This window comes from Salvelinus namaycush, chromosome 2, assembly GCF_016432855.1.
Source record: "Salvelinus namaycush isolate Seneca chromosome 2, SaNama_1.0, whole genome shotgun sequence".
NCBI lineage: Eukaryota > Metazoa > Chordata > Actinopteri > Salmoniformes > Salmonidae > Salvelinus > Salvelinus namaycush.
The window spans coordinates 80,572,159-80,643,887 of NC_052308.1; the positions used below are offsets into that span (position 1 = coordinate 80,572,159).

Sequence of the window (71,729 nt, forward strand, 5' to 3'; positions counted from 1 at the left end):
GATATTGTCATAATGCTAATTTCACCAATGAACCAATGATTGACAAAGAAGGACGTAAGGAACTAACAGGTTGTTTCATGTCAGCAGTTTTAACACAGTATTATGGGATATAGACCTGTTGGTTATTATTACTGGATACTGTGATCAGGGGGAATTGTTTCCTGTTTGAGATCGGTAGTGGCTACTACTGACACAGTATTATGGGATATAGACCTGTTGGTTATTATTACTGGATACTGTGATCAGGTGGAATTGTTTCCTGTTTGAGATCGGTAGTGGCTACTACTGACACAGTATTATGGGATATAGACCTGTTGGTTATTATTACTGGATACTGTGATCAGGGGGAATTGTTTCCTGTTTGAGATCGGTAGTGGCTACTACTGACACAGTATTATGGGATATAGACCTGTTGGTTATTATTACTGGATACTGTGATCAGGTGGAATTGTTTCCTGTTTGAGATCGGTAGTGGCTACTACTGAGGCTGTTTTGGCATGTTCTAATATTGTGGCAATGTCTCCTCTAACAATACCTTACACAGGCAAAAAAAAATGTCTCATTTGACACGTGCGAGACTCCTAGACTATCAGAACATATTGTTGACAATGTCCCATGTTACTCTGAAACAATGTACAATTCTTAACCCTTCAACGCTTCTCCCTACAGCAGATGCCGGTGAAGACCATGCCTGTGACCTAGCCAGTGACGTTGACTGTAGCCCTAGATTGGACTTGAGAGACACCCCGTTAAGACTAATGACTAATACACCTTTTCCCCAGAACAGGTTGTCCCTGCAAGGAATGGAGGAAGACATTGTAGAGAATTGTGTCTCCCTTAACGGTGTTCTTAAGACTCTTTTCCCACGGGTGAAGGCGTCTTTGCCGAACTTAGCAGGTGGAGCGGAGCGCTGTTTGAACCCAGGTGATTCCGTGGTGGTCAAAGACTTCAGGAGAAAGAGTTGGAAGGACCCCCGTTGATATCAAGTTCTTCAGACCCCCCCCCACTGCGGTGAAGGTTGCTGAGAGAGATACCTGGATCCACGTGTCGCCCTGCAGACGAGTTCCTGATCCAGGAGAAGATGAGGATTCGCCAGTTCCGGCGCTGCCGTGTGGCCCTCCTCTGCATTAGCACAGGAATGCTAATAGGAACAGTAGGCTGTCTTCTTGTAGGAAACCTGACAGAGGGTCAAATGAGTCCTGAGCCAAAGGGGCAAACACAGGCCTGGAGCAGTGGCCCAGAAGTAGATGGTCACCGTAGAAGGAGAGCTCTGCTGGGCCCTCACAACCATGAGGACAATTTGTTCTTATCTAGAGCACAAATGGTTGCCAACCTGACCTCCAAAGGAAAGGACTGTTGGGTGTGTGGGTTGAGTCCGGTGAAGGTAGGGGCAGGCTTCCCCCTTTTAGGAGTCCCGATAGGGGTTAACTTTACTATAGCATTGGCAGGAAAAATACCTTTTTATACTATGACCAACAATGTTAAGGTATATAATCAACCCAATATATTCTGTTATGTGAGACCAGATAATGTTTCACTCCCACCCATTTCAGTGGCTGGGGTGATGACTGCCCCTTGGTGTATTAGAGGATATGGAGATCACTATTTGGGTGAATTCAAATGTAATTGTACAATGAATATTAATGGATCAAATGCTTGCAATTTAAAGGTGATACAGGAGAATGGTCAGACTGATAAGGAACCGTTTACAATTTGGTTTGACAAACATAGAACAACTCTGAGAGGAGCCCCTAATGGCACCTACTGGTTGTGTGGTAAGACTGCTTACTATAGCCTTCCCCTGAACTGGGGAGGTACTTGTACTGTTGGGTTTGTGGTGACAGCTATGAGAACCGTTCAAAACAATGACAAGAATTTGAAGGCTCTCTTTAGACACTACCGACCTCCTGGAATGAGGAGAGATAAGAGGTCTCTGGCTGACGTCACTCACACTCAGGCACCTGCCTCCAGGTTCTTTGACGGGTTTTTCCCTGGGTATGGAGTTGCAGGTGCCCTAGACCAAATTCGTGATATCTCTAGACACGTAGAGAAAATTGGCAATGCAACTCGAAATGCCCTGGAACAATTGAATGGGGAACTAAAAGAATTGGCTGAATTGACTCTTCAAAACAGAGAGGCTCTTGACTACCTTTTGGCAGCTCAAGGGGGCACTTGTGCGATCATTGGCGATGAATGTTGTACTTTTGTCCCAGGTCGCTCTTCTAAAATGACTGATCTTGCCGAATACATTGCCACTGTTGCTAAAAATAATTTCCCACAACTAGAGTGGACGCTTGCAACTTGGTTGGAATCCCTGTTTGGAAGTTGGGGATCACAAATTGCCCAATTGGCTGCAGCATGTGGTTTTTGCTTAGTCTGCATAATTGTATTAACATGCTGTAAGACTATCTAACATGCTGTAAGGCTATCCTCCCTGGCTAATAAGGTCTCAGCAGAAATCATGTTTAATGCTCTTCAAGAGGATGGTGACGCTGGATGAGCTTCCCTTTTCACCCTGTAGATATAGACGATGAGTAATAACTGAAGCTGGAGGAGCTTCCCTTTCCCCCCTGTAGATATAGACGATGAGTAATAACTGAAGCTGGAGGAGCTTCCCTTTTCACCCTGTAGATATAGACGATGAGTAATAACTGAGGGTTGTTTTTGTTTGACAAGTTTAGAAGGTTTAAAGTTGAGTTAATCATCTGTATTAACACCATTGTGGTAAGGGCTATGGAAACAATGGTTAAACATTGAGCTACAAATACCTTGTGTATTTTTTGATAGATTCACTCCCGTTGACAGAAGTATAGCCTTGACTGTAGATTTGAGTTTTATTCTGATGATAGTATTTCCATAAATGAACATGTGTATTAGTGTATGAAGTGAAGGTCTTAATTTAAACCATTCTACTGCCATGGTTTTACAAGTGTTAGACTTGGTAATATGCAGAATGACAGAATTTTACCTTGTCAGCTCAGGGATTTGATCTTGCAACCGTTCAGTTACAAGTCAAACGCTCTAACCACTAGGCTACCTGCTACTGTTAAAACCTTTCAGGGCTACCCATCCCGGATCCGGGAGCATCCTCATCAAAAAAGCTGACTAGCATAGCCTAGCCTAACGGGACAGGGATATCATATAATATAATTTCATGAAATCACAAGTCCAATACAGCAAATGAAAGATAAACATCTTGTGAATCCAGCCATCATTTCCGATTTTTTAAATGTTTTACAGCGAAAACACAATATGTATTTATATTAGCTAACCACAATAGCCAAACACACAACGCCATGTTTTCACCATGTTTCCACCGCATAGGTAGCTTTCATAAAACCCAGAAATAGAGATAAAATTAATCATTAACCTTGAACAACTTCATCAGATGACAGTCTTATAACATCATGTTATACAATACATTTATGTTTTGTTCGAAAATGTGCATATTTGAGGTATAAATCATAGTTTTACATTGCAGCCACCATCACAAATAGCACCAAAGAAGCCAGAATAATTACAGAGAGCAACGTGAAATAAATAAATACTCATAAAACATTTATGAAAAATACATGGTGTACAGCAAATGAAAGTGAATCCAGACAATATTTCCGATTTTTTAAGTGTTTTACAGCGAAAGCACAATACAGATTTATATTAGCTTACCACAATAGCCAAATACACAAAGCCATTTATTCACCGCCAACATTGCTTTCACAAAAACCAGCAATAGAGATCAAATTAATCACTAACCTTTGGACAACTTCATCAGATGACAGTCTTATAACATCATGTTATACAATACATTTATGTTTTGTTCAAAAATGTGCATATTTAGAGCTGCAAATCGTGGTTATACATTGTGAATACGTAGCAACAATTCACCAAAATGTCCGGAGATATTTTGGACAGTCACCTAATCTAACCAAAGAACTCATCATAAACTTTACATAAAAATACTTGTTGTATGGCAAATGAAAGATACACTGGTTCTTAATGCAACCGCTGTGTTAGATTTTTAAAAATAACTTTACTACAACATACAGCATGCATTATTGTGAGACAGTGCTCACCTATTCTCCGCCGTGTTGGAGACAACATATTACACAAAAATACAAAATAACATCATAAATATTCTCTTACTTTTGCTGATCTTCCATCAGAATGTTGTGCAAGGAGTCCTATTTCCAGAATAAATCGTTGTTTGGTTTTAGAATGTCCATTTCTTCTGTCGAATTAGCAACTTTGGCTAGCCATGCGGAGCTCACGTGTCCAAGAAATCTTGGCGCATGGAACGAAAAATTCCAAAAATCCCAATAAATGTAGAATAAACTGGTCAAACTCGGTTGAAAATCCTACTTTATGATGTTCTTCTCATATGTATCCAATAAAATCAGAGCCGGAGCAATTCGTAGTGTATACCGAACGCTTTTCAGAAGACAATGTGAGGTTCCCCGGCGCGCAGATGAAAACTGACAAAAGAGCAGACCTGTCACTCCAAAAGCTCTTATTCGGCCTCACATCAAGCTAGACACCCCATTCAACCTTCTGCTGCCTGTTGACATCTAGTGGAAGGCGTATGAAGTGCATACAGATCCATAAATATAAGCCAGTTGAATAGGCAGGCCCTGACACAGAGCCTCATTTTCAGAATTTTCACTTCCTGTATGGAAGTTTGCTGCCAAATGAGTTCTGTTTTACTCACAGATATAATTCAAACAGTTTTAGAAACTTCAGAGTGTTTTCTATCCAATAGTAAATATCCAATAGTAAACTTCTATTAAGAAGAAGTTTTAAGGTGCAAGCCAAAACACATCTTACTGTCTGTTCAATTAAGACATATTGCTATGAGATTAAGACAAATCAAACAAAGCTTCAATTCAAGTAATATTCAGCTAACATTCAAGTAAGCATTTTCCATTAAACTTGTAAAAATACATGTTTTAATTAAGTCCATCCAGGTCCCAGAACGTCGGAAGATGCCTTCAAAATCTGCCACTAGGAGCAACCGTGAGCGCTATTAACATCAAGTAGGCTTGGGTTTTCCTAGGGGGTTGTGGACGGGGATGGTGGATGTGAGTAAGCCTGAGATCCGGCTCCAAGGGCGTGTTCAATCCATGTGCTATGCACCCTTTTTTTCTGGTTTTAACCCAAACCTTAAAGGAGTCGTTCACTATTTTACAACTTCATGTTATGTGGTTCCTCACCCTGAAAGTCTAAGGACCAGGAAAAACTGTCCATTACAAACTTTAGTCAATGCTAGCTAAAATCACTGGAAGTGATGGGGGCATGTGAGCATGTTTTTTTTAATGGCCAAATCACCTTTAAGTAGCATCAACCCAAATAAGGAGTTGATTTCAGGGCATTTGGACATTATTTTTTAAAACATGCTCACATGTCCCGATCACTTCCATTGATTTTTAGCTAGTGATGGCTAAAGTTAGCTGAAGATTCTAAAGGTAGTCAAAATAAAATGTAGTCGCGGATTTCAGTTTCTCCTGGCTAATAGACGATTTTCAGGATGAAACATCAAGTTGATAACATAAAATAGTGAACTACTCCTTTAACCCTAAACTTAACCTTCAAAAATGGGCCGTTTAAAATTAATAAATATTCTTCGGGATAGCCCTGTTTTTTTCCATTTTCGCCTAAATGACATACCCAAATCTAACTGCCTGTAGCTCAGGGCCTGAAGCAAGGATATAAATATTTTTGGTACCATTTGAAAGGAAACACTTTGAAGTTTGTGGAAATGTGAATTGAATTTAGGAGAATATAACACAATAGATCTGGTAGAAGAAAATACAAAGTAAAAAACCAACCTGTGTTTTTTTACCACCATCTTTGAAATGCAAGAGAAATGTCTCTGTTATAGCCATCACTCTGGTTGTAACTCCGATAGTGTCCACAAGATGGCAGCAGTGTATGTGCAAAGTTTCAGATGGATAACTTGGAGTATGACTGATCCTCAATACTTTTTGTAGCCATATTATAAGTTCAACATTTGCAAAACAACCAGTTTTCATAACTTCATAACTCTGAATATCCTTGTAATATTTGTCCAAAATGAAAAGGCATGCTGTTGTACAAGGTTAGAAACTACATTTTACTCCCGTAAAGCCCAGCCTATTGGCTATCTAGCTAGCTTTGTTTGACCCCGATTGGTGATTATTTGACAAAGATACAGTCATTCAAGAGATGGACGCCCTCGTCATCTGTATGCCATGAAGTCCTCGCTCTCTGACCAAATATGGAGTCCTATAGGATATACTACACCCTTAATGAAATAGTGAAGTCTTGTTACCTTCTAGGATCTCTGAGGAATAGATACAAACGTGATTTGACTCGTTGAGAAATTTCGCAGATTTTTCACAGATTCCTTTCTTTGCAAATTGAACAAGTGGAGATACAAAATCTATCGTGCATGCTATATGGACTTTTTTAGGATACGAAAAATGATTTGATCTAACAAGACGCCACTTCATGTTATCTCTGGGACCCTTTGGATGATAAATCAGAGCAAGATTTCAGAATGTAAGTACACATTTCACCTTCACAGGTGAATTTATCAAACCTATACTGTTTTGTTTGCTAGGAGCTCTCCTCAAACAATAGCATGGTATTTTTTCGCAGTAATAGCTACTTTAAATTGGACAGTGTAGTTATATTAATACGAATTTAAGCTTTCAGCCGATATAAGACACTTCTTTCTATGTACCGACATTTGTTGTTTCTTTAAAATCTGTGATCTTGACAATGCGTTGAATGATTTACAACTGTCCCGTTGACGGGACGCCGATCCTTAAGAAGTTTCAAACGTCGGATTCTGCAGTGTGTCTGTGAGCGCTTGTTGTAAAGTTGCTGAGCCATGACAATATCAGTTGATATGTCCTTTATTTGTGTTTTGCAATGGGTGTGAAATGTATTTCTATCTTAGGTTAGTGTAAAGGCCCGGTGCAGTCAAAATGTAATTTCCTGTGTTTTGTATCATATTGTACAACAGCTGATGAAACTAACACCGTAAAGTGTGAAAAAATGTGTTATTTCCTGATAGTTTCTAGTTGAAAATACGATGTAGACAGGAGCTTCTAATCAACAGGTTTGCATGGGCGGGAGATTCGCGTTCCATGATGACATCACCCTGCGGTAAATTGGTTAAAAAAACAATATCAAAGAGATTTCCAAACTTCTCTGCCAATAACATGTTTCCCATCTCCACTCAGACAACTCCCAGACAGTCATAGCTAAATTCTTGCTTGAGAAAGTTTTTTGCCAAAAAGCAATTTTTGCCCTATTTAATAGAACTCTATTACAGTAAGGTACTTCATTGCTACACAGTAATGATTTTGACATTGATGAAAAAAAGCTGCTTTGGTCCTTCAAACTCTCTCTTCTCTCTCTCCCCTCTCTTCTCTCTCTCCCCTCTCTTCTCTCTCTCCCCTTCATCTCATCAGGAGGGTTAGCTCGGAACATTTGAAAATTGATTTTAAAGAACTGATTTTAGCGTGAAAAGACTCCAAAAAATTGCCAATAATTTCAGGTCCACTGTAGCTCTGCTGGAGTCACTATTGTAAGCAGTAATCATGAGCCTGTAGACCAGAGTTACACTGTTAGCACTAAGGTGGTGTGCAATAGTAGGAAGACCACTTTATGCAGCTCACCCTGTACTATCAGCTCCAATGTAAATAACATGAGTAAGTCTACCTCTGATAAGCTTCCCAGTAGAGCATTAAAAACAATCAAGCAACCCAGAAAAGTGCTAAAAATAGCCCATATTAACATATGTAGCCTGAGAAACAAGGTCCATGAAGCCAATAACTTGCTTGTAACAGAAGACATTCATATTCTGACTATTTCTGAAACTCTCTTAGACAATACCTTTGATGATACAGTGGGTAGCAATACATGGTTATAACATCTACAGAAAAGACAGAAATACCAACGGAGGCGGTGTTGCGGTCTATATTCAGAACAACATTCCTGTAAAGCTTAGAGACGATCAAATATTAACTTTTTATGGCTGCATCCTGCTACCGGGATCGATATGACAACAGCCAGTCGAAGTGCAGGGCGCCAAATTCAAAAAACAGAAATCTCATAATTAAAATTCCTCAGACATTCAATGTGTCTTATATCATTTTAAAGGTAATCTTGTTGTTAATCCCACCAAAGTGTCCGATTTCAAATAGGCTTTTCAGCGAAATCACTACAAACGATTATGTTAGGTCACCACAAAACCACAATAACCACAGCCATTTTTTCCAGCGAAAGATAGCTTTCACAAAAAACAGAAATAGAGATAAAATGAATCACTAACCTTTGATTATTTTCATCAGATGACACTCATAGGACTTCATGTTACACAATATATTCACGTTTTGTTTGATTAAGTTCATATTTATATAAAAAAATCTGAGTTTACATTGACGCGTTAGATTAGTTAGTAGTTGCAAAAACATCAAGTGACTTTGCATAGCCACATCGTCTCAACAGAAATACTCATCATAAATATAGATGATAATACAAGTTATACACATGGAATTATAGATATACCTCTCCTTAATGCAACCGCTGTGTCAGATTTCAAAAAAACTTTATGGAAAAATAAACCATGCAATATTCTGAAATGGAGCTTAGATGAATAGCCAAATTAGCCGCCATGTTGGACTCAACAGAAACCAGAAAATACATGATAAATGTTTCCTTACCTTTGATGAATTCATCAGAATGCAGTCCTAGGAATCCCAGGTCCACAATAAATGCTTGATTTGTTCGTTAACCTCTCACGAGTCACCATCCCGGATCCGGGAGCACCCTCATCAGTAAAAAAGCTGACTAACATAGCCTAGCATAGCGCCACAAGTAAATACTAGCATCTAAATATCATGAAATCACAAGTCCAAGACACCAGATGAAAAATACACATCTTGTGAATCCAGCCATCATTTCCGATTTTTAAAATGTTTTACAGGGAAAACACAATATGTATTTCTATTAGCTAACCACGATAGCAAAAGACCCAACCGCATATTTTCACAATTTTTTTACTGCATAGGTAGCTATCACAAATTCGACCAAATAAAGATATAAATAGTCACTAACCAAGAAACAACTTCATCAGATGGCAGTCTGATAACATATTTATTGTATAGCATATGTTTTGTTCGAAAAATGTGCATATTTCAGGTATAAATCATAGTTTTACATTGCAGCCACCATCACAAAATCTCACCAAAGCAGCTAGAATAACTACAGAGACCAACGTGAATTACCTAAATACTCATCATAAAACATTTATGAAAAATACACAGTGTACAGCAAATGAAAGACAAACATCTTGTGAATCCAGCCAATATTTCAGATTTTTTAAGTGTTTAACAGCGAAAACACAATATAGCATTATATTACCTTACTACAATAGCCTACCACACAGCCGCATTCAATCAAGGAACGTTAGCGATAGCGAATAAACCAGCAAAATTTATAAATCTTTTCACTAACCTTCTCAAACTTCTTCAGATGACAGTCCTATAACATCATATTACACAATACATATATGGTTTGTTCGAAAATGTGCATATTTAGCGGTACAATTCGTGGTTGAACAATGTGAATGCTAGCCAAACTGCCCAAAATAATCCGGATATATTTCTGACACTCACATCATCTAATCAAATAACTAATCATATACTTTACTAAAAAATACAGGTTGGACAGCAAATGAAAGATACACTAGTTCTTAACCTCTAATTCCTCCCAAACCCGGATCCGGGAGCACCCCCCACAGTAAAAAAGCTGACTAGCATAGCCTAGCATAGCGTCACAAGTAAATACTAGCATCTAAATATCATTAAATCACAAGTCCAAGACACCAGATGAAAGATACAGATCTTGTGAATCCAGCCATCATTTCTGATTTTTAAAATGTTTTACAGGGAAGACACAATATGTAAATCTATTAGCTAACCACGTTAGCAAAAGACACAACTTTTTTTACTCCACCAGTTTTTTACTCCATCAGTAGCCATCACTAATTCGACCAAATAAAGATATAAATAGCCACTAACCAAGAAACAACTTCATAAGATGACAGTCTGATAACATATTTATTGTATAGCATATGTTTTTTTAGAAAAATGTGCATATTTCAGGTATAAATCACAGTTCTACATTGCAGCTGCAAACTGAAATAGTGCCGAAGCTGCCAGAATAATTACAGAGACCAACGTCAAATACCTAATTACTCATCTTAAAACATTTCTGAAAAATACACAGCGTACAGCAAATGAAAGCCCAACATCTTGTGAATCCAGCCAATATGTCAGATTTTTTAAGTGTTTTACAGCGAAAACACAATATAGCATTATATTAGCTTAGCACAATAGCCAGAAACACAAGCAATTTACCAGCAGCACAGGTTAGCGATCGTAACAATACAGCAAAAGATATATAATTTTTGACTAACCTTGATATACTTCGTCAGATGACAGTCCTGTAACATCATATTACACAATGCATATAGGTTTTGTTCGAAAATGTGCATATTTAGCAGCACAAATCGTGGTTATACAATGTGATGAGTGGCAACAGGTCATGCATTCTGGCCGGCGCCATCTTGGAAAGGCACATAAGTTTACGATTATTTATCGATTAGATTGACAAAAAAATACAGGTTGGACAGCAAATGAAAGATGCATTAGTTATTAAAACCTTTTGTCAATAGGGGGTGCTGTTAGCACTTTATTTATTTTGACATTGCCAAATTAAACTGCCTAGTAGTCAATTCTTGCTCGTACAATATGCATATTATTGTTATTATTGGATAGAAAACACTCTCTAGTTTCTATAACCGTTGGAATTATGTCTCTGAGTGGAACAGAACTCTATCTACAGCACTTTTCCTGACAGGGAGTGAGATTTCAGAAATCTTGGCCTCTGGTCCCAGGTCAGTTTTAATGTCCCTGTGAATGCTATGAGGATACAAACACTGCCTACACCTTCCTCTAGATGTCAGTAAGTGGTGACAATTTGAATGGAGTCGATTGCGCAATCAGGGCCCGTATAAAACACAAAAGACCGGAAGTAGCTTTCCTTTGGACCCTGCGCTCGACGCGAGAAGGACGTTGGACCGACCTCTTTCCAAGCCTTGGTTTAGCCAGTAATATATCGCCGGTCATGTTTTTACTTGTTATAGGTGTTAAAAACATCATAAGGTAGTTAATTTAAACCGTTTTATAGCAATTTATATCCGTTTAGTGCGATTTTGAGGCATTTATTTGTGACACCCTTCCATGAGCTGGTCACGTTTCCTGTACATACCGAACGTTATTGGCCATTTCGACGGGACAAGAGGACATCTTTCGACCAAAAGACGATTAGACCGGAGAAAGGATACATTGCCCAAGATTCTGATGGAAGAACAGCTCACAGTAAGAACTATTTATGATGATAAATCGCTGTTCTGTTGAAAAATTTTAAACGCATATATCGCCATTTTGTTATGTGTAGCTTCGCTTGGCGGACCCGGTATTGCACAGTAAGGATAATTTTTGAAATGTAAGTCAGCGATTGCATTAAGAACTAATTTGTCTTTCGATTCCTGTCAACCCTGTATTTTTTAGTCAAGTTTATGATTAGCTATCGATTAGACTAGATCACTCTCAAAGACAGCGCCCGACATTTTCAGGCCAGTTTTGCTACTATTCTCATTGTATAACCACGTTTGTTTGTGGCTAAATATGCACATTTTCGAACAAACTCTATATGTATGTTGTAATATGATGTTACAGGAGTGTCATCGGAAGAATTCTGAGAAGGTTAGTGAAAAAATTAATATATTTTGGTGATCATAACGTTATCGCTCCCGTTGCCTTGGATTCATGCTGGGGTAACGTTTGCACATGTGGTATGCTAATATAACGATTTATTGTGTTTTCGCTGTAAAACGCTTAGAAAATCTGAAATATTGTCTGAATTCACAAGATCTGTGTCTTTCCATTGCTATGCTTTGTCTATTTTTATGAAATGTTTTATGATGAGTAAATTGGTAATACACGTTGCTCTCTGTATTTATTCTAGTCGAGTTGTGATGGTGGGTGCAATTGTAAACTATGATTTCTACCTGAAATATGCACATTTTTCTAACAAAAACTATCCTATACAATAAATATGTTATCAGACTGTCATCTGATGAGGTTTTTTCTTGGTTAGTGGCTATCAATATCGTTATTTGGCCGAATTGGTGATAGCTACTGGTGGAGAGAAAAAATGGTGGACAAAGAAAAATGGTGTCTTTTGCTAACGTGGTTAGCTAATAGATTTACATATTGTGTCTTCCCTGTAAAACATTTTAAAAATCAGAAATGATTGCTGGATTCACAAGAAGTGGATCTTTCATCTGGTATCTTGGACTTGTGATTGAATGATATTTAGATCCTACTATTTACTTGTGACGCTATGCTAGCTATGCTATTCAGCTTTTTTACTGGTGGGGGGTGGGGGGTGCTCCCGGATCCGGGTTTCTGACTCGGTAGAAGTTAATGCAACCGCTGAGTTAGATTTGTAAAATTAACGTTACTAGACATACAGTGTGCGTTACAGCCAGACTAGTGCCGCAATAACGGCGGACAAATGCGTTTACATTTTTCCACATAAATACGGAATAACATCATAAATAGTTCTTACTTTTGGACGAGCTTCCATCAGAATCTTGGGCAAGGTGTCCTTTGTCCAAAAGAATCGTTGCTTGGTTGTAAAACGTTGTCTTCAACTTCGGAATTAGAAGCTAACAATAGCTATGTGGCCACAACATTCCCAAATCCCCAAAACGCAATACTAAGGAAATTCCGAAAATAGCAATATACTCGCATAAACTGATATAACTCGGTTTAAAATAACTTTGTTATGATGTTTCTAACACCTATATCGAATTAAATTACAGACGGATATAGCTAAGGCCGATAACTGAGCGTTTCTAAATGCCATCTTGAGGTCTTGCTTTGCGCAATGACGAGCGTCGAAAAGAGAGCGCACTTCGTTCCTTGGCCTTTTATAAGCTCTGAGAACTACGTAGACACTCCATTCCACTTCTCATTGGTTACTGACATCCAGGGGAAGGCGGGTGCAGTTCATGTCGAACCATAGGACACATACAGAGCTTTAAACTGATCTGAGAACAGAGCCTCGTTTTCAGACCTTCGCAGTTCCTGTCATGGATTTCGCTGCAGAAAGAGTTCTGGTTCACCCACAGACATAATTCAAACGGTTTTAGAAACTAGAGATTGTTTTCTATCCAATAGTAATAATAATATGCATATTGTACGAGCAAGAATTGAGTACGAGGCAGTTTAATTTGGGAACGATAAATGTCCAAGTTGAAACAGCACCCCCTGTAGTGTCAAGAGGTTTTAATGCAACCGCTGTGTTAGATTTTTAAAAATAACCTTATTACGACATACAGCTTACGTTATAGCGAAACAGCGCCCGAAATCTGGGCGGAATATAGTCTAAACATTTTTCGACAGAAATACGAAATAATATCATAAATGGTTCCTACTATTTGATGAGCTTCCATCAGAATCTTGTACAAGTTGTCCTTTGTCCAGAATAATCGTTGTTTGGTTGTAGAATGCCCTCTTCATCTGTAGAATTAGCAGCCAACGCTAGCCATGTGGCGCAGCAGTGTCCAACGCACCATAACGCAAAACAAAGAAATTCCAGAAAATCGCAATCAACTGATATAAACTGCTATAAGTCGGTTTACCTTTTGTCAATAGGGGGAGCTGTTAGCATTATTTATTTTTTTACATTTCCAAATTAAACTGCCTCGTACTCAATTCTTGCTCGTACAATATGCATATTATTATTACTATTGGATAGAAAACAATCTCTAGTTTCTAAAACCGTTTGAATTATGTCTGTGGGTGAACCAGAACTCTTTCTACAGCGAAACTCATGACAGGACATGCGAAGCTCTGAAAAATAGTCTCTGATCTCGGATCAGTTTAAAAGTCTGTGTGTGCCCTATGGCTTGACATGAACTGCACCCGCCTTCCCCTGGATGTCAGTAACCAATGAGAAGTGGAATGGTGTCTCTAGGTGTTTCTCAGAGTTTATAAAAGGGAATGGAGTGAGATGACCCTTCTTTTCGACGCTCGCCAGGACGCAAGGGAGGACATCAGAATCGCATGCTCAAAAGCTCTCGTTATTGATCAAAGATATATCCGTCTGTGATTTAATTCGATACAGGTGTTAGAAACATCATAACGAAGTTATTTGAAACCGATTTATATCAGTTTATGCGAGTATATTGCTATTTTTCTGAATTTCCTTAGTATTGCGTTTGAGGATTTGGGCATGTGTGTGCCGTGTAGCTATCGTTAGCTGCTAGTTCCGAAGTTGAGGAGGTTGTTTTTCAACAAAGGAACGATTCTTTTGGACAAAGGACACATTGCCCAAGATACTGATGGAAGCTCGTCCAAAAGTAAGAGTTATTTATGATTTTATTCCGTATTTATGTGGAAAAATGTAAACGCAGTTGTCAGCCATTTTTTGCGGCACTAGTCTGGCTGTAACTCACAATGTATGTCTAGTAACGTAAATTTTAAAAATCTAAATCAGCGGTTGCATTAATAACCAATGCATCTTTCATTAGCTGTCCAAACTGTATTTTTTTTGTCAATCTAATCGATAAATAATCGTAAACATAGGTGCCTTTCCAAGATGGCGCCGGCCCGAATGCGTGCCATGTTTTGACAGATTACATTGCATAACCACGATTTGTGATGCTAAATATGCACATTTTCGAACAAACTCTATATGCATTGTGTAATATGATGTTACAGGAATGTCATCTGAAGAATTCTGAGAAGGTTAGTGAAAAAATTAATATATTTTGGTGGCGATAACGTTATCGCCCCCTTTGCCTTGATTTAATGCTGGTGTGATGTTAGCTCATGTGGTATGCTAATATAACGATATATTGTGTTTTCGCTGTAAAACACTTAGAAAATCTGAAATATTGTCTGGATTCACAAGATCTGTGTCTTTCGATTGCTGTAGGCTGTGTATTTTTCAGAAATGTTTTAGGATGAGTATTTTGGTAATTGACGTCGGTCTCTGTAATTATTCCGGCTGCTTCCAACGCTATTTCAGATTGCAGCTGCAATGTACAACTGTGATTTATACCTGAAAAATGCACATTTTTCTAAAAAAACATATCCTATACCATAAATATGTTATCAGACTGTCATCTTATGAAGTTGTTTCTTGGTTAGTGGCTATATATATATTTATTTAGTCAAATTAGTGATAGCTACTGATGGAGTAAAAAACTGGTGGAGTAAAAAAAGTGGTGTCTTTTGCTAACGTGGTTAGCTAATAGATTTACATATTGTGTCTTCCCTGTAAAACATTTTTGAAATCAGAAATGATGGCTGGATTCACAAGATCTGTATCTTTCATCTGGTGTCTTGGACTTGTGATTTAATGATATTTAGATGCTTGTATTTACTTGTGACGCTATGCTAGGCTATGCTAGTCAGCTTTTTTACTGTGGGGGGTGCTCCCGGATCCGAGATTGTGTGCAAGTAGAAGTTAAAATAACTACATTATGATGTTTTTAACACATATATCGAATAAAATCAGAGCCGGATATATCTAACGCCTATAACGACAGCTTTTCAGAACGCAATCCTGAGGTCTGTCTCGCGCCAAGACGAACGGTGAAAAGACCAGACCTTCCGTTCCAAGACGTCTTGTTCGGCCTCAGATCTAGCTAGACACCCCATTCCAACTCTCACTGCCTACTGACATCTAGTGGAAGGCGTATGCAGTGCATGTAGACCCATAGATTCCATGAAAATTAATAAACTGACCCTGGAACAGAGCCCTCGATTTCAGATTTCTCACTTCCTGACAGGAAGTTTGCTGCAAAATGAGTTCTGTTTTACTCACAGATATAATTCAAACGGTTTTAGAAACTAGAGAGTGTTTTCTATCCAATAGTAATAATAATATGCATATTGTACGAGCAAGAATTGAGTACGAGGCAGTTTAATTTGGGAACGATTTTTTACAAAGTGAAAACAGCGCCCCCATATTGACAATAGGTTAATGTCCGTTATTTATGTCAAATTAGCTACTTTCGAATTGTTTACAAAACGCCCTAACCAAAGTCTCAAAGCGCGACCACTATAACGTGACGAAATGTCCAAACGTTCCGTTACAGTCAGTGGAAACATGTCAAACGATGTACTGAATCAATCTTTAGAATGTTGTGAACATACATCTTGAATAAAGTTCCAACCGGAGAATTACATTGACTTCAATTGAGAGATGGAACGGAGATGCCTATCACGTGAACGCGCAAGGTGAAAGCATGGTCGGCGAGTGGCAGTGGTGAATCATTTCGGTCTTCTTCGGCCCCCCTTCACATTAGACTCATCAGACAAAGTTTTATTGACTGTTGACATCTAGTGGAAGCCGTAGGAAGTGAAAACTCATCAATGGCTCGCTGTGATTTTTTGAGAGCTTGGTTGAAAATTGGCACCCCCAGAAAAAATACAAAACAGGAAGTGGAACTTCTCAGGTTTTTGCCTGCCATGTGAGTTCTGTTATACTCACAGATATAATTCAAACAGTTTTAGAAACTTCAGAGTGTTTTCTATCCAATATGAATAATAATATGCATATATTAGCAACTGGGAATGAGGAGCAGGCTGTTTAATATGGGCACCTCTGTGCACCTTTCATCCAAACTACTCAATACTGCCCCTGCAGCCATATTAATGTCTGTTTTAAACTGTAGCGCTTTATGTATAATGTGTTAATGTCTGTTTTAAACTGTAGCGCTTTATGTATCATGTGTTGGTAATGTTTGAAACTTTGTGTGCTTCTAGTTTGTCCAATATGTGGTCTCTATTGTACAATATATGTTGTATCTCAATGAGACTAACCTGGTCAAATAAAGGTACAATATATATTTTTTAAATTGGGCTGGGGGAACAAAGAGCTGGGGGAACATAGGGCAGGGGGAACATAGGGCTGGGGGAACATAGGGCTGGGGGAACATAGGGCTGGGGGAACACAGGGCTGGGGGAACATAGGGCTGAGGGAACAAAGCGCTGGGGGAACAAAGCGCTGGGGGAATATAGGGCTGAAGGAAAATAGGGCTGGGGGAAATAGGACTAGGGGAAAATAGGACTAGGGGAACATAGGGCTGAGGGAACACAGGGCTGGGGGAATATAGCCCTGAGGGAACACAGAGCTGAGGGAACACAGAGCTGAAGGAACACAGAGCTGAGGGAACACAGAGCTGAGGGAACACAGAGCTGAAGGAACACAGAGCTGAAGGAACACAGAGCTGAAGGAACACAGAGCTGAAGGAACATAGGTCTGGGTAACAAAGGGCTGGGGGACCATAGAGCTGAGGGAACATAGGGCTGGGGGACCATAGGGCTGAGGGAACATAGGGCAGGGGGAACATAGGGCTGGGGGAAGATGAATAAAGGGAACATTGGGGCTGGGGGAACATGGGGCTAGGGGAACATGAATAAAGGGAACATAGGGCTGAGGGAACATAGGACTAGGGGAACATAGGGCTGGGGGAACATGAATAAAGGGAACATAGGGCTGGGGGAACATGGGGCTAGGGGAACATAGGGCTGGGGGAACATAGGGCTGGGGGAACATGAATAAAGGGAACACAGGTCTGGGGGAACATGAGGCTGGGGGAACATGAATAAAGGGAACATAGGGCTGGGGGAACATGGGGCTGGGGGAACATAGGGCTGGGGGAACATAGGGCTGGGGGAACATGGATAAAGGGAACATAGGTCTGGGGGAACATGAGGCTGGGGGATCATGAATAAAGGGAACATAGGGCTGGGGGAACATGGGGCTGGGGGAACATAGGGCTGGGGAACATAGGGCTGGGGGAACATGGATAAATGGAAAATAGGGCTGGGGGACCATGGGGCTGGGGGAACATAAATAAAGGGAATATAGAGTTGGGGGAACATGGGGCTGGGGGAACATGAATAAAGGGAACATAGGGCTGGGCGAACATGAATAAAGGGAATATAGAGCTGGGGGAACATGGGGCTGGGGGAACATGAATAAAGGGAACATGGGGCTGGGGGAACATGAATAAAGGGAACATAGGGCTGGGGGAACATGAATAAAGGGAACATAGGGGGGAACATAGCGCTGGGGGAACATGGGGCTGGGGGAACATGGGACTGGGGGAACATGAATAAAGGAAACATAGGGCTGGGGGAACTTGAATAAAGGGAACATAGGGCAGGGGGAACATGGGGCTGGGGAACATGAATAAAGGGAAGATAGGGTTGGGGGAACATAGGGCTGGGGGAACATAGGGCTGGGGAAACATGGATAAAGGGAACATAGGGCTGGGTGAACATGAATAAAGGGAACATAGGGCTGGGGGAACATGGGGCTGGGGAACATTAATAAAGGGAACATAAGGCTAGGGGAAAATGGGGCTGGGGGAACATGAATAAAGGGAACATAGGGCTGGGGGAACATGGGGCTGGGGGAACATGAATAAAGGGAACATAGGGCTGGCGAACATGGATAAAGGGAACATAGGGCTGGGGGAACATGGGGCGGGGGGAACATGATTAAAGGGAACACAGGGCTAGGGGAACATGGGGCTGGGGGAACATGAATAAAGGGAACATAGGGCTAGGGGAACATGAATAAAGGGAACATAGGGCTTGGGGAACATGAATAAAGGGAACATGGGGCTGGGGGAACATGAATAAAGGGAACACAGGGCTGGGGGAACATGAATAAAGGGAACACAGGGCTGGGGTACATAGAGCTGGGGGAACATAGGGCTGGGGGAACATGAATAAAGGGAACATAGGGCTGGGTGGAACACAAGGCTGAGGGAACATAGGGCCGGGGGAACATAGGGCTGCGGGAACAGACTACTCAGTATCGAGGGAAAGATGAACGGAGCAATGTAAAGAGAGATCCTTGATGAAAACCTGCTCCAGAGCGTTCAGGAGCTCAGACTGGGGTCAACGTTCACCTTCCAACAGGACAACGACCCTAAGCACACAGCCAAGACAATGCAGGAGTGGCTTCGGGACAAGTCTCTGAATGTCCTTGAGTGGCCCAGCCAGACCCCGGACTTGAACCCGATCAAACACCTCTGGAAAGACCTGAAAATAGCTGTATAGCGACGCTCCCCATCCAACCTGACAGAGCCTGAGAGGATCTGCAGAGAAGAATGGGAGAAATTCCCCAAATACAGGTTTGCCAAGCTTGTAGCAACATATCGAAGAAGACTCAAGGCTGTAATCACTGCCTTATCCACAAAGTGTTGAGTAAACGTTTAGAATATATATATAAATGTGATTTTTCAGTTAATTTTTTTTATACATTTGCTAAAATTTCTAAAAACCTGTTTTTGATTTGTCATTATGGGGTATTGTGATGTCATTATGGGGTATTATGATGTCATTATGGGGTCTTGTGATGTCATTATGGGGTATTGTGATGTCATTATGGGGTATTGTGATGTCATGATAGGGTATTGTGTGTAGATTGATTAGAGGAAAAAACTATTTAATACATTTTAGAATGAGGCTGTAACGTTTCAAAGGCTGGAAAAGGTCAAGGGGTCTGAATACTTTCAGAAGACACCGTATAGAGATGACTCTCACTCAAACCATAGCAAGGAACAAAATACGGAGGCAGATGCTAAAATGTACTTCATTTCATTCTCAGAAAGAAGAAGAAAAAGCTACAAAGTGGTAATCCAAAAAAAGAGCATACAGACCAATGTTATGCCTTCATCAGCCCTGTACACATGTTTATATTTAACTAGGCAAGTCAGGAAAGGACAAATTCTTATTTACAATGACAGCCTACCCCGGCCAACGCTGGGCCAATTGTGCACCGCCCAATCACGGCCGGATGTGATGCAGCCTGGATTCAAACCAGGTACTGCAGTGACACCTCTTGCACTGAGATGCCTTAGACCGCTGAGATGTCTCAGACCACTGAGATGTCTGATACCACTGAGTTGTCTTATACCACTGAGTTGTCTTATACCACTGAGTTGTCTTAGACCACTGAGATGTCTTATACCACTGAGTTGTCTTAGACCACTGAGATGTCTTATACCACTGAGATGTCTTATACCACTGAGATGTCTTAGACCACTGAGATGTCTTATACCACTGAGATGTCTTATACCACTGAGATGTCTTATACCACTGAGTTGTCTTAGACCACTGAGATGTCTTATACCACTGAGTTGTCTTAGACCACTGAGATGTCTTATACCACTGAGATGTCTTATACCACTGAGATGTCTTAGACCACTGAGATGTCTTATACCACTGAGATGTCTTAGACCACTGAGATGTCTTATACCACTGAGATGTCTTATACCACTGAGATGTCTTAGACCACTGAGATGTCTTATACCACTGAGATGTCTTATACCACTGAGATGTCTTATACCACTGAGATGTCTTAGACCAGTGAGATGTCTTATACCACTGAGATGTCTTAGACCAGTGAGATGTCTTAGACCAGTGAGATGTCTTATACCACTGAGATGTCTTAGACCAGTGAGATGTCTTAGACCGCAGAGATGTCTTAGACCGCTGAGATGTCTGATACCACTGAGATGCCTTAGACCACTGAGATGTCTTATACCACTGAGATGTCTTAGACCACTGAGATGTCTTAGACCGCTGAGATGTCTTATACCACTGAGATGTCTTATACCGCTGAGATGTCTTATACCACTGAGATGCCTTAGACCACTGAGATGTCTTATACCACTGACCACTGAGATGTCTTAGACCACTGAGATGTCTTATACCACTGAGATGTCTTATACCACTGAGATGTCTTATACCACTGAGATGTCTTATACCACTGACCACTGAGATGCCTTAGACCACTGAGATGTCTTAGACCACTGACCACTGAGATGCCTTAGACCACTGAGATGTCTTATACCACTGAGATGTCTTAGACCACTGAGATGTCTTATACCACTGAGATGTCTTATACCACTGAGATGTCTTAGTCCACTGAGATGCCTTAGACCACTGAGATGTCTTATACCACTGAGATGCCTTATACCACTGAGATGTCTTATACCACTGAGATGTCTTAGTCCACTGAGATGCCTTAGACCACTGAGATGTCTTATACCACTGAGATGCCTTATACCACTGAGATGTCTTATACCACTGAGATGTCTTAGACCGCTGAGATGCCTTATACCACTGAGATGTCTTATACCACTGAGATGCCTTATACCACTGAGATGTCTTATACCGCTGAGATGTCTTATACGACTGAGATGTCTTATACCACTGAGATGTCTTATACCACTGAGATGTCTTATACCGCTGAGATGTCTTATACGACTGAGATGTCTTATACCACTGAGATGTCTTATACCACTGAGATGTCTTAGACCACTGAGATGTCTTATACCACTGAGATGTCTTATACCACTGAGATGTCTTAGACCACTGATATGTCTTATACCACTGAGATGCCTTATACCACTGATATGTCTTATACCACTGATATGTCTTATACCACTGAGATGTCTTATACCACTGATATGTCTTATACCACTGAGATGCCTTATACCACTGAGATGTCTGATACCACTGAGATGTCTGATACCACTGAGATGTCTTATACCACTGAGATGTCTTATACCACTGAGATGTCTTATACCACTGAGATGTCTTATACCACTGAGATGTCTTAGACCACTGAGATGTCTTATACCACTGAGATGTCTTATACCACTGAGATGTCTTAGACCACTGAGATGTCTTAGACCACTGAGATGCCTTATACCACTGAGATGTCTTATACCACTGAGATGTCTTAGACCACTGAGATGCCTTATACCACTGAGATGTCTTATACCACTGAGATGTCTTAGACCACTGAGATGTCTTATACCACTGAGATGTCTTATACCACTGAGATGTCTTAGACCACTGAGATGTCTTATACCACTGAGATGTCTTATACCACTGAGATGCCTTATACCACTGAGATGTCTTATACCACTGAGATGTCTTAGACCACTGAGATGCCTTATACCACTGAGATGTCTTATACCACTGAGATGTCTTATACCACTGAGATGTCTTATACCACTGAGATGTCTTATACCACTGAGATGTCTTAGACCACTGAGATGTCTTATACCACTGAGATGTCTTATACCACTGAGATGTCTTATACCGCTGAGATGTCTTAGACCACTGAGATGTCTTATACCACTGAGATGTCTTATACCACTGAGATGTCTTATACCACTGAGATGTCTTAGACCACTGAGATGTCTTATACCACTGAGATGCCTTATACCACTGAGATGTCTGATACCACTGAGATGTCTGATACCACTGAGATGTCTTATACCACTGAGATGTCTTATACCACTGAGATGTCTTAGACCACTGAGATGTCTTATACCACTGAGATGTCTGATACCACTGAGATGTCTTATACCACTGAGATGTCTTATACCACTGAGATGTCTTATACCACTGATATGTCTTAGACCACTGAGATGTCTGATACCACTGAGATGTCTGATACCACTGAGATGTCTTATACCACTGAGATGTCTGATACCACTGAGATGTCTGATACCACTGAGATGTCTTATACCACTGAGATGTCTTATACCACTGAGATGTCTTATACCACTGAGATGTCTTAGACCACTGAGATGTCTTATACCACTGAGATGTCTGATACCACTGAGATGTCTTATACCACTGAGATGTCTGATACCACTGAGATGTCTGATACCACTGAGATGTCTTATACCACTGAGATGTCTTATACCACTGAGATGTCTTATACCACTGAGATGTCTTATACCACTGAGATGTCTTAGACCACTGAGATGTCTTATACCACTGAGATGTCTTATACCACTGAGATGTCTTATACCACTGAGATGTCTTATACCACTGAGATGTCTGATACCACTGAGATGTCTGATACCACTGAGATGTCTGATACCACTGAGATGTCTGATACCACTGAGATGTCTGATACCACTGAGATGTCTGATACCACTGAGATGTCTTATACCACTGAGATGTCTTATACCACTGAGATGTCTTATACCACTGAGATGTCTTATACCACTGAGATGTCTTATACCACTGAGATGTCTTATACCACTGAGATGTCTTATACCACTGAGATGTCTTATACCACTGAGATGTCTTATACCACTGAGATGTCTTATACCACTGAGATGTCTGAGACCACTGAGATGTCTTATACCACTGAGATGTCTGAGACCACTGAGATGTCTTATACCACTGAGATGTCTTATACCACTGAGATGCCTTATACCACTGAGATGCCTTATACCACTGAGATGCCTTATACCACTGAGATGTCTTATACCACTGAGATGCCTGATACCACTGAGATGCCTTAGACCACTGAGATGTCTTATACCACTGAGATGTCTGATACCACTGAGATGTCTGATACCACTGAGATGTCTGATACAACTGAGATGTCTTATACCACTGAGATGTCTTAGACCACTGAGATGTCTTATACCACTGAGTTGTCTTAGACCACTGAGATGTCTTATACCACTGAGATGTCTTATACCACTGAGATGTCTTAGACCACTGAGATGTCTTATACCACTGAGATGTCTTATACCACTGAGATGTCTTATACCACTGAGTTGTCTTAGACCACTGAGATGTCTTATACCACTGAGTTGTCTTAGACCACTGAGATGTCTTATACCACTGAGATGTCTTATACCACTGAGATGTCTTAGACCACTGAGATGTCTTATACCACTGAGATGTCTTAGACCACTGAGATGTCTTATACCACTGAGATGTCTTATACCACTGAGATGTCTTAGACCACTGAGATGTCTTATACCACTGAGATGTCTTATACCACTGAGATGTCTTATACCACTGAGATGTCTTAGACCAGTGAGATGTCTTATACCACTGAGATGTCTTAGACCAGTGAGATGTCTTAGACCAGTGAGATGTCTTATACCACTGAGATGTCTTAGACCAGTGAGATGTCTTAGACCGCTGAGATGTCTTAGACCGCTGAGATGTCTGATACCACTGAGATGCCTTAGACCACTGAGATGTCTTATACCACTGAGATGTCTTAGACCACTGAGATGTCTTAGACCGCTGAGATGTCTTATACCACTGAGATGTCTTATACCGCTGAGATGTCTTATACCACTGAGATGCCTTAGACCACTGAGATGTCTTATACCACTGACCACTGAGATGTCTTAGACCACTGAGATGTCTTATACCACTGAGATGTCTTATACCACTGAGATGTCTTATACCACTGAGATGTCTTATACCACTGACCACTGAGATGCCTTAGACCACTGAGATGTCTTAGACCACTGACCACTGAGATGCCTTAGACCACTGAGATGTCTTATACCACTGAGATGTCTTAGACCACTGAGATGTCTTATACCACTGAGATGTCTTATACCACTGAGATGTCTTAGTCCACTGAGATGCCTTAGACCACTGAGATGTCTTATACCACTGAGATGCCTTATACCACTGAGATGTCTTATACCACTGAGATGTCTTAGTCCACTGAGATGCCTTAGACCACTGAGATGTCTTATACCACTGAGATGCCTTATACCACTGAGATGTCTTATACCACTGAGATGTCTTAGACCGCTGAGATGCCTTATACCACTGAGATGTCTTATACCACTGAGATGCCTTATACCACTGAGATGTCTTATACCGCTGAGATGTCTTATACGACTGAGATGTCTTATACCACTGAGATGTCTTATACCACTGAGATGTCTTATACCGCTGAGATGTCTTATACGACTGAGATGTCTTATACCACTGAGATGTCTTATACCACTGAGATGTCTTAGACCACTGAGATGTCTTATACCACTGAGATGTCTTATACCACTGAGATGTCTTAGACCACTGATATGTCTTATACCACTGAGATGCCTTATACCACTGATATGTCTTATACCACTGATATGTCTTATACCACTGAGATGTCTTATACCACTGATATGTCTTATACCACTGAGATGCCTTATACCACTGAGATGTCTGATACCACTGAGATGTCTGATACCACTGAGATGTCTTATACCACTGAGATGTCTTATACCACTGAGATGTCTTATACCACTGAGATGTCTTATACCACTGAGATGTCTTATACCACTGAGATGTCTTAGACCACTGAGATGTCTTATACCACTGAGATGTCTTATACCACTGAGATGTCTTAGACCACTGAGATGTCTTAGACCACTGAGATGCCTTATACCACTGAGATGTCTTATACCACTGAGATGTCTTAGACCACTGAGATGCCTTATACCACTGAGATGTCTTATACCACTGAGATGTCTTAGACCACTGAGATGTCTTATACCACTGAGATGTCTTATACCACTGAGATGTCTTAGACCACTGAGATGTCTTATACCACTGAGATGTCTTATACCACTGAGATGCCTTATACCACTGAGATGTCTTATACCACTGAGATGTCTTAGACCACTGAGATGCCTTATACCACTGAGATGTCTTATACCACTGAGATGTCTTATACCACTGAGATGTCTTATACCACTGAGATGTCTTATACCACTGAGATGTCTTAGACCACTGAGATGTCTTATACCACTGAGATGTCTTATACCACTGAGATGTCTTATACCACTGAGATGTCTTAGACCACTGAGATGTCTTATACCACTGAGATGTCTTATACCACTGAGATGTCTTATACCACTGAGATGTCTTAGACCACTGAGATGTCTTATACCACTGAGATGCCTTATACCACTGAGATGTCTGATACCACTGAGATGTCTGATACCACTGAGATGTCTTATACCACTGAGATGTCTTATACCACTGAGATGTCTTAGACCACTGAGATGTCTTATACCACTGAGATGTCTGATACCACTGAGATGTCTTATACCACTGAGATGTCTTATACCACTGAGATGTCTTATACCACTGATATGTCTTAGACCACTGAGATGTCTGATACCACTGAGATGTCTGATACCACTGAGATGTCTTATACCACTGAGATGTCTGATACCACTGAGATGTCTGATACCACTGAGATGTCTTATACCACTGAGATGTCTTATACCACTGAGATGTCTTATACCACTGAGATGTCTTATACCACTGAGATGTCTTAGACCACTGAGATGTCTTATACCACTGAGATGTCTGATACCACTGAGATGTCTTATACCACTGAGATGTCTGATACCACTGAGATGTCTGATACCACTGAGATGTCTTATACCACTGAGATGTCTTATACCACTGAGATGTCTTATACCACTGAGATGTCTTATACCACTGAGATGTCTTAGACCACTGAGATGTCTTATACCACTGAGATGTCTTATACCACTGAGATGTCTTATACCACTGAGATGTCTGATACCACTGAGATGTCTGATACCACTGAGATGTCTGATACCACTGAGATGTCTGATACCACTGAGATGTCTGATACCACTGAGATGTCTGATACCACTGAGATGTCTGATACCACTGAGATGTCTGATACCACTGAGATGTCTTATACCACTGAGATGTCTTATACCACTGAGATGTCTTATACCACTGAGATGTCTTATACCACTGAGATGTCTTATACCACTGAGATGTCTTATACCACTGAGATGTCTTATACCACTGAGATGTCTTATACCACTGAGATGTCTTATACCACTGAGATGTCTGAGACCACTGAGATGTCTTATACCACTGAGATGTCTGAGACCACTGAGATGTCTTATACCACTGAGATGTCTTATACCACTGAGATGCCTTATACCACTGAGATGCCTTATACCACTGAGATGCCTTATACCACTGAGATGTCTTATACCACTGAGATGCCTGATACCACTGAGATGCCTTAGACCACTGAGATGTCTTATACCACTGAGATGTCTGATACCACTGAGATGTCTGATACCACTGAGATGTCTGATACCACTGAGATGTCTTATACCACTGAGATGTCTTAGACCACTGAGATGTCTTATACCACTGAGATGTCTTATACCACTGAGATGTCTTATACCACTGAGATGTCTTAGACCACTGAGATGTCTTAGACCACTGAGATGTCTTATACCACTGAGATGTCTTATACCACTGAGATGTCTTATACCACTGAGATGTCTTAGACCACTGAGATGTCTTAGACCACTGAGATGTCTTAGACCACTGAGATGTCTTATACCACTGAGATGTCTTAGACCACTGAGATGTCTTATACCACTGAGATGTCTTATACCACTGAGATGCCTTATACCACTGAGATGCCTTATACCACTGAGATGCCTTATACCACTGAGATGCCTTATACCACTGAGATGCCTTATACCACTGAGATGCCTTATACCACTGAGATGTCTTATACCACTGAGATGCCTTATACCACTGAGATGTCTGAGACCACTGAGATGTCTTATACCACTGAGATGTCTTATACCACTGAGATGCCTTATACCACTGAGATGCCTTATACCACTGAGATGCCTTATACCACTGAGATGTCTTATACCACTGAGATGCCTTATACCACTGAGATGTCTGATACCACTGAGATGTCTTAGACCACTGAGATGTCTTATACCACTGAGATGTCTTAGACCACTGAGATGTCTTATACCACTGAGATGTCTTATACCACTGAGATGTCTTAGACCACTGAGATGTCTTAGACCACTGAGAATTCTTATACCACTGAGATGTCTTATACCACTGAGATGTCTTATACCACTGAGATGTCTCAGACCACTGAGATGTCTGATACCACTGAGATGTCTTATACCACTGAGATGTCTTATACCACTGAGATGCCTTATACCACTGAGATGCCTTATACCACTGAGATGCCTTATACCACTGAGATGTCTTATACCACTGAGATGCCTTATACCACTGAGATGTCTGAGACCACTGAGATGTCTTATACCACTGAGATGTCTTATACCACTGAGATGCCTTATACCACTGAGATGCCTTATACCACTGAGATGCCTTATACCACTGAGATGTCTTATACCACAGAGATGTCTTATACCACTGAGATGTCTGATACCACTGAGATGTCTTAGACCACTGAGATGTCTTAGACCACTGAGATGTCTTATACCACTGAGATGTCTTATACCACTGAGATGTCTTATACCACTGAGATGTCTTAGACCACTGAGATGTCTTAGACCACTGAGATGTCTTAGACCACTGAGATGTCTTATACCACTGAGATGTCTTAGACCACTGAGATGTCTTATACCACTGAGATGTCTTATACCACTGAGATGCCTTATACCACTGAGATGCCTTATACCACTGAGATGCCTTATACCACTGAGATGCCTTATACCACTGAGATGCCTTATACCACTGAGATGCCTTATACCACTGAGATGTCTTATACCACTGAGATGCCTTATACCACTGAGATGTCTGAGACCACTGAGATGTCTTATACCACTGAGATGTCTTATACCACTGAGATGCCTTATACCACTGAGATGCCTTATACCACTGAGATGCCTTATACCACTGAGATGTCTTATACCACTGAGATGCCTTATACCACTGAGATGTCTGATACCACTGAGATGTCTTAGACCACTGAGATGTCTTATACCACTGAGATGTCTTAGACCACTGAGATGTCTTATACCACTGAGATGTCTTATACCACTGAGATGTCTTAGACCACTGAGATGTCTTAGACCACTGAGAATTCTTATACCACTGAGATGTCTTATACCACTGAGATGTCTTATACCACTGAGATGTCTCAGACCACTGAGATGTCTGATACCACTGAGATGTCTTATACCACTGAGATGTCTTATACCACTGAGATGCCTTATACCACTGAGATGCCTTATACCACTGAGATGCCTTATACCACTGAGATGTCTTATACCACTGAGATGCCTTATACCACTGAGATGTCTGAGACCACTGAGATGTCTTATACCACTGAGATGTCTTATACCACTGAGATGCCTTATACCACTGAGATGCCTTATACCACTGAGATGCCTTATACCACTGAGATGTCTTATACCACAGAGATGCCTTATACCACTGAGATGTCTGATACCACTGAGATGTCTTAGACCACTGAGATGTCTTAGACCACTGAGATGCCTTATACCACTGAGATGTCTTATACCACTGAGATGTCTTATACCACTGAGATGTCTTATACCACTGAGATGTCTTATACCACTGAGATGTCTTACACCACTGAGATGTCTTATACCACTGAGATGTCTTATACCACTGAGATGTCTTATACCACTGAGATGTCTTATACCACTGAGATGTCTTATACCACTGAGATGCCTTATACCACTGAGATGTCTGAGACCACTGAGATGTCTTATACCACTGAGATGTCTTATACCACTGAGATGCCTTATACCACTGAGATGCCTTATACCACTGAGATGCCTTATACCACTGAGATGTCTTATACCACTGAGATGCCTTATACCACTGAGATGTCTGATACCACTGAGATGTCTTAGACCACTGAGATGTCTTAGACCACTGAGATGCCTTATACCACTGAGATGTCTTATACCACTGAGATGTCTTATACCACTGAGATGTCTTATACCACTGAGATGTCTTATACCACTGAGATGTCTTACACCACTGAGATGTCTTATACCACTGAGATGTCTTATACCACTGAGATGTCTTATACCACTGAGATGTCTTATACCACTGAGATGTCTTATACCACTGAGATGTCTTATACCACTGAGATGTCTTATACCACTGAGATGTCTTATACCACTGAGATGTCTTATACCACTGAGATGTCTTATACCACTGAGATGTCTTATACCACTGAGATGTCTTTTACCACTGAGATGTCTTATACCACTGAGATGTCTTATACCACTGAGATGCCTTATACCACTGAGATGTCTGATACCACTGAGATGTCTTATACCACTGAGATGTCTTATACCACTGAGATGTCTTATACCACTGAGATGTCTTATACCACTGAGATGTCTTAGACCACTGAGATGTCTTATACCACTGAGATGTCTTACACCACTGAGATGTCTTATACCACTGAGATGTCTTATACCACTGAGATGTCTTATACCACTGAGATGTCTTATACCACTGAGATGTCTTATACCACTGAGATGTCTTAGACCAGTGAGATGTCTTACACCACTGAGATGTCTTATACCACTGAGATGTCTGATACCACTGAGATGTCTTATACCACTGAGATGTCTGATACCACTGAGATGTCTTATACCACTGAGATGTCTGATACCACTGAGATGTCTTATACCACTGAGATGCCTTATACCACTGAGATGTCTTATACCACTGAGATGTCTTATACCACTGAGATGTCTTATACCACTGAGATGTCTTATACCACTGAGATGTCTTATACCACTGAGATGTCTGATACCACTGAGATGTCTGATACCACTGAGATGTCTTATACCACTGAGATGTCTTATACCACTGAGATGCCTTATACCACTGAGATGTCTGATACCACTGAGATGTCTGATACCACTGAGATGTCTGAGACCACTGAGATGTCTGATACCACTGAGATGCCTTAGACCGCTGCGCCACTTGGGAGTGGAGACACATATATACGTTACTAGTGGACAGTGAGTCATTACTGTATATACTACACACAGAATGACAGAAGAAGAAAATCAAAAAATTGACAAATGTCACATAATAATTGAAAATAAGACACAAATGGTCTGGGCTAGTTGGCGATGTCATAAGTATTAAGTACCATTCTCAAATCCAATGCAAAAAAGGCGGTCAGGGAAACTGCTGGTGCATCTATCCCCCTTTCATCCTCCCTCTCTCTCTCTTCTTCCCCCTGTCTCCTGTTGTTCCTCCCCTCTCTCTCTTCTTCCCCCTGTATCCTGCTCTTCCTCCCTCTCTCTCTCTTCTTCCCCCTGTCTCCTGCTCTTCCTCCCTCTCTCTCTCTTCTTCCCCCTGTCTCCTGATGTTCCTCCCTCTCTCTCTCTTCTTCCCCCTGTCTCCTGGTGTTCCTCCCTCTCTCTCTCTTCTTCCCCCTGTCTCCTGTTGTTCCTCCCTCTCTCTCTCTTCTTCCCCCTGTCTCCTGCTGTTCCTCCCTCTCTCTCTCTTCTTCCCCCTGTCTCCTGCTGTTCCTCCCTCTCTCTCTCTTCTTCCCCCTGTCTCCTGTTGTTCCTCCCTCTCTCTCTCTTCTTCCCCCTGTCTCCTGTTGTTCCTCCCCCTCTCTCTCTTCTTCCCCCTGTCTCCTGATGTTCTTCCCTCTCTCTCTCTTCTTCCCCCTGTCTCTTGCTGTTCCTCCCTCTCTCTCTCTTCTTCCCCCTGTCTCCTGCTCTTCCTCCCTCTCTCTCTTCTTCCCCCTGTCTCCTGCTGTTCCTCCCTCTCTCTCTTCTTCCCCCTGTCTCCTGCTGTTACTCCCTCTCTCTCTCTTCTTCCCCCTCTCATCCTCTCTCTCTTTATCCCCCTGTCTCCTGTTGTTCCTCCCTCTCTCTCTCTTCTTCCCCCTGTCTCTTGTTGTTCCTCCCTCTCTCTCTCTTCTTCCCCTGTCTCCTGCTGTTCCTCCCTATCTCTCTCTTCTTCCCCATCTCATCCTCCCTCTCTCTCTTCTTCCCCCTGTATCCTGCTGTTCCTCCCTCTCTTTCTCTTCTTCCCCCCTCATCCTCCCTCTCTCTCTCTTCTTCCCCCTGTCTCCTGCTGTTCCTCCCTCTCTCTCTCTTCTTCCCCCTCTCATCCTCCCTCTCTCTCTCTTTTCCCCCTCTCTTCCTCCCTCTCTCTCTCTTCTTCCCCCTGTCTCCTGCTGTTCCTCCCTCTCTCTCTCTTCTTCCCCTGTCTCCTGTTATTCCTCCCTCTCTCTCTCTTCTTTTCCCTGTCTCCTGTTGTTCCTCCCTCTCTCTCTCTTCTTCCCCCTGTCTCCTGCTCTTCCTCCCTCTCTCTCTCTTCTTCCCCCTGTCTCCTGCTCTTCCTCCCTCTCTCTTCTTCCTCCTCTCATCCTTTCTCTCTTCTTCCCCCTGTCTCCTGTTGTTCCTCCCTCTCTCTCTCTTCTTCCCCCTGTCTCCTGCTGTTCCTCCCTCTCTTCTTCCCCCTCTCTTCCTCCCTCTCTCTTCCTCCCATTCCTCTCTCTTTCCCAAACTCTTTCTCCTCCCCTCTTCGTATTATGATGTGTATAGGTTAAACTGCTCCTAGATCTGTGGCTGATGGATGCCATAAAATATTATGTATCTCTCTAGCAGTGCTGCCATCTATAGGACAGACTGAGTTACTGCAGCTGTAGCAGTGCTGCCATCTATAGGACAGACTGAGTTACTGCAGCTGTAGCAGTGCTGCCATCTATAGGACAGACTGAGTTACTGCAGCTGTAGCAGTGCTGCCATCTATAGGACAGACTGAGTTACTGCAGCACAACCCTACAGTCAGAGAGTACAACACCACAACTAAAGTCATTTGATTTATATATTTATTTAACAGGGACAATACACATCAATGAACAGTTCTGTAAATATGCCAGATTGAGACAACTGTCTATCTGTAGTCCCTGGGCAGATATTATTTTTCACTTGCGGCATGTGTATAACAATATCATCAGCATATTATATATCAACACCGTGACACATGAAGCAAGTCCTTTATATATAAGCTAAAGTGTAAAGGCCCTAAAACGGATCCTTGTGGGACCCCATTGTGCAGTTGCCAGACAATTAGACTTTCTGCTTGATTCAAACACTGTATTCTGTAAGATAAACTAACCCATCCATTTTAAAGCATTGGGGGAGAAATGTAACTTTGCTAGTTTAGAGAGTAGTATTCTGTGATTTACAGTGTCAAATGCTTTTAGAAAATATATAAAACACAGCTCCTCCCACTTCACCTTTGACAAATTTGTATTTAAACCTTCTCCAAAAAAGACCATCTCTGAAGCCGAATTGCATGGGTTACAATGAGAAATCACTAGTATTCAAGGGACCAGTCAATTGCTCAGCAACTACCCTCTCTCTGCAGCCTTTGAAACAATTGGCGAAATACTTCTAGGTCTATAATTATTGACCTTAAAACAATCTCCAGACTTGAACATGGTGGTAACAGCAGCTGACTTCCATTCCCTTGGGATGATACCTTGGTTTATGGATAGATTCATTTGATGTGTTATTGGTGATGTTTAAATATCATTATGTGTTTTAAAGAACACATTATCAAAACCATAGACATCTTTGACTTTAGAGGTTTTCAAACTTTCACCTCCAGTAGAATCATATCAAACATTTTGAGTGAGTCTTCGCATTGGGTGTTAAATAACTCGCTCACTGTCAACTTTTACCCCACATCTAGTCCAGACTGAATAAAGAAATTGTTAAAAGCAGTGGCTATAGAGTAGCTCTATTAATTTTCATATTTACACATATAGTATTTTAATCGTTTGACAGCCGCCATGCAAATATAAGGTTCAATGTAATTTGTTTAGGTCACAGGCAAGCTTTGGTGTGAATAATCATTATATAGTCAGCTGAACCCTATATCCTCCCTGATTACACATGACATATAAAGACATGATTGGAAGATTGGGGGGAGAAAGATGCACCGAGTACCACCCAGGGGAAAACATATTCTAATGATTCCCCTGGTTTTCAACGTGGTTCCTGGTGAGCTGTACAGGCAACAGACCCACCGCCTGGAATGAATTTACTCCAGTGTGTTGTGAGGGGTACATTATACAGAGATGTAAAAGAACCATAGGTATAGGAGTACTGAACTCTGGACAGAAAAGGTAGAAAAGAGATGCACACTCTTACTGTAGAGTGGAGTAGAGTGTACTGTGGGGGTGGAAGGTTTGTGTGCTGTGAGGTTGGAAGGTTTGTGTGTTGTGACTTTGAAAGGTTTGTATTTTTCACATTTGTCCCCGGTCAGGTCAGGGTCACAGTTGAGGGTGTACAGGAAATAAAAGCTCTCCCAGCTGTTGTTACACCAGTGTCCGTGTGTTCCCTGCTCGAGGTCGAAGGTACAGCCCAACAGGTTGTCATCCTTATCCACAGGATCGTCATCCCAGACAGCCACATTTAGACTCAGGTCTTTGTCAAAGGGACCCATGTCAAAGGTAGCATTCCAGACAGGATTGTTGGACGGAATCACATTGGTCTTATGGGACTTGGAACCGTAGGTGACCACAGCGTACCTGTAGCAGGTGGAGAAACAGGAAGTTGGAAACAAACTGGAAAGATTCAAATACTATGACATGCCACAAGAGGGCGATCAAACTCATTCCATGGAGGACCTAGTCTATACTGGTTTTTGTTCCTTTCAATTAAGACTAAAGACAACCAGGTGAGGGGATTTCCTTAATAATTAGTGACCTTAATTCATCAATCAAATACAAGGGAGGAGAGAAAACCGTCAGACACTCGGCCCTTAGTGGAATGAGTTTGATACATGTTGGTGTAAAAGGTTGAAAGGACTTTTATCACGATAGTCATTCTGTCTTCTTCCTTTTCTCTCTTGTCTCTCTTCCCTCCGTGGAATGCGTTTGACATGAGTTATAATCTGTAGCCCACTTAATCCACTACTGTAGCCCACCTATTCCACTACTGTAGCCCACTTATTCCACTACTTTATCCCACTTATTCCACTACTTTAGCCCACTTATTCCACTACTGTAGCCCACTTATTCCACTACTTATTCCCCCCCAGGTTCCACATTTATGTTTTAACCCTAAACTGGCACACTTGATTAAATTAGTCAACTAATCATTAAGCTTTTGACTAATTGAATCAGCTGTGCCAGTAGGAGGAGGGGGCTACTCCAGTTGGTACATATTGCTCTGATCCCAAATGGATCCCTATTCCCTATATAGTGTAAAAAGTAAACTATTAGAAAAAAAATTGCTATCTAGAACCTAAAAGGGTTCTTCGGCTGTCCCCATAGGAGAACCCTTAGAAGAACCCTTTTTGGTTCCAGGTAGAAATCTTTTGAGTTTAAAATAGAAGCCTTTACACAGAGGATTCTACATGGAACCAAAAAGTGTTCTCCTATGGGGTCAGCCGAATAAACCGTTTGGAACCCTTTTTTTTAAGAGTGTAGTGCACTCTATAGAGAATAAAAGACTTGTAACGGAAAATAATCACGCTTGTTTGAGCATCTGTCAAGGCTGTGGGTAACTGGTGAGTCAGGCGCAGGAGAGCTGAGATGCGTGGACAAGGTATTTAATACAAGAAAAAACACCAGTATAAACACAATACTATGGTGCTGGAAAAATACCGGTACCACGAAATAAACGGGCGTAATACAAAACCCGGTAACAATACACCAGCCGTTTTGTGGGTCGTTGTCTTCTGTCTTTGTTTCTATGCACCAGATAGGACTGTTTCGGTTTTGCCACATTTGTTATTTTGTATTTTGTAGTGTTCAAGGTTTTGTCGTTATTAAACATGATGAACACTAACTACGCTGCGTCTTGGTCCGATCCCTGCTCCACCTCCTCTTCAAACGAAGAGGAGGAAATCTGCCGTTACAACGCCTCATGAAGTAAACCAGGGTTTGAGGTTTAGCAAGTTAACGGGAAAACCTGGATGTGAGACAATGTCTTAAAGATACGCTTTCAATCTTTCGTATAATTTCAGCCATTCGTTTTGAAAGTGGCTCTCACAAGCCAAAAGTGGTCTCAGTTTTTTCTCTACTGTGTCATAAAATGATGTACTACGTCAAATTGTGTACTAGGTCATCAAATTGTGTACTACGTCATCAAATTGTGTACAACATCATGAAATTGTGTACTATGTCATCAAATTGTGTACTATGTCATCAAATTGTGTAATACATTATCCATTTTGTATGATATGCTACAAATCTAATTGTACTATATGTTACAAATGTGTTGTGCTTAAGATCCTGGAGTGCATCTTTATGTAGCTGAAACTGTCATTACTACAACCTAGTGAAAGGGACAAACTGTCATTACTACAACCTAGTGAAAGTGGCTGAAACTGTCATTACTACAACCTAGTGAAAGTGGCTGAAACTGTCATTACTACAACCTAGTGAAAGTGACTGAAACTGTCATTACTACAACCTAGTGAAAGGGGCTGAAACTGTCATTACTACAACCTAGTGAAAGGGGTTGAAACTGTCATTACTACAACCTAGTGAAAGGGGCTGAACCTGTCATTACTACAACCTAGTGAAAGGGGCTGAAACTGTCATTACTACAACCTAGTGAAAGGGACAAACTGTCATTACTACAACCTAGTGAAAGTGGCTGAAACTGTCATTACTACCACCTAGTGAAAGTGGCTGAAACTGTCATTACTGCAACCTAGTGAAAGTGGCTGAAACTGTCATTACTACAACCTAGTGAAAGTGGCTGAAACTGTCATTACTACAACCTAGTGAAAGTGGCTGAAACTGTCATTACTGCAACCTAGTGAAAGGGGCTGAAACTGTCATTACTACAACCTAGTGAAAGTAGCTGAAACTGTCATTACTACAACCTAGTGAAATGGACAAACTGTCATTACTACAACCTAGTGAAGTGGCTGGAACTGTCATTACTACAACCTAGTGAAAGGGGTTGAAACTGTCATTACTACAACCTAGTGAAAGTGGCTGAAACTGTCATTACTACAACCTAGTGAAGTGGCTGAAACTGTCATTACTACAACCTAGTGAAAGGGACAAACTGTCATTACTACAACCTAGTGAAAGTGGCTGAAACTGTCATTACTACCACCTAGTGAAAGTGGCTGAAACTGTCATTACTGCAACCTAGTGAAAGTGGCTGAAACTGTCATTACTACAACCTAGTGAAAGTGGCTGAAACTGTCATTACTACAACCTAGTGAAAGTGGCTGAAACTGTCATTACTGCAACCTAGTGAAAGGGGCTGAAACTGTCATTACTACAACCTAGTGAAAGTAGCTGAAACTGTCATTACTACAACCTAGTGAAATGGACAAACTGTCATTACTACAACCTAGTGAAGTGGCTGGAACTGTCATTACTACAACCTAGTGAAAGGGGCTGAAACTGTCATTACTACATCCTAGTGAAAGTGGCTGAAACTGTCATTACTACAACCTAGTGAAGTGGCTGAAACTGTCATTACTACAACCTAGTGAAAGGGACAAACTGTCATTACTACAACCTAGTGAAGTGGCTGGAATTGTCATTACTACAACCTAGTGAAAGTGGCTGAAACTGTCATTACTACAACCTAGTGAAAGTAGCTGAAACTGTCAGTACTACAAACTAGTGAAAGTGGCTGAAACTGTCATTACTACAACCTAGTGAAAGGGGCTGAAACTGTCATTACTACAACCTAGTGAAAGGGGCTGAAACTGTCATTACTACAACCTAGTGAAAGGGACAAACTGTCATTACTACAACCTAGTGAAAGTGGCTGAAACTGTCATTACTACCACCTAGTGAAAGTGGCTGAAACTGTCATTACTGCAACCTAGTGAAAGTGGCTGAAACTGTCATTACTACAACCTAGTGAAAGTGGCTGAAACTGTCATTACTACAACCTAGTGAAAGTGGCTGAAACTGTCATTACTGCAACCTAGTGAAAGGGGCTGAAACTGTCATTACTACAACCTAGTGAAAGTAGCTGAAACTGTCATTACTACAACCTAGTGAAATGGACAAACTGTCATTACTACAACCTAGTGAAGTGGCTGGAACTGTCATTACTACAACCTAGTGAAAGGGGTTGAAACTGTCATTACTACAACCTAGTGAAAGTGGCTGAAACTGTCATTACTACAACCTAGTGAAGTGGCTGAAACTGTCATTACTACAACCTAGTGAAAGGGACAAACTGTCATTACTACAACCTAGTGAAAGTGGCTGAAACTGTCATTACTACCACCTAGTGAAAGTGGCTGAAACTGTCATTACTGCAACCTAGTGAAAGTGGCTGAAACTGTCATTACTACAACCTAGTGAAAGTGGCTGAAACTGTCATTACTACAACCTAGTGAAAGTGGCTGAAACTGTCATTACTGCAACCTAGTGAAAGGGGCTGAAACTGTCATTACTACAACCTAGTGAAAGTAGCTGAAACTGTCATTACTACAACCTAGTGAAATGGACAAACTGTCATTACTACAACCTAGTGAAGTGGCTGGAACTGTCATTACTACAACCTAGTGAAAGGGGCTGAAACTGTCATTACTACATCCTAGTGAAAGTGGCTGAAACTGTCATTACTACAACCTAGTGAAGTGGCTGAAACTGTCATTACTACAACCTAGTGAAAGGGACAAACTGTCATTACTACAACCTAGTGAAGTGGCTGGAATTGTCATTACTACAACCTAGTGAAGTGGCTGAAACTGTCATTACTACAACCTAGTGAAAGTAGCTGAAACTGTCAGTACTACAAACTAGTGAAAGTGGCTGAAACTGTCATTACTACAACCTAGTGAAAGGGGCTGAAACTGTCATTACTACAACCTAGTGAAAGGGGCTGAAACTGTCATTACTACAACCTAGTGAAAGGGACAAACTGTCATTACTACAACCTAGTGAAAGGGACTGAAACTGTCATTACTACAACCTAGTGAAAGGGGATGAAACTGGCATTACTACAACCTAGTGAAAGGGACTGAAACTGTCATTACTACAACCTAGTGAAAGTGGCTGAAACTGTCATTACTACAACCTAGTGAAAGGGGCTGAAACTGTCATTACTACAACCTAGTGAAAGGGACAAACTGTCATTACTACAACCTAGTGAAAGGGACTGAAACTGTCATTACTACAACCTAGTGAAAGGGGCTGAAACTGTCATTACTACAACCTAGTGAAAGGGACAAACTGTCATTACTGCAACCTAGTGAAAGGGACTGAAACTGTCATTACTACAACCTAGTGAAAGTGGCTGAAACTGTCATTACTACAACCTAGTGAAAGGGACTGAAACTGTCATTACTACAACCTAGTGAAAGTAGCTGAAACTGTCATTACTACAACCTAGTGAAAGTAGCTGAAACTGTCATTACTACAACCTAGTGAAAGGGACAAACTGTCATTACTGCAACCTAGTGAAAGGGACTGAAACTGTCATTCCTACAACCTAGTGAAAGGGACTGAAACTGTCATTACTACAACCTAGTGAAAGGGGCTGAAACTGTCATTACTACAACCTAGTGAAAGTAGCTGAAACTGTCATTACTACAACCTAGTGAAAGGGGCTGAAACTGTCATTACTACAACCTAGAGAAAGGGGCTGAAACTGTCATTACTACAACCTAGTGAAAGTGGCTGAAACTGTCATTACTACAGTGTGGTTAAGGTTAGGGTTAGGGTTAGGCACAGTGTGGCTAAGGTTAGGGTTAGGCATTAGGTTTAGCAGTGTGGTTAAGGTTAGGGTTAGGCATTAGGTTTAGCGATGTGGTTAAGGTTAGGGTTAGGCACATTGTGGTTAAGGTTAGGGTTAGGCATTAGGTTTAGCGATGTGGTTAAGGTTAGGGTTAGGCACAGTGTGGTTAAGGTTAGGGTTAGGCACAGTGTGGTTAAGGTTAGGGTTAGGCACAGTGTGGTTAAAGTTAGGGTTAGGCACAGTGTGGTTAAGGTTAGGGTTAGGCACAGTGTGGTTAAGGTTAGGGTTAGGCACAGTGTGGTTAAAGTTAGGGTTAAAATCAGATTTGATGACTTTATGGCGGTGCCAGCTAGTGATCAGTCTGCAGAGCTGTCTCCAGGACAAGATGAATCAACAAAAATGATAACCTGCATCAGGAATTTCTATTGAAAAAGCAGTTATGGCCCTCATTATTTTAATTATCTTTGGTAAAACTGCAATAAACTTGTTGCTCGATAGATGGGTAGAAAACTGTTTACTTGTGTTTAGCATCCACTACACCTCTGCAGAGGACTGAAATTGTGCAGTAACATCACATACCCCTCAGTGTCTCCCGCTATCCAATAGTAGTCTCCCCAAAGTTCCCAGGCTCTGACCACCGTCACCACCAGTCCTCCCTGTGAGACCTTCCTGAGGCAGCAGTTTGAGTCCAGATTAGAGTAACGATCCCCACAGGACAGTTCCCCGGTGCTCTTCGGGAGGGCGTTCTCCTTCAGGTAATCCTGGACAGCCTCCTTTGTATTTTGAACAAAATGTTAACATATTAATATGGCTGCAATCCCGGTAACGGGATCGATATGACAAGAGCCAGTGAAAGTGCAGGGCGCCAAATTCAAACAACAGAAATCTCATAATTAAAATTCCTCAAACATACATGTGTCTTATACCATTTTAAAGGTAATCTTGTTGTTAGTCCCACCAAAGTGTCCGATTTCAAATAGGCTTTTCAGCGAAAGCACCACAAACGATTATGTTAGGTCACCTCCAAATCACAGACAAACACAGTCATTTTTCCAGCCAAAGATAGGAGTCACAAAAAGCACAAATAGAGATAAAATTAATCACTAACCTTTGATGATTTTCATCAGATGACACTGATAGGACTTCATGTTACACAATACATGTATGTTTTGTTTGATAAAGTTCATATTTATATCAAAAAATCTGAGTTTACATTGGCGTGTTACGTTCACTAGTTCCAAAAACATCCAGGGATTTTGCATAGCCGATTCAACAGAAATACTCATCATAAATGTAGATGATAATACAAGTTATACACATGGAATTATAGATATACCTCTCCTTAATGCAACCGCTGTGTCAGATTTGAAAAAAACTTTATGGAAAAAGCAAACCATGCAAAAATCTGAGACGGCGCTCAGAACAATAGTCAAATTAGCCGCCATGTTGGAGTCAACAGAACAGAAATTACATGATAAATATTCCCTTACCTTTGATGATCTTCATCAGAATGCACTCCCAGGAATCCCAGGTCCACAACAAATGCTTGATTTGTTCGATGATGTCCGTTATTTATGTCCAATTAGCTACTTTTGTTAGCGCGTTTGGTAAACAATTCCAAAGTCACGAAGCGCGTTCCCTAAAAGCTGACGAGATGTCCAAAAGTTCAGTAACAGTCAGTAGAAACATGTCAAACGATGTATTGAATCAATCTTTAGAATGTTGTTAACATAAATCTTGAATAACGTTCCAACCGGAGAATTACATTGACTTCAGATGAGTGATGGAACAGAGCTCGCTCTCATGTGAACGCGCATGGTCAAAGAATGGTCAGGTCATGGCAGACCAATTCCCCTCTCAATTCCCCTCTCATTCGGCAACCATTCACAGTAGAGGCATCAGACAAAGTTCTACAGACTGTTGGCATCTAGTGGAAGCCGTAGGAAGTGCAAACTTATTCATATCTCGCTGTGATTTTAATGGGATCTTGGTTGAAAATCGACCAACCTCAGAATTTTCACTTTCTGTTTGGATTTTTTCTCAGGTTTTTGCCTGCCGTATGAGTTCTTTTATACTCACAGACATAATTCAAACAGTTTTAGAAACTTCAGACTGTTTTCTATCCAATACTAATACTAATATGCATATAGGCCGTTTACTCTGGGCACCTCTGTGCACCTCTGTGCACCTTTCATCCAAGCTACTCAATACTGCCCCTGCAGCCACAAGAAGTTAAACAGGTCAACATTCACAAAGCCGCGGGGTCAGATGGATTACCAGGATGTGTACTCAAAGCATGCGCCGACCAACTGTCAAGTGTCTTCACTGACATTTTCAACTTCTCCCTGACCGAGTCTGTAAAACCTACATGTTTCTAACAGGCCACCATAGTCCCTGTAACCAAGAAAGCGAAGGTAACCTGCCTAAATGACTACAGACTGTAGCACTCACATCGTTAGCCATTAAGTGCTTTGAAAGGCTGGTCATGGCTCACATCAACACAATTATCCCAGAAACGGTAGACCCAATCCAATTCGCATACCGCCCCAACAGGTCCACAGATGACGCAATCTCAATCGCACTCCACACTGCCCTCTCCCAGTTGGACAAAAGGAACACCTATGTGAGAATGCTGTTCTTTGACCACAGCTCAGCCTTCAGCACCATAGTCCCCACAAAGCTCATCGCTAAGCTAGGGACCCTGGGATTAAACACCTCCCTCTGCAAATGGATCCTGGACTTCCAGGGCGCCCCCAGGTGGTAAGGGTAGGCAACAACACATCTGCCACGCTGATCCTCAACACTGGAGCCCCTCAGGGGTGCGTGCTTAGTCCACTCCTGTACTCCCTGTTCACCCACGACAGCAACACCATCATTAAGTTTGCTGACGACACAACAGTCACATGATCACCGACAAAGATTAGCCTATAGAGAGGAGGTCAGAGACCTGGCAGTGTGGTGCCAGGACAACAACTTCTCCCTCATTGTGAGCAACACAATGGATCTGATCGTGAACTAAAGGGAAAGGAGGCCCTCATGAGCATCGATAGGGCTGTAGTGGAGCATGTCGGGAGTTTCAAGTTCCTTGGTGTCCACTTCACCAACAAACTATCATGGTCCAAACACAACAAGACAGTCGGGAAGAGGGCACGACAACATCTTTTCCCCCTCAGGAGACTGAAAATATTTGGCATGGGTCCCAAGATCCTCAAGAAGTTATATAGCTGCAACATCGAGAGCATCCTGACCGGTTGACTCACCACCTCGTATGGCAACTGCTCGGCATTTGACCGTAAGGCGCTTCATAGGGTAGTTCGTACAGCCCAGTGCGTCACGGGGACAAGCTTCCTGCCATCCGGGACCTATATACTAGGCGGTGTCAGAGGAAGGCCCAAAAATGTTTCAAATACTACAGTCACCCAAGTCTAGGTCCAAAAGGCTCCTTAACATATTCTAGACCCAAGCCATAAGACTACTGAACAATTAATCAAATGGCCACCCGGACAATTTACATTTTCCACCCCCCTCTGTTTTTACACTGCTGCTACTCGCTGCTTATTATCAATGCATAGTCACTTTACCCCTACCTACAGTACAAGTACAAATTACCTCAACCAACCTGTAATCCCCGCACATTGACTCGGTACCGGTACCCCCTGTATATAGCCTCCTTATTGTTATGTCATTTTCTTGTGTTACTTTTTGATAGATTTTTTTTACTTTCATTTTTTTAGTAAATAACCTATAAATATAGTAAATATATATTTATTGAACTGCTTTGTTGGTTAAGGACTTGTAAGTAAGCATTTCACCTGTTCTATTCGGCACATGTGACAAATAAAATTTGATTTGAGTACCTAGTTATTTTCTCTTGTAGCTTTGGCAACTACAGTTGAAGTCGGAAGTTTACATACACTTAGGTTGGAGTCATTAAAACTCGTTTTTCAACCACTCCCAAATTTCTTGTTAACAAACTATAGTTTTGGCAAGTCGGTTAGGATATCTACTTTGTGCATGACACAAGTCATTTTTCCAACAATTGTTTACAAACAGATTATTTCACTTACAATTTACTGTATCACAATTCCAGTGGGTCAGAAGTTTACATACACTAAGTTGACTGTGCCTATAAACAGCTTGTAAAATTCCAGAAAATTATGTCATGGCTTTAGAAGCTTCTGGTAGGCTAATTGACATAATTTGAGTCAATGCGGACACCCTCCCCAGGAGTGATGCAAACCTAGCCCTGAGCATGCCTCCCTCCGAGTCAGGGCTAAGGGTGGGGAGGGGGTATCCCAGGAGGTCTAACCCGGGGGGGGTAATAGAGGGGAGGTACGTGATGCGACGTTGGCTCCCTCTGCTGGGAGTACACAAGCTGGGCACCCCTACACGGATATCAGAGGTAATTAGGGGAAAGTGCCAACCAGCCGTGGAGGCCACATAAAAGGAGCACTGTGGCACACCGCGAGAGAGAACCGGGAGAGACCGACACAGAGCCGAAGCTGTGGCACACCGCGAGAGAGAACCGGGACAGACCGACACAGAGCCGAAGCTGTGGCACACCGCGAGAGAGAACCGGGAGAGACCGACACAGAGCCGAAGCTGTGGCACACCGCGAGAGAGAACCGGGAGAGACCGACACAGAGCCGAAGCTGTGGCACACCGCGAGAGAGAACCGGGACAGACCGACACAGAGCCGAAGCTGTGGCACACCGCGAGAGAGAACCGGGACAGACCGACACAGAGCCGAAGCTGTGGCACACCGCAAGAGAGAACCGGGAGAGACCGACACAGAGCCGAAGCTGTGGCACACCGCGAGAGAGAACCGGGACAGACCGACACAGAGCCGAAGCTGTGGCACACCGCAAGAGAGAACCGGGACAGACCGACACAGAGCCGAAGCTGTGGCACACCGCAAGAGAGAACCGGGAGAGACCGACACAGAGCCGAAGCTGAGAAGAAGGACCGAGCCAAACCTACGTGATTTTCTTTGTTATGTTTATTTGATGGCCTAGTAAAGTTGTGTTTGTGGACTAAAACCTCCCTGTCTCTGCGTTAATCTCTGCACCCTCAACCCAACACCCTGCGGTTTACCACACAGCCTATAGGGAGGAGGTCAGTGACCTGGCATTGTTGTACCAGGACAACAACCTCTCAAGGTCAGCAAGACAAACGTGCTGGTATCAAGTCAATGTGCGGGGGAACAGGTTGTCAAGGTACTTTGTTCATGTAGGTATGGGTAAAGTGACTGTGCATAGATAATAGACAGCAGGTAGCAGCAGTGTAAAAATAAATGGAGGTGGGAGGTCAATATAAATAGTCCATGGGGAGGTCAATGTAAATAGTCAATGGGGGGGTCAATGTAAATAGTCCATGGGGGGGGGTCAATGTAACTAGTCCATGGGGGGGTCAATGGGGGGGGCCAATGTAACTAGTCCATGGGGGGGGTCAATGGGGGAGGTCAATATAAATAGTCCATGGGGGGGGTCAATGTAACTAGTCCATGGGGGGGCCAATGTAAATAGTCCATGGGGGGGGGTCAATGTAACTAGTCCATGGGGGGGGTCAATGGGGGGGGACAATGTAACTAGTCCATGGGGGGGGCAATGGGGGAGGTCAATATAAATAGTCCATGGGGGGGTCAATGTAAATAGTCCATGGGGGGGGTCAATGTAACTAGTCCATGGGGGGGTCAATGTAACTAGTCCATGGGGTGGGTCAATGGGGGGGGCCAATGTAACTAGTCCATGGGGGGAGTCCATGTAAATAGTCCATGGGGGGGTCAATGTAAATAGTCCATGGGGGGGTCAATGTAAATAGTCCATGGGGGGGGGTCAATGTAACTAGTCCATGGGGGGGTCAATGGGGGGGGCCAATGTAACTAGTCCATGGGGGGGGTCAATGGGGGAGGTCAATATAAATAGTCCATGGGGGGGGTCAATGTAACTAGTCCATGGGGGGGTCAATGGGGGGGCCAATGTAAATAGTCCATGGGGGGGGGTCAATGTAACTAGTCCATGGGGGGGGTCAATGGGGGGGGGCAATGTAACTAGTCCATGGGGGGGGTCAATGGGGGAGGTCAATATAAATAGTCCATGGGGGGGTCAATGTAAATAGTCCATGGGGGGGGTCAATGTAACTAGTCCATGGGGGGGGTCAATGTAACTAGTCCATGGGGTGGGTCAATGGGGGGGGCCAATGTAACTAGTCCATGGGGGGAGTCCATGGGGGGGTCAATGTAACTAGTCCATGGGGGGGGTCAATGTAACTAGTCCATGGGGGGGGGGGTCAATGTAAATAGTCCATGGGGGGGGTCAATGTAACTAGTCCATGGGGGGGGTCAATGGGGGAGGTCAATATAAATAGTCCATGGGGGGGTCAATGTAAATAGTCCATGGGGGGGGTCAATGTAACTAGTCCATGGGGGGGGTCAATGGGGGGGGCCAATGTAACTAGTCCATGGGGGGGGTCAATGGGGGGGGGTCAATGTAAATAGTCCATGGGGGGGTCAATGTAAATAGTCCATGGGGGGGGTCAATGTAAATAGTCCATGGGGGGTGTCAATGTAAATAGTCCATGGGGGAGGTCAATGTAAATAGTCCATGGGGGGGGTCAATGTAAATAGTCCATGGGGGGGTCAATGTAAATAGGCCATGGGGAGGTCAATGTAAATAGTCCATGGGGGGGGTCAATGTAAATAGGCCATGGGGGGGGGTCAATGGAGGGGGGGTCAATGTAACTAGTCCATGGGGGGGTCCATGGGGGGGTCAATGTAAATAGTCCATGGGGGGGTTAATGTAAATAGTCCATGGGGAGGTCAATGTAAATAGTCTATGGGGGGGTCAATGTAAATAGTCCATGGGGGGGGTCAATGGAGGGGGGGTCAAATTTAACTAGTCCATGGGGGGGTCCATGGGGGGGTCAATGTAAATAGTCCATGGGGGGGTTAATGTAAATAGTCCATGGGGAGGTCAATGTAAATAGTCCATGGGGGGGTCAATGTAAATAGTCCATGGGGGGGGTCAATGTAAATAGTCCATGGGGGGGGGGGTCCATGGGGGGGTCAATGTAAATAGGCCATGGGGGGGGGTCAATGTAAATAGTCCATGGGGGGGGTCAATGTAAATAGTCCATGGGGGGGTCAATGTAAATAGTCCATGGGGGGGTCAATGTAAATTGTCCATGGGGGGGTCAATGTAAATAGTCCATGGGGGGGTCAATGTAAATAGTCCATGGGGGTCAATGTAAATAGTCCATGGGGGGGTCAATGTAAATAGTCCATGGGGGTCAATGTAAATAGTCCATGGGGGGGATCAATGTAACTAGTCCATGGGGGGGGGTCAATGGGGGGGGGCCAATGTAACTAGTCCATGGGGGGGGTCCATGGGGGGGGTCAATGTAACTAGTCCATGGGGGGAGTCCATGGGGGGGGTCAATGTAACTAGTCCATGGGGGGGTCAATGTAACTAGTCCATGGGGGGGGGTCAATGTAACTAGTCCATGGGGGGGTCCATGGGGGGGGTCAATGTAACTAGTCCATGGGGGGGGTCAATGTAACTAGTCCATGGGGGGGGTCCATGGGGGGGTCCATGGGGGGGGTCAATGTAAATAGTCCATGGGGGGGGTCCATGGGGGGGTCAATGTAAATAGTCCATGGGGGGGGTCCATGGGGGGGGTCAATGTAAATAGTCCATGGGGGGGGGGTCCATGGGGGGGGGTCAATGTAAATAGTCCATGGGGGGGGTCCATGGGGGGGGTCAATGTTACTAGTCCATGGGGGGGATCCATGGGGGGGATCAATGTAAATATTCCATGGGGGGGGTCAATGGGGGGGGGCCAATGTAACTAGTCCATGGGGGGGTCCATGGGGGGGGTCAATGTAACTAGTCCATGGGGGGGTCAATGTAAATAGTCCATGGGGGGCCAATGTAACTAGTCCATGGGGGGGGGGTCAATGGGGGGGGCCAATGTAACTAGTCCATGGGGGGGTCAATGGGGGGGTCAATGTAAATAGTCCATGAAGGGGGTCAATGTAAATAATCCATGGGGGTGTCAATGTAAATAGTCCATGGGGGGGTCAATGTAAATAGTCCATGGGGAGGTCAATGTAAATAGTCCATGGGGGGGTCAATGTAAATTGTCCATGGGGGGGTCAATGTAAATTGTCCATGGGGGGTCAATGTAAATAGGCCATTTGATTAATTAACACATTTACATACGCTGTGTTATTATCTGTTGTCAAGCCTGTTGCCTAGTTACCCTTACCTATATGTACATATCTACTTCAATTACCTCATTCCCCTGCACATTGACTCTGTACTGGCACCCTCTGTATATAGCCATGTTATCGTTACTCATTGTGTATTTATGCCTCAACTCCGAGGGGGTCCCAGGGGGCCCTGTTACAGGTATCACTTGAACACACATAAGACATGACAAGATGTGTAGAATGGAAGGAAATCTGCTTTAAACCTGCAAAATGTTCTCTCCTCCAACAACAGGGATGTGAGCAGTTTGGGGTTGCATGGCTGGGGGTTTGTTACTACACCGAAAAATGACAATATCAAGCCAGACCTTTGCCACTTTGAAAAATGTGTGTGTCCGGACCTTATTATTTCACCCACCTGGTGTCCCAGGTCTAAATCAGTCCCTGATTAGAGGGCAAGAATGTAAAAAAGCTGTGGAACTGGCTTCAAGGTCCAGTAATGAATTTGAGGGAAATATATCAACAACCAAAGGTTACCTTCACTCCCTGCTGGACAGCCGTGTTGGGTATGAGCAGGTGCAGAGGCGTTAGAGAATAGTAGATGACGTCCGGGATGTTCTTCAAGGTTCTCATCCAACTACGGAACACCACTGAGTCGTTACGGTTGAGTGACAGCTCCCCCGGCCAACCAGAGCCTCCCACCACCTTAGTGTGGTGGCTGAGAAAGCTAGAGCTGTAGGAGGTCTTCGAGTCATGGTTGTCCAGAACTTTGGAGCACCTTTCGTCGCTAGAGGAAACTGACATCCCAACGTTTACCTGGAAGCCCCTTGACAAGCAGGATTCCACCTGAGAAGAGGGGAGAGGAGGAGAGGGGGAGGAGGAGAGGGGAGAGTATAAGAGGGGGAGGAGTAGAGGGGAGAGGAGAAGAGGGGGAGTAGAAGAGGGGGAGGAGTAGAGGGGAGAGGAGGAGAGGGGGAGGAGTAGAGGGGGAGGAGTAGAGGGGAGAGGAGGAGAGGGGGAGGAGGAGAGGAGGAGAGAGGGAGGAGAAGGTTGAGAGGAGAGGAACGGAGGGGATAGGTGGTATACAGAGCCATATATTCAGAGAGTTGTCTTTAAGCTTTCTTCCATAAAAGACTGTGATGCATTTGCTACGTGGGCAATATTAATCAATGGAATTTTCTGAATGTAACGTCTAGAAATTGTTGTGCTGTAGGTTATTGCTCTAATCTAGTACACCTGATTCTAATAATTAGCTGGTTGATGAGCTGAATCAGGTAAGTTTAAACTGGGGACAGAGTGAAAACCTACAGCGGGATAGTTCTCCATGAATAGGGTTGGAGATCCCTGGTCTAGATAGATGTAAACCTACAGCGGGATAGTTCTCCAGGAATAGGGTTGGAGAACCCTGGACTAGATAGATGTAAACCTACAGGAGGGTAGTTCTCCAGGAATAGGTTTGGAGAGCCCTGGTCTAGATAGATGTAAACCTACAGGAGGGTAGCTCTCCAGGAACGGGGTTGGAGAGCCCTGTACAGGAGGGTAGCTCTCCAGGAACAGTGTTCAAGAGCCCTGCTCTAACATTATATGGCTCTGGTTCTATGTAATGATTACAGATTGCTGTTTGAATTCCTGTAATTTCCTTTAATGTAAAATGGCCTCTATTACAGCAGGCATTGAGACTAAGTCAGTCACCTGGTTTGTAGAGAGGCCACTATGTGAGGCCTGACAGGTGTGTATTGCTGTGGTCATCGTCAGCCGGCCTCCCAGGTCAACTTGGCGGATGTAGTGAGTCCCATAGGTGTCTATGAGCCGGCGGTACTGGGCCTTAGAAGTCTTAGAGTATGAGTCCAGACGATCAATGTCCTTACGGAACTCATCACTGAGAGTTGGAGTGTTTGGAGTGCGATAACTGGAACACAGGAATTAGCATATCAGATGTGAATTAAAATACGACACAGAGACGACCTTGATCTACAATTGGTTGACCCTTTCTCAGCCTATAGCATACAGAAGCAATGGTCCTTTCAAAATTTTGGTGGGTGTTGCGGTAACGGCAGGTCACATACAAAAAACACACTACGGCTTGAATGTGTTATAAATCAGAACTCAAAAGATCAGATTCCATGTGTTAATTTGTTTAGCTGTTTACACATTGGGGAAAAGATCAGATATGTATCAGATGTGCCAAAACATCAGAACTGGGTTGACTGTGTGAACAAAGCCTTTATGAAATGAAAACGCTCACCTGGGAAAATCCCCAAGTTTTGAACGTGGAATTTTATTTCATGAACATTTTACATGAACAATGATTTAAATGTGACAACAGCTAGTGAACAGGTAAACCATTTTGTATAACTTGTTGTTTATTGGTGTCATAAAGGTGTGTACAATATATTAATCCTAAAAGCACCAGGTAGTTGTCAAAATAAAGGAAACACTAACATAAGGTGTCTTGATAGGGCATTGGGCCACCACGACCTATTGACCTCTACAGCACCAACATAAGGTGTCTTGATAGGGCATTGGGCCACCACGACCTATTGACCTATTGACCTCTACAGCACCAACATAAGGTGTCTTGATAGGGCATTGGGCCACCACGACCTATTGACCTCTACAGCACCAACATAAGGTGTCTTGATAGGGCATTGGGCCACCACGACCTATTGACCTCTACAGCACCAACATAAGGTGTCTTGATAGGGCATTGGGCCACCACGACCTATTGACCCCATGACCTATTGTTGGCTTGATCACCAACAACGACGAGACAGCCTGCAGGGAGAAGGTGAGGGCACTCGGGAGTGTGGTGTCAGGAAAACAACAAAACAAAGGAGATGATCATAGACTTCAGGAAACAGCAGAGGGAGCACCCCCCTATCCACATCGAAGGGACAGCAGTGGAGAAGGTGGAAAGTTTTAAGTTCCTGGGTGTACACATCACGGACAAACTGAAATAGTCCACCCACACAGACAGCGTGGTGAAGAAGGCACAACAGCGCCTCTTCAACCTCAGGAGGCTGAAGAAATTTGGCTTGTCACACAAAGCCCTGACAAACTTTTACAGATGTACAATTGAGAGCATCCTGTCGGGCTGTATCACCGCCTTGTACGGCAACTGCACCGCCCTAAACCGCTCTCCAGAGGGTAGTGTGGTCTGCACAATGCATCACCAGGGGCAAACTACCTGCCCTCCATGACACCTACAGCACCCGACTTCACAGGAAGGTCAAAAAGATCATCAAGGATAACAACCACCCGAGCCACTGCCTGTTCACCCCGCTATCATCCAGAAGGCGAGGTCAGTACAGGTGCATCAAAGCAGGGACCGAGAGACTGAAAAACAGCTTCTATCTCAAGGCCATCAGACTGCTAAACAGCCATCACTAACTCAGAGAGGCTGCAGCCTACATTGAGACCCAATTACTGGCCACTTTAATAAATGGATCACTAGTCACTTTAAACAATGCCACTTTAATTAAATAATGCCATTTTAATAAAGATTACATATCTTACATTACTCATATCACATGTATATACTGTACTTTATACCATCTACTGCACCTTGCCTAAGCCGCTCGGCCATCGCTCATCCATATACTTATATGTACAGTTTAAGTCGGAAGTTTACATACACTTAGGTTGGAGTCATTAAAACTTGTTTTTCAACCACTCCACACATTTCTTGTAAACAAACTACAGTTTTGGCAGGTCAGTTAGGACATCTACCTTGTGCATGACACAAGTAATTTTTCAAACAATTGTTTACAGACAGATTATTTCACGTATCATTCACTGTATCACAATTCCAGTGGGTCTGAAGTTTACATACACTAAGTTGACTGTGCCTTTAAACAGCTTGGAAAATTCCAGAAAATTATGTCATGGCTTTAGAAGCTTCTGATAGGCTAATTGACATCATTTGAGTCAATTGGAGGTGTGCCTGTGGATGTATTTCATGGCCTACCTTCAAACTCAGTGCCTCTTTGCTTGACATCATGGGAAAATCTAAATAAATCAGCCAAGACCTCAGAAGAAAAATTGCAGACCTCCACAGTCTGGTTCATCCTTGGGAGCAATTTCCAAACACCTAAAGGTACCACGTTCATCTGTACAAACAATAGTACGCAAGTATAAACACCATGGGACCACGCAGCCATCATACCGCTCAGGAAGGAGATGCGTTCTGTCTCCTAGAGATGAACAAACTTTGGTGCGAAAAGTGCAAATCAATCCCAGAACAACAGCAAAGGACCTTGTGAAGATGCTGGAGGTACAAAAGTATCTATATCCACAGTAAAACGAGTTCTATATCGACATAACCTGTTATGCCGCTCAGCAACGAAGAAGCCACTGCTCCAAAACCGCCATAAAAAAGCCAGACTACGGTTTTCAACTGCACATGGGGACAAAGATCATACTTTTTGGAGAAATGTCCTCTTGTCTGATGAAACAAAAATAGAACTGTCTAGCCATAATGAACATCGTTATGTTTCGATGAAAAAGGGGGAACACCATCCCAACCGAAGAACACCATCCCAGTCGTGAAGCACGGGGATGGCAGGATCATGTTGTGGGGGTGCTTTGCTGCAGGAGGTACTGGTGCACTTCACTAAATAGATTGCATCATGAGGGAGGAAAATTATGTCGATATATTGAAGCAACATCTCAAGACATCAGTCAGGAAGTTAAAGCTTGGTCGCAAATGGGTCTTACAAATGGGCAATGACCCCAAGCATACTTCCAAAGTTGTTGCAAAATGGCTTAAGGACAACAAAGTCAAGGTATTGGAGTGGCCATCACAAAGCTCTGACCTCATTCCTATGGAAATTTTGTGGGCAGATCTAAAAAAGTGTGTGCGAACAAGGAGGCCTACAAACCTCACTCAGTTACACCAGCTCTGTCAGGAGGAATGGGCCAAAATTCACCCAACACCCAATGGGCCAAAATTCACCCAAAATTGTGGGAAGGCCACCCGAAACGTTTGACCCAAGATAAACAATTTAAAGGCAATGCTATCAAATACTAATTGAGTGTATGTAAACTTCTGACCCACTGGGAATGTGATGAAATAAATAAAAGCTGAAATATATAATTCTCTCTACTATTATTCTGACATTTCACATTGTTAAAATAAAGTGGTGAGCCTAACTGACCTAAGACAGGGAATTTTTACTGGGATTAAAAGTCAGGAATTGTGAAAAACTGAGTTTAAATGTATTTGGCTAAGGTGTAAGTAAACTTCCGACTTCAACTGTACATATTCTCATTCACCCCTTTAGTTTGTGTGTATTAGGTTGTTGTTGGGAATTGTTGGACTTCTTGTTATAAATTACTGCACTATTGTAACTAGAAGCACAAGCATTTCGCTTCACTCGCATTAACATCTGCTAACCATGTGTATGTGACCAATACATTTTGATTTGATTTGATTTTACTTGGTATAGAAACATTAACTGTAATCTAATTATGTATTTAAATATTTGCTATTTTTTTGTTATTGTTACTGCCGGGCCTCCAGGGGCCAAATCTGGGGGGGCCCCGTAACTGTATCTTTTCAGAGGTCATACATATCTACCACTGTGCCAAATCTGGTGCTTTTATCACAAACCTTGAGTTTTTATACTGTTGAGACCACATTCTTAGCTAAGCCACGCACCACTAGTAGACAAAAGAGAGATTATTTTTAATAATATAAACACAGAAATCATCATAAATTAAATCATCATAAATGTCGGTAACAAGTTGCTTGACAAAATTTAGAAAGAATTAAAATATATATTTTTTTGTCTAGTTAGCATTTTGTTCCAGGGATGTCCCCTAAGACGTTTTTAGGACGTTCTTGCGATGCAGTTATATTTCCCTCTGGAGGCTGTCTAGTTCCCATTTCTTTTCCAGGCAAGCAAGGATGTTTTTTGGGGGGATGTTCTCAGAACGCTTTGTCATTGTCCCCTAGAGGTTTTGTCTAGTTCCCGGTTTGTTCCAGGGTTGTCCCCGAGGACGTTTTGAGGACGTTCTTGGGCGTTGTTGCATGGTCCCCTGGAGGTTTTTGTCTATAGCTCAAATGTTGTCATTTTGACATTTTGCATCCCCATGTTGTAAAAAATGTTTCATATGAGATCATGTTTTCACATGTTGCTTTAAAATGTTGTCACATGTTATCACACAAGATCACCTGGGAAAGCATTGTTTTTTATCTGTAAGGGAAGCGCTATAAAAGTGGAACAAATCATCATTAATGTTATTATTACCTGTAGTGACGGCAGCGGAGATTCTGTGAGAAGAAAGAGTGGCGGTCCTCTTTGGTCTTGGTTGTGGCAAAGATGGCTACATCAGACTGGGACCCTCCCATCTCTATGCTAGCGCCCACATCCTTCTCCACACTCACACTCACCGGTCCCACAGGTACGCTTACAGACACCTTCGCCTCATTACTCAAACCCCCCTTCCATTTTGTAGAGATCTCGTTGGTAGTGGACTGTGCCAGGTTACTGGAGGAGAGAAGAGGAGAGGATAGGTGAGGAGAGGAGAGCGGAGGAGAGATGTTTACTGTCCAATTTCCATCAAGTAAACAGACAGAAACTATCCTACTCACCTGACAGAGGCATGAGAGTGGCTGGAGATATCCTCAGTACAGTGGCTGTAGGGCCTCCAGTCTACAACAGACAGGGGTATTTTCTGCAGCTTGTCCCCCTGTAGGGGGTTACTACACAGTGTACAGGTTTTATTGGGAGACAGGTAGGTCTTCAGGTCTATCAGGTAGGCCCCTTTACGTTTCAGGGTCACCACGTCAAACCCCTCCCCTGCCAGGTTGTGACCGGGGACGAAGGGGGCGGAGTCACACTGGGATTTCCTGGCAGTACGACAGGTGAGGACGGAGTCCAGTTGAGAAAGGAGAAGGAGGAGAGGAAGGGAGTAGATGGGAAGGGCTGGGAAGGTCATGACTGAACTAAAGGGAGGGAGGAGAGGGAGGAGAGAGAGAGAGAGAGAGAGAGAGAGAGAGAGAGAGAGAGAGAGAGAGAGAGAGAGAGAGAGAGAGAGAGAGAGAGAGAGAGAGAGAGAGAGAGAGAGAGAGAGAGAGAGAGAGAGAGAGAGAGAGAGAGAGAGAGAGAGAGAGAGAGAGAGAGAGAGAGAGAGAGAGAGAGAGAGAGAGAGAGAGAGAGAGAGAGAGAGAGAGAGAGAGAGAGAGAGAGAGAGAGAGAGAGAGAGAGAGAAATGGGAGGAGATTGACTATGAGAGGTGTGGGGAAGAAAGAGGCAGAGAAAGTGAGAGGTGTGGGGAGAGAGAAGGAGAGACAGACTGTTTAAACTCCATGATGTGAAACACTTTGTGACTTGAAATGAAACCACTATATACAGTGCATACGGAAAGTAATCAGACCCCTTGACTTTTTCCACATTTTGTTACGTTTACAGCCTCTTTCCTCTCTTTCACATTTGTGGCCTGCTGGAGGTCATTTTGCAGGGCTCTGGTAGTGCTCCTCCTGCTCAAAGGCGGAGGTAGCGGTCCTGCTGCTGGGTTGTTGCCCTCCTACGGCCTCCTCCACGTCTCCTGATGTACTGGCCTCTCTCCTGGTAGCGCCTCCATGCTCTGGACATTACGCTGACAGACACAGCAAACCTTCTTGCCACAGCTCGCATTGATGTGCCATCCTGGATGAGCTGCACTACCTGAGCCACTTGTGTGGGTTGTAGACTCTGTCTCATGCTACCACTAGAGTGAAAGCACCGCCAGCATTCAAAAGTGACCAAAACATCAGCCAGGAAGCATAGGAACTGAGAAGTGGTCTGTGGTCACCACCTGCAGAATCACTCCTTTATTGGGGGTGTCTGGCTAATTGCCTATAATTTCCACCTTTTGTCTATTCCATTTGCACAACAGCATGTGAAATTTATGGTCAATCAGTGTTGTTTCCTAAGTGGACAGTTTGATTTCACAGAAGTGTGATTGACTTGGAGTTACATTGTGCTGTTTAAGTGTTCCCTTTATTTTTTTGAGCAGTGTATAATACAAATCGAGGTGAGGGCGATGGAAATGCATTTGGCAGTGAATCTACTTCAATTGGGTAAATGGTACTGTGTGCTCTTTACAAAGGATGGATCCCAGTCGGTTCAGGGTTATGGGATGCAGGGGGTCGAGGGTGGTCTGCCGGGCATTGGGATGACAACCCAACTCGGGATGAGGAGGGCTTTTAGCGGGTGGAATAGTAGGGACCAATTGGAGGTTTACCTAGTAGAAATGCAAATATCATGGTACAGCTATATAGACACTCAATCATCATGTTACTTTTTAATGGTACGTTTACAAACATATATTTTGATAATTGAAAGTTGTGTCTCATTATGGTAAGTGGTGAAATAAGTATAGCCAGTTACAATTGTAATGGCCTAGCAGATAATAAGAAAAGACAATCAGTATTTACCTGGCTAAAAGAGAATAAATATAATATCTATTGTTTACAGGAAACCCATTCAAAAGTTTTAGATTAAGTTTTGTGGAAAAAGAACTGGGGGGGGGGCGAAATATACTTCTCCCATGGGCAAAGAAATTCAAAAGGGGTGATGGTTTTAATTAACAATAATTTTGATCCAAATGTGCAAATTGTCCAAACAGATCCTCAAGGTAGATGGATTATTTTAAATATGTTATTGGACAATAAACAGCTATGGCTTATTAACCTATACGGTCTGAATAATGATGATCCAAGCTATATATATCCAAAATATATATAAGAATTGATCAACTCTACAAGCAACACTAGACTCTATTATGGTGGGAGATTTTAATACGATCTTAAATACCTCTATGGACCGTAAAGGAAATCACATTACAAACTATCACCCTCAGGCACTTAAGGAAATCATGAATGTCATGGATATATTGGAATTAGTGGATATATGGAGACTTAAATACCTTGACCTAGTGAGATATACATGGCGGAGGCTTAATCAAGCTAGTCATCTTGATTACTTTCTTAGGTCATTCTCTCTGGCACCAAAAGTTTAAAAAGTGTTGATAGGCGACAGAATGCGGTCGGATCATCACATAATTGGCATAAATATTACTCTTACAGAATTTCCATGTGGGCGAGGATATAGGAAATGTAATCAAAGCCTACTGGATGATAACTTGTTTATAACTAGGACAGAAGAATTTATAACTGACTTTTTCAGACATAAGATAGGTACAGCAGATCCCCTTATTGTATGGGACACTTTTAAATGTGCCTTTAGAGGCCATGCAATTCAGTACTCATCTATAAAACAAAAGCAATTTAGATCAAAAGAGTCCATATTAACAAAGGAAATTGAAGGACTAACAATACAGTTAGATAGCAATAAAAACGGTACAATAGAGGCACAGAATAAGTTAGAGGAAAAACAAAAAGAAATGGAGGAAATGGAGGAACTTATTCAAGAAAGATCCAGTGTAATATATTATAAAAATAAAGCAAACTGGATGGAATATGGGGAAATATGCACCAAATTCTTTTTCAATCTTCAATATAGAAATGCTACCAAAAAAAATGTATTAAAACTTGTTACAAATGATGGAGTCACGCATGATTCACCAAATGATATTTTGAAAGAGGAAGTGAAGTACTTTAAGAATATGTTTTTGTTTCAGGCTCCTCCATCTCCACTAACTGAAACTAATTGTATGGATTTTTTTCCTAATAATAATGTAAAATTAACATCTGTACAGAAAGACTCATGTGAAGGCCAAATTACAGAGGAGGAACTGCTTGATGCAATTGGGGCCTTTAAGGATGGGAAAACTCCAGGGCTGGATGGCATACCAGTGGAAGTATACAACACTTGGTCAAAGGACCATTATTAGCTTGTTTTAACCACTCCTATATAAATGGTAGATTATCAGACACGCAACAAGAAGGTCTGATATCATTATTACTGAAACAGGACCCAAGTGGTACATATAAAGATCCAGTCCATTTAAAAAATTGGAGATCTCTTACACTTCAGTGTTGTGATGCAAAAATCCTAGCAAAATGCTTGGCGCATAGAATAAAAAAAGTTTTGTCAGATATTTTTCATCCTAATCAGACATGTTTTTTACATGGACGATACATTGGAGATAATATAAGACAAGTACTGGAAACAATAGAACACTATGAAATATAGGGGACACCAGGCCTGGTTTTCATAGCTGATTTTGAAAAGGCTTTTGATAAAGTACGACTGGAGTTTATATATAAATGCCTAGAATATTTCAGTTTTGGGGAATCTGTTATAAAATGGGTTAAAGTTATGCATAGTAACCCTAGGTGTAAAATAGTAAATAATGGCTACATCGCAGAAAGTTTTAAACTATCTAGAGGAGTAAAACAAGGTTGTCCAAAAAAAACTGTATTTATCAAAGAATGTTTATAAAAGGTATAATTTTTGTGAATGATATCATAAATAGGACTGGTGGAGTTATGTCACACATGCAGCTAACACAGACATATGGAAATGTCTGCTCTCCCCAAAATTACAACCAATTAATTGCAGCATTACCACAAAAATGGAAGAGGCAAGTAGAAGGGGAAAAAAGTGAGGAACTTGTATGTCGGCCCTGTATTAAAGAACATAAATGGTTAAAGAAAAGTGTGATAAATAAAAACATATACCAATTTCATTTAAGGACCAAAAAACTAACAGCTGTGCCATATAAATTGCAAAATAGTTGGGAAGAGATTTTCGATGTACCCATTCCATGGCACATGGTTTATGAATTGATACGCAAAACAACGCCGGATTCAAAACTTTGAATTTTTCTATTTAAATTACTATACAAAATTCTTGCAACTAATAGAATGTTATATATGTGGGGGATACAATCTTCCCAGCTCTGCAGATTCTGCTGTGAGGAGGCAGAGTCATTAGATCATTTATTTTGCTATTGTCCATATGTAGCTCGTTTTTGGTCACAGGTCCAGGAATGGCTGAAGAATTGCAACATTTGCCTAGAACTAACGCTACAGATAGCAATACTGGGTGATTTGAAAAACCATAGTCAATCAATCAATAATATAATAATTATTTTAGCAAAAATGTTTTTTTTAAATTTACAATCTGTAGAAGCTATGAGAATAGGAAGGTTCAATTCTTTTGTGAAGCATCACAGCACAGTTGAAAAATATATGGCAAATAGAAATCCGAAATGGATGATGTTGAGAGATAGATGGGAGGGGTTGAATGGAGCTGAAGGGTGGGACTAATAACAAGATAAACAATGTAAAACATACGCGATCTGTAAAATGTATATAGGTTCGGAACATTTGTGAAATAGCATAGTTACAAATAGAAATCAAACTGGATGGACAACAGAAATAGAGGAAGGACTAAGAACAAACAAGAGAGAACTATTGTTTACAGACTGTGTCTGTAAAATGTGTATAAGATGTATAAATTGAAGGTAAAAGCCGAAGTGTTTATTAGTTTACTCCAATTGGGGGATCGGTGGTAGGGTTTGCGGGGAATAATAATAAAGGTATATTCTTTAAAAAAGTATATGTCTATATAGGTATGTGTATGTATATTTGTGTATATGTATGTCTATATAGGTATGTGTATGTATATATGTGTACATGTATGTCTATGTAGGTATGTGTATGTATATTTGTGTATATCTATGCATGCGTGTATGGATATATATATATTTACCAAAATATGGGGGATTGGAAATGATGCAGACAATTACATTGGAAGCAACATTCTTTCCTCAATATTAAGCTGATCCACCCATTAAAAAAATAAAAAATAAAAAAAGATAATGATTAGGTGAAATATTTAGCATTTTACCATTATCCTGACAATTCCCACTGCCAAACCTTTGTTTGGTTAATAGGCTAGTGACAATTTAAAAGTTACAACATCCTGAAGATTTTGGATTGAATTGAAATACACAACTGTGATATGAAAAAACTGATTTTATATCTACGAAGTTGCAAATCTGACGAAGACTCTGAATATAAACATTGTCATAAAAGGTTTTCTGTTATTTTCAAGTTAAAAATCCACTCACCACTCAGCCACTCAAATCCACTGAATTGGTGTGAGGGGTTCTTCAGATGAGTTTCTCCTCAGATCTGGAGTCAGTGATGAAGTCTGTCTCTCCTTCCTCTCTGTCTTTCTGCTTCTCTCTACAAGGGATGGTCTTTTATACAGAACAGCTGAGTTTCTGGCTAAGACAATCTTTCCCAGAATACTTTCCTGAAGCTAGTCTTAACCCTTTACACTATTACAAATCACCCTATATTGATAGAGCAAAATTTTTTATGTTTCTTACAGAAAAATAATGAAAGTAAATGCATAACCATGGAATCAAAAGGGAACAGTTGGAGATTATGGGCAAACTATTAGACTAAAGGTGAGGAGAAAACATTTAAGACTGAATCCAAACATTACACTGTTGATTTTATGTGCATTTTACCTTTACATGTACTTTTCACCACAGTATTGATAACTAAATTTAAAAATACTCTGGATACATTCAGTAACATGACAAGAATATTAATGGAAAATGTCATCAATTATTTGAAAGTGTGTTCTAAGACAACATGGCTAAGTTACAAAATATGACCTTACAGTGTCTTTCACAAGGAAATTCAGAGAAGCTGATCGTGATTTCTGTGAACATAAACTCTTAGAATAAAAGGTGCTATCTAGAATCTAAAACGTACTTTGGCTGTCCCCATAGGAAAATCAAATCAAATGTTATTTGACTGTCCCCATAGGAAAATCAAATCAAATGTTATTTGTCACATGCGCCGAATACAACAAGTGTAGACCTTACATTGAAATGCTTACTTACAAGACCTTAACCAACATTGCAGTTTTTAGGAAAATACAACAACAAAAAGACATTAAAGTTACTAATAATTAAAGAGCAGCAGTAAAATTACAATAGCAAGGCTATATACAGGGGGTACCGGTACAGAATCAATGTGTGGGGGCACCGGTTTGTCGAGATAATTAAGGTAATATGTACATGTAGGTAGAGTTATTAAAGTGACTATGCATAGATAATAACAGAGAATAGCAGCAGCATAAGGGGGAGGGGGTAATACAAATAGTCTGGGTAGATATTTGACCGCCTGGTATAGAGGTCCTGGATGGCAGGAAGCTTGGCCCCAGTGATGTACTGAGCCGTACACACTACCCTCTGTAGTGCCTTGCGGTCAGAGACCGAGCAGTTGCCATACCAGGCAGTGATGCAACCAGTCTGGATGCCCTCGATGGTGCAGCTGTAGAACCTTTTGAAGATCTGAGGACCCATGGCAAATCTTTTCAGTCTTCTGAGGGCGAATAGGTTTTGCTGTGCCCTCTTCACGGCTGTTTTGGTGTGCTTGGGAACTGAAAATCAAGCTTGTGACTCTACAAACTTGTTGGATGCATTTGTGTTTGTTTTGGTTATGTTTCAGATTATTTTGTGCCCAATAGAAATGAATGGTATATAGTGTATTGTGTCATTTTGGAGTCACTTTTATTGTAAATAAGAATATAATATGTTTCTAAACACTTCTACATTCATGTGGATGTTACCATGGTTACGGATAATCCTGAATGAATTGTGAATAATGATGAGAGAGACATGCTAATCTCCCTTTTATTGGTAATGATTAATACCACTTACAATTACTGTACCAGTCAAAAGTTTGGCCACACCTACTCATTCAAGGGGTTTTATTTATTTTCTACACTATAGAATAAAAACTATTACATATAAAAACTATTACATATAAAAAAGAAATAAAGAAAAACCCTGGAATGAGTATTATAGGTGTGTCCAAACTTGGTAGCCTAGTGGTAAGAGCGTTGGACTAGTAACCAAAAGGTTGCAAGATCAAATCCCTGAGCTGACAAGGTAAAAATCTGTCGTTCTGCCCCTGAACAAGGCAGTTAACCCACTGTTCCTAGGCCGTCATTGAAAATAAGAACTGACCTGCCTAGTTAAATTAAGGTAAAAAATATATATAATGCCACTGGTATAAATAAAGGTAAAAAAAACGAAAACATTAATGTGTGAAGATACACATGCTAGAGAGGCTCAGATATTCCAGAGAAATGTTCTGTGATTGGCACAATGCCTTCTACAGGCCTCTGTTTGATGCTGAAAGTTATCATTTTCCATATTTTTATCCCCCCCATTATCCTGGAAGTGGTATTGGGTGATGGCTGAGGTGAGGTGAAGGGGCTGCCACTTCGTCACCCCACCGGTCGTCATCCCCTCCCTCCCTCCCTCCCTCCCTCCCTCCCTCCCTCCCTCCCTCCCTCCCTCCCTCCCTCCCAGAAGGGTCCACATGTGGAGGCGGGAGAAGGAGGTGACTGAAAGGGAGGCATTCCTTATGGCCATTTTACAGGCCATGATTAAGAATTAGTTTTATTTATTTTGTATGTATTTTATTTAGCTATTCATTTATACATTTTCTACTGTTTCTGGTGAAGTCCTTTTTTAAACTCAAAGTGGAGTTCTGTTTCTCTTTGAAAAGTTTTCTTGTTTGTAATAATCATAAACAAACTGTCACACTGGTATTTTCCAGCCCTAATGCCCAGTTCTCATTTAATGCTTGCTCTCCTATGTAGGAGGAAATATTTGAGGTTTGGCCTTGAAAACATGACCGAAAGGGCAGCGGAAACATATCCTCACAGGAGTGGTATGATTTTGAAATCCTGTCTCACACTACTCATATGAGCATTGAACAAGAGAAGTCTTGTTGTATCACATTCCAATGATACAACTGGGCAGAAATGCAATTTCAGAATGTGGGGGGGGACATGTCCCCAGTGAAAGTTGCGCAACCTGGCTTTTGGTGATATACTTCCTATGTAGAAACTCAAAAAACATATGTTTTTTCCCATTTAATTTTATTTGATTTAAAAACCAAGCATAGCCTCCCCTTCTCACAGTCATGGCTTTTTTTTTGTCTGCCCAATGCAATCGCGAAGTAGTCAAGACTGTCGATAAAGCGTTTGGCTCCTGAGACCACTTGGAAATAAATCCTAATCACCAAAGCTTTATTAAAATATCCAGTTTTAAAGGTGTAAAACAGACGTAACTGATGGTGTGTTCATGACAACAGGGAACTCTGACACAAAAAAACCTGCTCTGACTGGGAAAAATAGTTTGGAACGGTCATCCAACTCAGAATTACAATTCAGAAACTCGAGCATCATCCTGGAGCTCCGACTTGAAAATCACTGACAATTTTTTCCAATCTGACCTGGTTTTGATTCCGAATTCCTTGAACACACCAAAATAAGTACATTTCGGCCGTGGCATAGAGATGTAGAATCTTAATTTGATCACTCTTTTGTTGCTGAGAAAAGCAGGAAATGCAAACTTGCATTTGAGTTTTGAAAAAGCTTCTAAAGTTAGTAATTTCCACTTTGAAATTTCATACTTAATTTGCCCAATTGAAAAATGTATCAACACCTACAAAAATGTCCATGAATTATAATCCACATAATAATTCACATATCCTGTTGCTGCAGGATTATTTTCCTGCTTTAGAAAACTGCCACAAATTAAGATCCTACATCTGTACTGCATACATTTTACAAAACAACATGTGATTTTGACACATCAGTGTTTCACAATAACAAAGCCCCTCAATACAATTTAAATGACCCACAATATGATTAAAAAGAGTTGTTAAATCACAGATACAATATAAACTATGTTCTCAATTAATATCATGAATATTAAAAACCTGTGTTCATAGAAAAACCTACCGTAGGCTCAATGAATGAGTCAACTAGCCAAATGGCTGTTGAATATAGCATCGAAACAGATTCATAGCCAAAAACCTGCACACATATTTCATACTGAATCTCTATACCTGGATCACAGGGCTAAAGGAAATGGGACATCAGGATATGGATACGTCATACAGGATATGAATATGCTGTGCCTTCTCTGTCGGAAGATAAAAATGAAACTGAACCAACGGTAGCTAGCCACTAGCGAGGCACTAACGTTAGCCTGCTAGCTAGGTATGTTTGGTGCCCACCACAAGAAACCCCAAAAATTGTCACTCAAAACAGATGGGAAGCTAACAAAGAGTCGCTGATAACAACCAAAACTAAACAGGTGGGGTTCTAGGATGGGTTCTGAAAGACATTCATGGGGGTGTCCACTGGAAGTTGACAAGCAACAACAACTGGGACCTAAAAGACACCCACCATGAGTGCCACTAAATTTGCTAAGTGGAGGTAATTAGAGGAAAGTGCCAACCAGCCGTGGAGGCTAAATAAAAGGAGCACGATGGCACACCGTGGGAGAGAAGGGAGAGAGACGGACACCAGTTAAGAGAGAGAAGGGAGAGAGACGGACACCAGTTAAGAGAGAGAAGGGAGAGAGACGGACACCAGTTAAGAGAGAGAAGGGAGAGAGACGGACACCAGTTAAGAGAGAGAAGGGAGAGAGACGGACACCAGTTAAGAGAGAGAAGGGAGAGAGACGGACACCAGTTAAGAGAGAGAAGGGAGAGAGACGGACACCAGTTAAGAGAGAGAAGGGAGAGAGACGGACACCAGTTAAGAGAGAGAAGGGAGAGAGACGGACACCAGTTAAGAGAGAGAAGGGAGAGAGACGGACACCAGTTAAGAGAGAGAAGGGAGAGAGACGGACACCAGTTAAGAGAGAGAAGGGAGAGAGACGGACACCAGTTAAGAGATAGAAGGGAGAGAGACGGACACCAGTTAAGAGAGAGAAGGGAGAGAGACGGACACCAGTTAAGAGAGAGAAGGGAGAGAGACGGACACCAGTTAAGAGAGAGAAGGGAGAGAGACGGACACCAGTTAAGAGAGAGAAGGGAGAGAGACGGACACCAGTTAAGAGAGAGAAGGGAGAGAGACGGACACCAGTTAAGAGAGAGAAGGGAGAGAGACGGACACCAGTTAAGAGAGAGAAGGGAGAGAGACGGACACCAGTTAAGAGAGAGAAGGGAGAGAGACGGACACCAGTTAAGAGAGAGAAGGGAGAGAGACGGACACCAGTTAAGAGAGAGAAGGGAGAGAGACGGACACCAGTTAAGAGAGAGAAGGGAGAGAGACGGACACCAGTTAAGAGATAGAAGGGAGAGAGACGGACACCAGTTAAGAGAGAGAAGGGAGAGAGACGGACACCAGTTAAGAGATAGAAGGGAGAGAGACGGACACCAGTTAAGAGAGAGAAGGGAGAGAGACGGACACCAGTTAAGAGATAGAAGGGAGAGAGACGGACACCAGTTAAGAGAGAGAAGGGAGAGAGACGGACACCAGTTAAGAGAGAGAAGGGAGAGAGACGGACACCAGTTAAGAGATAGAAGGGAGAGAGACGGACACCAGTTAAGAGAGAGAAGGGAGAGAGACGGACACCAGTTAAGAGAGAGAAGGGAGAGAGACGGACACCAGTTAAGAGAGAGGAAGACAGAGCAAAACCTAAATTATTTCTTTGAAATATTTATTTTCTGTCTTAGTAACGTTGTTTTTGCGGACTAAAGCCTCCCTGTCTCTGTGTCAATCTCTGCACCCTCCACCCAACAGTTTACCACATATGGTGGAGAATGCGGGCAACTCAAAAGATTTGGGTGCCGTGGTGCCGAGGGTGCAGAGATTACCATGGAGGAGCTGGTGGCTCAGTTAGAAGTAACAGGCTCTCCAGGAGCAAGAGCTGGAGGAGCAGCACCAACAAAACCGCAGACTGGTGTCGTGGCAATTTCCTGTATTACCAAATGAGGAGAGTTACAAACCACACACCAATCAGAGTTATACTTAAACTGCATCTTTAATAATAATTAAGCTTTTGCAATAGAATTTGGCTTTCAACATTTCAGTATCTCTAATGAAAAGTTGAGAGTGGTCAACATAATGGCAACTGAGATCTTTTATAGCAAAGATCCACCCCCTAGTCGACATGACAAACCACAGATAATAGGAACTGCTTCACAAAGAAAGACTTTTAATTGAGAGAGGAGTATCCCATAGCTAGACAGCATTCGCTATAAATTATCGTTCAGTTTGGTCTCCTAAACAAGGTTCTAATCTCATTCTTGGTACTTCACAGAGTACCAAAACATTACCTCATCCAATGGCATATATCAATTCTAGATACTCCCATCTCAAATACACCCAAACCTGGACAAATTCACTGAAGACAGTGAGCCTCTTAGGTCATATACTAGGTCAAGATAAGGGCAACCTCAGAGGGGACATACAATGGTTCCAAACACGGCCAAACTCCTTCCCCCTATGAGAAAAGGAGGGAGTGACTGGCGTACAGACATTGTATGAGATAACTAACTGGTTCCCCATTAATCACGCCATCCCTTCACATGGTTTAGGAATAGTTACAGACACATTCCCATAAGAAGACAATGTTCCATTCTGTCCTCCTCCCCTTCTGATATTCTACATAGCACCACATGGTTTAACAGATACATTGACATATGAAGACAAGACTGACCTCTCCCCTCTCTGGGCCCCAAGTGACTAAGCCCTAGCTGAGAAGTAATAACTGCAACTGCCAACCCTATAGTCCAAAGGGAACCATTCTAATGACAAGTATCTCACAAGCATTGTCACGTTCTGACCTTTATTTTCCTTTGTTTTGTCTTTATTTAGTATGGTCAGGGCGTGAGTTGGGGTGGGCAATCTATGTTTTGTGTTTCTATGTTTAGGTTTCTGTTTCGGCCTAGTATGATTCTCAATCAGAGGCATGTGTCATTAGTTGTCTCTGATTGAGAATCATACTTAGGTAGCCTGCGTTTCACTGTTGGTTGGTGGGTGTTTGTTTCCGTGTCAGTGTTTGTCGCCACACGGTACTGTTTCGTTCGTTTCACGTGTATGATTTTGTATTTTTTAGTGTTCAGTTTATGTCTTTTTATAAACATTATGGACACTTACCACGCGGCAAATTGGGCCTCCGATCCTTCTCGCTTCTCCTCGTCAGAAGAGGAGGACGACAGCCATTACAGAAACACCCACCAACCAAGGACAAAGCAGCGTGGTATTGGGCAGCAGCGATTACAGGATTCATGGACTTGGGAGGAGATTCTGGACGGCAAAGGACCCTGGAGTCCAGGGGAATATCGCCGTCCCAGGGCAGAGTTGGAGGCAGCGAAGGCAGAGAGGCACTGGTATGAGGAGGCAGCACGGCGGCGCGGTTGGAAGCCCGAGAGTCAGCCCCAAAAATGTATTGGGGGGGGCACAAGGGGAGTGTGGCGAAGGCAGGTAGGAGACCTGAGCCGACTCCCCGGGCTTACCGTGGAGAGAGAGGGCGTTGTACTGGTAAGGCACCGTGTTATGCGGTGGAGCGCACGGTGTCCCCAGTACGCGTGCTTAGCCCGGTGCGGTACATTCCAGCTCCTCGTATCGGTTGGGCTAGAGTGGGCATCGAGCCAGGTGCCATAAAGCCGGCTCAACGCATCTGGTCTCCAGTGCGTCTCCTCGGGCCGGTGTACATGGCACCAGCCCTATGCATGGTGTCCCCGGTTCGCCAGCACAGCCCAGTGCGGGCTATTCCACCTTGCCTCACTGGCCTGGCTACGGGGAGCATTCAGCCAGGTAGGGTTGGGCAGGCTCGGTGCTCAAGAGCTCCAGTACGCCTTCACGGTCCGGTCTATCCAGTACCACCAGTGCCAACACCACGCACCAAGCCTACTGTGCGTCTCCAGAGTCCAGTACGCCCTGTTCCTGCTCCCCGCACTCGCCCAGTGGTGCGTGTATCCAGTCCGGTACCACCAGTTCCGGCACCAGGCCTACAGTGCGCCTCGGCAAGCCTGAGCTGCCCATCTGTCCAGCGCCGCCTGAGCTGCCCGTCTGTCCAGCGCCGCCTGAGCTGCCCGTCTGTCCGGAGCCGCCAGAGCCGCCCGTCTGTCCTGAGCCGCCAGAGTCTCCCGTCTGTCCTGAGCCGCCAGAGCCGCCAGTCTGTCCTGAGCCGCCAGAGCAGCCAGTCTGTTCTGAGCAGCCAGAGCCGCCAGTCTGTTCTGAGCCGCCAGAGCCGCCAGTCTGTCCTGAGCCGCAAGAGCCGCCAGTCTGTCCTGAGCCGCCAGAGCCGCCAGCCAGGAGCCGCCAGAGCCTCCAGCCAGCCAGGAGCCGCTAGAGCCGCCAGCCAGCCAGGAGCCGCCAGAGCCGCCAGCCAGCCAGGAGCCGCCAGAGCCGCCAGCCAGCCAGGAGCCGCCAGAGCCGCCAGCCAGTCAGGAGCTGCCTTTCAGTCCGGAGCTGCCTTTCAGTCCGGAGCTGCCTGTCAGTCCGGAGCTGCCCCTCAGTCCTGAGCTACCCCTCAGTCCGGAGCTGCCCCTCAGTCCGGAGCTGCCCCTCAGTCCGGAGCTGCCCCTCAGTCCGGAGCTGCCCCTCAGTCTAGTGGGGCCATTTAGGAGGGTCGCCGTTCCTAGGAGGCCACGGAGGCGGGTATTGACTATGGTGGAGTGGGGGCCACGTCCAGCGCCAGAGCCGCCACCGCGGACAGATGCCCACCCAGACCCTCCCCTATAGGTTCAGGTTTTGCGGCCGGAGTCCGCACCTTGGGGGGGGGGGTACTGTCACGTTCTGACCTTTATTTTCCTTTGTTTTGTCTTTATTTAGTATGGTCAGTGCGTGAGTTGGGGTGGGCAGTCTATGTTTTGTGTTTCTATGTTTAGGTTTATGTTTCGGCCTAGTATGATTCTCAATCAGTGGCAGGTGTCATTAGTTGTCTCGGATTGAGAATCATACTTAGGTAGCCTGGTTTCACTGTTGGTTGGTGGGTGTTTGTTTCCGTGTCAGTGTTTGTCGCCACACGGTACTGTTTCAGTTTCGTTCGTTTTCACGTGTATTATTTTGTATTTTTTAGTGTTCAGTTTATGTCTTTGAATAAACATTATGGACACTTACCACGCTGCAAATTGGTCCTCCTCGCTTCTCGTTACCCATCTAATTCTGATTCATCCCCATCACTGGTAATGAAATACACCATGACAGCGCAATACACAAGGGGTGGAACAGTGGAAAAGTTACCCACAGGACAAACAGAATAATATTAGTCTGAGGAGAGATTAAATAGCATTAATAATACAACAAAAATAATTCTAAACACACCTTTAGTTTACAAAGATAAACAGATGTATTTTTTCTTCAACCTAGTTGAAGGTTGGGAGGGCTCAGGAGTCTGGCCCAAATCAGTTCTTGGTTCAGTTAAACGTCTGATTCTGCAGTGTGTCTGTGAGAGCTTGTTGTAAAGTTACTGGGCCATGACAATATCAGTTGATATGTCCTTTAGTTTTGTTTTGCAATGGGTGTGAAATGTATTTCTATCTTTGGTTAGTGTAAAGGCCCGGTGTAGTCAAAATGTAATTTCATGTGTTTTGTATCATATTGTACAACAGCTGATGAAACTAACACTGTAAAGTGTGAAAAAATGTGTTATTCCCTGATAGTTTCTAGTTGAAAATACGATGTACACAGGAGCTTCTAATCTACAGGTTTGCATGGGCGGGATATTCAGCTTTCCATGGTGACATCACCCTGCGGTAAATTGGTTAAAAAAAACAATATGAAAGAGTTCCAAACCTCTCTGCCAATAACAGTTTTCCACTCAGACAACTCACAGACAGTCATAGCACTATTGAACTCTATTACAGTAAGGTACTTCCTTGCTACACAGTAATGATTTTGGCATTGATGAAAAAAGCTGCTTTGGACCTTCAAACTCTCATACCCTCTCCCCTCTCTTCTCTCTCATACCCTCTCCCCTCTCTTCTCTCATACCCTCTCCCCTCTCTTCTCTCATACCCTCTCCCCTCTCTTCTCTCATACCCTCTCCCCTCTCTTCTCTCATACCCTCTCCCCTCTCTTCTCTCATACCCTCTCCCCTCTCTTCTCTCATACCCTCTCCCCTCTCTTCTCTCATACCCTCTCCCCTCTCTTCTCTCATACCCTCTCCCCTCTCTTCTCTCATACCCTCTCCCCTCTCTTCTCTCATACCCTCTCATACCCTCTCCCCTCTCATACCCTCTCCCCTCTCTTCTCTCATACCCTCTCCCCTCTCTTCTCTCATACCCTCTCCCCTCTCATACCCTCTCCCCTCTCATCCCTCTCCCCTCTCTTCTCTCATCCCCTCTCCCCTCTCTTCTCTCTCCCCCTCACCTCTCATACCCTCTCCCCTCTCTTCTCCCTCACCTCTCATACCCTCACCCCTCTCTCTTCTCTCATATCCTCTCCCCTCTCTCTTCTCTCATACCCTCTCCCCTCTCTTCTCTCATACCCTCTCCCCTGTCTTCTCTCATACCCTCTCTTCTCTCATACCCTCTCCCCTGTCTTCTCTCATACTCTCTCCCCTCTCTTCTCTCTCCCCCTCACCTCTCATACCCTCTCCGCTCCCTCACCTCTCATACCATCTCCCCTCTCTTCTCTCATACCCTCTCCCCTCTCTTCTCTCTTACCCTCTCCCCTCTCTTCTCTCTTACCCTCTCCCCTCTCTTCTCTCATACCCTCTCCCCTCTCTTCTCTCATACCCTCTCCCCTCTCTTCTCTCTTACCCTCTCCCCTCTCCCCTCTCTTCTCTCATACCCTCTCCCCTCTCTTCTCTCATACCCTCTTCCCTCTCTTGTCTCCCCCCTCTTCTCTCTCCCCCTCACCTCTCATACCCTCTCCGCTCCCTCACCTCTCATACCATCTCCCCTCTCTTCTCTCATACCCTCTCCCCTCTCTTCTCTCTTACCCTCTCCCCTCTCTTCTCTCTTACCCTCTCCCCTCTCCCCTCTCTTCTCTCATACCCTCTCCCCTCTCTTCTCTCTTACCCTCTCCCCTCTCCCCTCTCTTCTCTCTTACCCTCTCCCCTCTCCCCTCTCTTCTCTCATCCCCCCTCCCCTCTCTTCTCTCTTACCCTCTCCCCTCTCCCCTCTCTTCTCTCATACCCTCTCCCCTCTCTTCTCTCATACCCTCTTCCCTCTCTTGTCTCCCCCCTCTTCTCTCTCCCCCCTCTTCTCTCTCCCCCTTCTTCTCTCATACCCTCTCCCCTCTCAGGAGATGCATCTTTCCATGGTGACATCACCCTGCGGTAAATTGGTTAAAAAAACAATATCAAGGAGTTCCAAACCTCTCTGCCAATAACAGTTTTCCACTCAGACAACTCCCAGACAGTCATAGCAAAATTATTGCTTGAGAAAGTTTTTTTTGTTGCCCTATTTAACATAAATCTGTTACAGTAAGGTACGTCATTGCTACACAGTAATGCTTTTGACATTGATGAAAAAACGCTGCTTTGGACCTTCAAACTCTCTTCTCTCTCTCCCCTCTCTCCTCTCTCTCCCCTCTTCTCTCTCTCCCCTCTCTTTTCTCTCTCCAATTCACCTCATCAGGAGGGTTAGCTCGGAACATTTGAAAATTTATTTTAAAGATCTGATTTTAGCGTTAAAAGACTCCAAAAAATTGCCAATAATTTCAGGTCCACTGTAGCTCTGCTGGAGTCACTATTATTGATAACTTTGACACCTTCTGGAAACAGAAGATACTCTACAGGAATGACCATTCAAATCATCTTGGCTCCTGGACTCTGTCCACGCATTTCAAGGCTGAGTTGAAACAATAACTGATAAATGATCCAAGACCAGCTCAGTTAATAACTACCATTGTAACAATGACTGATAAATGATCCAAGACCAGCTCAGTTAATAACTACCATTGTAACAATGACTGATAAATGATCCAAGACCAGCTCAGTTAATCCCTACCATTGTAACAATGACTGATAAATGATCTAGGACCAGCTCAGTTAATCCCTACCATTGTGACAATGACTGATAAATGATCTAGGACCAGCTCAGTTAATCCCTACCATTGTGACAATAAGTCGTCATAATGCTGCATCAAATGTACATGATCTTAAGGGCATTGGCAAACACAATGAAAGTAATTTAATTTATGTCCCCCTAATTTCACCAAATACATCTGTGTATCCTAAAGCTATTGTAAGCAGTAATCATGAGCCTATAGACCAGAGTTACACTGTCAGCACTGAGGCGGTGTGCAATAGTAGGGGGACCAAAATGTAAAAGTCAAGGGGTCTGAATACTTT

The 71,729-nt window shown here is 42.8% G+C and overlaps 1 protein-coding gene across 1 annotated transcript; it reads right to left on the reverse strand.

The window, feature by feature from the left end:
• Window positions 1-17,202: 17,202 nt before the first annotated feature.
• LOC120023805 (perforin-1-like) lies at window positions 17,203-54,632 on the reverse strand. The gene is made up of 7 exons (XM_038967920.1): window positions 54,286-54,632; window positions 53,942-54,181; window positions 49,383-49,599; window positions 48,228-48,536; window positions 40,064-40,257; window positions 34,061-34,341; window positions 17,203-17,330 (listed from the first exon to the last, which is right to left on the reverse strand). Exons 1-7 carry the CDS (start codon window positions 54,630-54,632, stop codon window positions 17,203-17,205), a joined length of 1,716 nt encoding a protein of 571 aa, XP_038823848.1.
• Between the last annotated feature and the right edge of the window lie 17,097 nt (window positions 54,633-71,729).

Excerpts from the sequence above, each read along its gene's own strand:
- LOC120023805 (XM_038967920.1), bottom strand. The coding sequence starts at position 54,632 with ATGACCTTCCCAGCCCTTCCCATCTACTCCCTTCCTCTCCTCCTTCTC. Across the intron at positions 49,600-53,941 it reads CTCCGCTGCCGTCACTACAG|TTATCGCACTCCAAACACTC; the intron begins GTAATAATAACA and ends CCTGTGTTCCAG. Across the intron at positions 34,342-40,063 it reads ATAGCGGGAGACACTGAGGG|GTACGCTGTGGTCACCTACG; the intron begins GTATGTGATGTT and ends CACCTGCTACAG.